This window comes from Quercus lobata, chromosome 8, assembly GCF_001633185.2.
Source record: "Quercus lobata isolate SW786 chromosome 8, ValleyOak3.0 Primary Assembly, whole genome shotgun sequence".
Lineage (NCBI taxonomy): Eukaryota > Viridiplantae > Streptophyta > Magnoliopsida > Fagales > Fagaceae > Quercus > Quercus lobata.
Genome location: NC_044911.1, coordinates 51,214,729 through 51,277,381, shown reverse-complemented (window position 1 = coordinate 51,277,381; position 62,653 = coordinate 51,214,729). Strand labels below are relative to the sequence as shown.

General features: G+C 35.6%; 2 protein-coding genes across 2 annotated transcripts; both read right to left on the bottom strand.

The window, feature by feature from the left end:
- Positions 1 to 44,780: 44,780 nt before the first annotated feature.
- On the bottom strand, positions 44,781 to 52,823 carry LOC115958458 (polygalacturonate 4-alpha-galacturonosyltransferase). The gene is made up of 10 exons (XM_031076868.1): positions 52,256 to 52,823; positions 51,120 to 51,154; positions 50,946 to 51,005; positions 50,690 to 50,824; positions 50,497 to 50,560; positions 50,317 to 50,363; positions 49,775 to 50,109; positions 49,297 to 49,654; positions 46,211 to 46,798; positions 44,781 to 45,473 (listed from the first exon to the last, which is right to left on the bottom strand). The coding sequence occupies exons 1-10, from the start codon at positions 52,395 to 52,397 to the stop codon at positions 45,198 to 45,200; spliced, it is 2,040 nt and encodes a 679-aa protein (XP_030932728.1). The 5' UTR covers positions 52,398 to 52,823; the 3' UTR covers positions 44,781 to 45,197.
- A 1,304-nt stretch (positions 52,824 to 54,127) lies between these two features.
- On the bottom strand, positions 54,128 to 61,319 carry LOC115958459 (histone deacetylase complex subunit SAP18). The gene is made up of 6 exons (XM_031076869.1): positions 61,154 to 61,319; positions 61,031 to 61,063; positions 60,807 to 60,917; positions 58,161 to 58,256; positions 54,527 to 54,598; positions 54,128 to 54,431 (listed from the first exon to the last, which is right to left on the bottom strand). Exons 1-6 carry the CDS (start codon positions 61,262 to 61,264, stop codon positions 54,399 to 54,401), a joined length of 456 nt encoding a protein of 151 aa, XP_030932729.1. The 5' UTR covers positions 61,265 to 61,319; the 3' UTR covers positions 54,128 to 54,398.
- Positions 61,320 to 62,653: the final 1,334 nt, after the last annotated feature.

The window sequence follows — 62,653 nt, the reverse complement described above, 5'->3', positions numbered from 1 at the left end:
ATTTTTAACTTTCAAGTAAAGGAAAATTATTAAGAAATTTAGTAAAAAATTAATCATAAAGAATTTTTAGGATTTAAAAGAATTTCAAGTTACATTTTCATAGATGATTAAGTTGAAATATGTTAAGAAATAATTATTGTATCTTTTCTGTCATTTATATGCTTTTTTAACACTAAATAAATGTTGATTTTATTTTTCACTCATTAATTTAATCTTGAATTTTTGTATTCTACATTAACTACTTGAATTTCAAACAATATTACTCTTAAAATCCTCTGTATTGACTTGCATTGCTCTATTTATTTTTGTTTTTGAATCAATGCACATAAGGTTCTTAATTAATTTTTGTCGTTGAATTTTTTTTTTTTTTTTTTTTTTTTTTTGAGGAAGTTTTAGTCGTTGATTTGATATGAATAAATTTTATTTATTGTTATTATGTTAAGTTACCAAAATGTACCTAAACGAGGAAACACTAAGCCCACTAGAATAAGGACCACACTTCTAAAGAAAATTTGGTAAAAGTAAAACAGTAGGTAGAGACTATAACTTTAGAAAACAAAAATCAGTCAAAAACTGAATATGACTTAAATTGTGGGAATCAGATGGAGTGGATATTGTAGATTAAGGGAATCTGTCAAATCTGTTTGCCATGTTCAACTTTCAATAATGTATTGTTAGCATGTAAAAAGAACTTAAACTATATTTGGAATTTGCCTTTCTAGTTAAAGACGGTTTCAGCATATATATATATATAGAAACTATAACTTTATTTGTAATTTGCCCTTTTTGTTAAATATGGCTTCGGCATATTTAGAAACTAGAAACTCGATTGGGAAAATTAAACCTAATTTGCTGGCCGTATACGACTTTGACCTATGCTGTTGCACTAATGAGATTTGGCATGGGAGTCCCCTAGGGGTGTCAATGTTTGACCTAACCCGTGAACACGATACAAACCTGACACGGGTTTTTTCGGGTTAGGGTTAGGCCTTAATGGATTTGGGTCATAAATGGGTCGACCCGAAAGCGACACGATAAGAAACGTGTCATAAGCAGGTCAACTCACATAACCTGCAATAAACACGTTTGACACGTCAATTTATTTGTGTAAACCCAAAATGACCTACTTAACAGAACCCGTTTAACTCGTATAACAAATAAATATTTATTTTATTTTAGATTTGTCAAATACCTTTTATATCCAACATATATTTTAAATTTGAAAAGAAAAGTGAGTAATTACAAAAATTTATAAAGGATATAATTGGAAATTGAAACTTTACAAACCCTAGAGCTACTAATACTTTTTTTTTTTTTTTTGACATAGAACTTGCACAAATGAAATTGGATGAGCTTGTGGAAGATGTTATGAATTTGGACATCAACAAAGAATCTATAGATGATAATTGTGGTCATAGTCAGGATTAGTCTACTGTTTGCTCAAATTCTTTCAATATAGATACTTAGCATTTGGCAAGTTCTAAGAATATTATATTTTTGTTAAACTATGTTATTTTATTTTTGTTAAACTTTGATATTTTGAATTTGGTTTAAAGTGTATGCGCTTCTTTGGAGTGTAAAGAACTTATTTCTAGATGAATGTTATATTTTTGTTGAACTATATTATTTTGAATGTGGGTTGAAAACTTGAAGTGTATGCACTGTTTTTTGGGATGTAAAAAAAAAATTTCTAAATAGATGTTATATTTAATATTATGCAGGTTGAAATGGGTTGTGTTACATTCATGTCAACCTAACACGACTCATTTATTAAGCATGTCAAATGCATTGGGTCAGGTCAACTCGCCTTATTAACAGGTCGGGTTAGGGTTGAAAGATCATGACACGATTATTAAATGGATCGGGTTAGGGTTGAGTCATTTAGTCGAATACTTCTACCTCGACACGACACGAACCCGACACGCTAAATCGAATTGACACCCCTAGAGTCCCCCCACACACACACACACACACACACCAAAAAAAAAAAAAAAAAAAAAGTTGCACTATGTACGGGCAATCAAGGTTTTGAAACCTGGACCAAACCGTATGGTCCGACCAAGAAAACCTCGAATCGCTCATTTTTGTAGTTCTTTTAGCCTCAAGAATCTCTCTATGGGAAAAAAAACAGGGACCCATGCAAATCGTGGTCGGACCTTACGGTTCTGAGAACCATGATCAGACCACTTCTCACGGTTCTCTGATTCCCTTTGAATTTGAACCTTTAAAAAGCACACACACACACACACAGAGAAAAACAAAAGAAAAATAAACACAACTGCTGGGAGTCTAGAAAGCACGGGTGCGGCTCCAAGGCCGTTGCACTTGCACCAAACTCACAGCAACACTCCTCCGACCGGCCGACTCGCCTTTTTTTTTTTTTTTTTTTTTCCTGATCCTCAAAGCCACTGTCTCTCCTTTAACTTTATCCTTGTCTCTGAAAGTTTCTGGAAGAAGCCTTTATCGACTTCTTTGACGAGAAGCAGGGCGAGCTGGACACCCACCTAGAGTGGAGCCCGGAACAAACAGACAAAGAGGAAATCGAATTTATAGATAGCGTTGAGCAAGGTATACAAGAACTCGGCCCCGACTCTAACTATATGAGAGAGATCTTAGGGGATGATGGGTAAAAATTCTACAACACAAGTAGAGGTACTCTTTGGAGCTGACTATAACATGTTCTGGGAAGTTGGAGTGACGGAAGAAATGAAGATTAGAAGACGAAAGAAGAAATTTTTTTTAAAGGTGTGGTGTAGATTAAACCTTGGGAAATGGAAGCCTTGGGGAAATAAAATAAATAAATAAATAAAAGGTAAAGTTGATGTACTGATCAAACCCTGATGTGTTGCTGTGGAGCGGCAGGTGAATGGAGGGAATAAAAAGAAAAAAGATTTTAAATTTGTATTGGGTTAGAAATAGAAAAATTATGCCTACGATATTTTCACAATAAATTTGAAGTGGTGGGTTGTTACTGGTTGTTATTATTAAAACAAAAAAGTAATCTCAATGATACGATCAAATTTGAACCTACCTATAATTTGTTGTAAAAATATTGTGGACGTAGATATTTTAAATTAGAAATTAACGTAATGATATTTTTACTTAATATTTTTATAATATTTATACAATAAATTCTTGTATTAAATTAATATTTAAAGTAATGTTAATTCTCTAAATGAATTACACTATTTTAGTTAATTTTTCTATTTTTTTTTATTAATTTAATGTTTTTATATATATTTAAAATAATTATTAAATTAATTATGACGTCATCACGATTCGACTCCGGTTCATCTCAAAAACCTTGAACCTCTCCCTTTTACGGTTCAATGAATGGTTCGAGTCTGAAAACCTTACGGGCAGTATATAAGTGTACAACATGAAAGTCAACAAAAGACCTTGCTTTTTTTTGGGTAAATAAAATTAGGTCTGGTTAATTTATGCCCTTAAGGCATACAATAACAATCAATTTTAAGAAAATTTTTATTGGAAATTGAAAAAGCTATCAAACTTTTTTTATAGTTTTTTTAATTCCCGATAAAAATTTTCCAGAAATTGCTTACTAACATATGCCCTAAGGGCATACGTTAGTAAAACCCAATAAATTTAAACTCATATATTTAGAGTTTAAGTTCTTACAAACTTACAAAGTTATCAAACTCCTTTAAAAATAATACATAATAAGAAGGGGTTCTTTATACAAAATAGAGTCAGCCATTTGAGAATAGTCTCTCTTGGCAAAACCATTAGCACATTTGTTGGATTCTTTGAAAATATGCTTGACTTCCTAACTATAAAAAGCTTGGTTCATATTTCTACAAGCAGTTATAATACTCAGGATCAGTAAATTAGGTGAGTGCTCATTTTTTAGGAGCAAAACAAACTCTTGTGCATCCAATTCCACCATAAGATGTGTAATTCCTAAGTCTCTATATAGCTAGGCCAAGGCCATCTCTTAAAGTCAATTTGGCAAGCATGCTAGTTGCTTTGCCAATGGACCTAAAGAAAGCCTTTCCTTTACCTAGTTACCACTATCATCGCGAGTAATCCCTTTACATCTAACTGAACTAGGATTTTTCATAGAAGATCCGTCGGTATTAAGTTTGAACCAACCCATCGGTGATTTATGCCGCTTATATATTATGAATTGTTGATCTAGCGGGAGGGGAATGAGAACTTGATAGGATGGCAAACAATTCCACCGCCTTAGTTGAACAATGTTGATGAGTCGAGAGTTGAGAGTTTTATTGCCAAATCTTTGTGAGAAATTATAGAACATTAGGAAGAAGAACAAAATATGTATTCTATCATCTCACATAATAGTAGATCCTAATAATTAAATAAGTAATGCTTGAATTTTTTTTTTATAGTGATGTTAGATATACTACAATTTTACTACACATAACTTACTAATCGATATGTATCAACAATTACAAATAAAAAAAAATATATATATATATATATATATATTTATATATATAAAATTCAAACTGTTTGGGTTGGGTCTCTATCTGAGACAGTTAATTTACAAGAGATGGATTTTTGGGCTAAAAATTAAGAAATATAAAAAAGCTTAAGTAAAGAAAAAGAACTTTAGGACTAAGATAGATTATTACCAAATGATAACTTTTGGTTATTGACTGTCCCTCGGGATATTAGAGGAAGGCTACTATTATGGCGTGAATACAAGATAATACTCTCTTTAGTGTTTACAATGATTTTTTTTTTTTTTTTTCAAACGATCCCACAACATGTGGGGTCTTTTCCTATTTTTAGCTCTAGTGCTTCCATCTTAGCCATCCACCTGTAGAGTGGATGATTCTTCAGACAAGATATTTGTCACATCCTTCCCCTACCCTCCTTTTGAGGCTGAGTTGAGTAGGTAACAAGCTATTGAGACAATATTTAGAGGGGTCATTCAACCATTAATGCAGTATGCTTGGTTGGTACAGTGCATTTAATACGGCGGGGGCAATGGCTTCACCAAAAAGCTTCCTCCAAATCTTGTTCGAACAAGTTACTGTTTCTTTCACCAGTCATCATCCCTAAGCATGGCTTGACAATCCCCAGTCCTCTTCTTGATGTCCTGAGCTTCTTTCCTTCCTTGGCTTAATCCTCTGATTTATACTATTCTCGCATTTCTTGGGACCGAACCTTCTTTAGTAACACTTCTATGGGCCCCTTCTGACTCTAATCCAAGCCCAGTCTTCTTTAGTTCATCTTGGACCACACCCAAACATTCATTAATTAGATGGTTAAGACTCACCAATCATTATCATTATCAAGTCAATTTGTAAATTATGTATAGTTTTGTTTTTTGATGGTAAAGGACATCAAATAAAAAGGCTAAGGCAGCACCATCACTTCAGGATAAAGCCTGTTAAAATACATCCCAGCATAATCATTACAAAAGATCTCTACCATGAAAGGCAGAGGAGAGTTATAGAAAACTACATCAGTATCTTGAGAGACACTAGCATTTGCCAATGCATCAGCACATCTATTCACCTCTTGAAACAATGCAAAATCTTCAAATGAAGAATCTAGGAAGCCAACAATCTACAGTCATCAAGGGACTATTAATGAATTTAGAGTTAGAAATAAGATCTATAACTGATTTAGTATCCAAATCAATTTCAACAAAATCAACATTAAGGTTCTTGCAACGTAAAAAGACTATCACAAAGACCACATAAACTCCACAAATAACCTAGGTGACACCAATGTTTCTAAAGTAGCCATGAACCTATTATTAAGGTGAGAGTAAAAAGAGCTTTATTGGACTTGCTGAATATTCCGTAATCTTCAATTCAGCAAAAAAAGAATATTCCGTAATCTTCCTGGTGGATGAAAGATACGTTCGAGATTTGTTCGAACAGGCGGCAGGTTAAATATCACAAATATGGAGGCCCACAATTTTGTGGCCAGTAATTTTTGACTTTTGCCACTTGTGGCATAGGGAAGTGAAGTTGTCAATTTTGCTTCGAGCACAAATCGTACGAGGTTGAACCTCAGCAGGTTTAAAGCATTTTGGTCCGTTGGAAATCATTTCAGTTTATGTCTTTTCATTTTTCGAGCTTTGTATGTAAAATTGTTTCACCAACTTAATGTATGCACTATATCATATATATACCATAAGGTTGGTGAAAAAAAAAAACCTTTTATAGATGCACTTTTTAGTTTTCACAATCCAAAAAAAAGCCATATCTTGTTATATTCTTCTTATTACTGATTACCGACTGTGAATTGGAATTCAGAACTAACAACGTTAAGCAAAAATCTTTTACATCCATGCGTCTATGAGTGGAGCAATTATACGTACTATAGAATAATAATTCAAGGGTTGATTTATTTTGTTCATTTCTTCTTACTCAGTAAGGTAGCTTTAAAAATTTATTCGTTATAATATAATAATCATAAAATATATAAATATATTTTGTAATTAATTTTTGTTATATATATGTAAGTTAGAATCAATTATATATAACTCATTGTTTTATTAGCTCTACCAAAATAAAACAATTCAAAACTAAAAAAGTTTCAATTATATTATACTTGATCTTCTCTAACAAATTATAATTACTTAATAAAGTTCCAGTTTTCTCTCTCATAATTATTTTTTTACTTTTTATTAATTAAGATATTTAAATTTCTTTCTATTGGAATACTTGCTTTTCTTTTTTTTCTATGTATCAAATAGAAATATTTTTTTATAAAATGAATAGATGACTCACTAGTCACTAGGCCATTTATAAAGATAAAAAATAAAATAAAATAAATTCTTGAAAAAAAAAATCTTTTTTTAGTAAGGAAGTGTGAGTTAATTCAAGTCAAAAGAATGGGAAAAAAAAAAGGTAAAAGAAAAAAGTAGCTGATTTTTTTATAACTTTTTATATTTCTCATAAAAGTTATTTCAAGATTTTCTTAAAATAGTCAATTAACAAATGTCTTAAGAGCATCTATTAATCGGACCCATTTTAAAAAAAGACATGTAACAAAAAGTGTAGATTCGAATAGAATAGAATGACATTAAAAAAACAATTTGTGTAACCAATCTCATCTATTGAGGATAAATAACCCCAATCCCAAAACTGTGGGACTAAGATTTGTTTTTCGTTGTTGATTTATTTCCTTTACAATATGGTCCAATGTTGTTGAAAGTGGAAATGTATACCACTAATTACAAAAATGGCAAGTTTAAAAGAGCACCAATTTGTTGGGATACGTGGAGCCAACTGGTTTTATGCTCGATTTGGTTTAAACCCAACCCGAGTTCATTTGAAGTGTTACAGCTTTAAATGGGATTTTTTTTTTTTTTTTTTTTGGTGAGGCATAATTCATGGAGCAAAGGCTTAAACCCAAGCTAAAGTGAGATGACAACAGTGACCAAAATGACAATAATTATAAAAATATAATGACAAAAATGAAAACTCTGAAAACTTGAGAACCAAATTAAAAAGATGACCACCAAAAAGATGTTTTTGCCAACCTTGAAGAACAAAAACAACTTTCACATATATTTTCACACTAATTAAAATTAGTTAAAACATGTGCTCAACTCAGTGCTAGTTCTTGTCATCATCGAAAACAGAAACAGGAGTGTCACAAACAGCACAATGCATGAGAATTAAGCACTATAAGAGATCGACATTTATGCAGCTACAGTCCACATTTGAAGAAAGAATACGTTCAGGAATTCTTCAAGCAGAAGGCAAGGCAATTATCATGCATGTACAGACTTGAGGGAGGCCCACATTAAAACATCGATTCTCGCCACTTATTAAGAGAGAGTAGTGGTAAATTTGCTTTCAGGGAGAACCATAATGACTCTCCCAATTTGTACGAGGTCGAACTTCAGCTTCACAGCTTCTTGTTTGTATAATTTTGGTCCATGTGTTGTCATTCCCACATACTTCTCAGCCTGTTTAGCCGTTTAGGCTGGTTAAATTGTTTTATCGTCTTTAATTAGAGCATTAAACTAATTCATAATTCAAAAGGTTGGGGTTTAAACTTATTAATTAGTGTTATGACCTGTCTTATGTTAGGATAAGTAGTGAAAGTTGGCTTGGTCCTGTAGTCTAATTAGTTATAGGAATTATCAATAAAAACTCTTCTTATTATGTAAGAAGAGATAGGATTAAATTTGTTTAGTTGCTATTCAATTAATTTGTAATTTGAATTAGCTTGTATTTTGAAGGAATATATATATATATATATATATAAAATAGGCAAAACTCAGAAAAAGTTTAATTAGAATCCAATTTTGTATCATATGTCTAAATTTATGTAGGGACCACACCATAATTATCTACTTAAGTTTATGTCATGTATCCACTTATGTTTTTTAATCTTTGTATCAAGTGAGTTAATGAGTGCAAAATATTAAGTGTAGGTGCTCAAAAAATAAAGGCCCAAGCCCACTTAGAATGGTGATGTCTTGTCCTTCAAATCAAGCCTAACAATAGAATTTCTTTAGAAAGCAAGCAAACAATTCAAGTGCAATTCTAATCTAAGTATAAGTCAAAGATTGAAGAGCCTAGGATAATAGAAAGGAATGAAATAAGTATACGATGAGAAATATAGCTTTCCTTGGGTGTGTTTGAGGATTAAGTTCTTATGTATAATGTTTGAGTTTTGCACCAGATAAAGCATTGTTCACTTTCTCTTTTTCCTATTTCATAAGCAAGCATCTCCTCTCCCTTTTTCTGGGAGACTCCCCTCCTTTTATATCCCCCTTCTTTGTATCCTATCCCTCCATCTGTATGCCTCTAGGCGTTCCTAAGGATACTTGTCCCATCAACACTCTGCTGAAGGTGGTGGAAAAGGCTGCTAGCTGTGAAGTTACTGTTCAAGGGTCATCTCCTCATTAATGCAGCTGATAAGGTTGGTGCAAGGCATTCAATGCGGATGAGGAAATTGTTCCTTCTAGGAAACTTCCTCCCCTCTTCTCTGCTTTCGTCGCTACCCTTTTTCCTTACCCTAGAACATCACAAGGTGCCCATTGTCTTGACTATGCTTCCATCCTCAGGTGGGTGGAATCTTTGGAACGCATTTGTCTCCTCGAGTGTGGGTTGAGCAATCTAATCCCTAATCCATTCCTCTTCGGTCCTCGGACCCCTAACAATAACCCCCTAAAACCTTGCTATCAAGAGCTACTCTGAGAGTAAGGTTTTAGTAATAAGGGGGAGACTAGTACATGCTTAGCGCATTCCAACGTGGAGACATCACTTCGTATGCCCTCTGAACGTTCCTAATGCTTCGGTATCCACGTTCCTGCAGTTATTGCACCAAGCAACTACTTGTTCCCCACATTCTATGGTGCGATGGTGACCCTACGGTCCCATTTTTATGGAATTTATGAGTGGGAAAATTACCGCTCTTTTTCAACCCCTATATAAAAAGAGATTGGGGGTAATTTTTCCCATTTACACACCTTCTACAAGCTTTCTTTGACGTAGCAGTCCGAGGAAAATTCCTTCTAATGCTCGTAAATGCCTTTGGCCCTTCATCCCACATTTAAAGAAATCGTGCCTTCTTCTTCTTCTTCTTCTTTCTTTTTTTTTTTTTTTTTTTTTCCCCTCGATAAGACAATATGGGTAGATTTGCCAAACTAGTTGATACCCCCGAGGGCATGGCCGCTTTTAAGGCTAAGTATAGAATTCTAAAAAATGTTGAACTTCAACATTGTGAACTAGGGGAGTGATTGGTTACAAACAAACCACTTGGGGTAGTAATCATTCCTATGATTGCCTTTATTGAAGGAGGAATGGAGATTCTTATGGGTAGGGTAACTAGAGATTTTCTCATTAACTTTAGGTTATCTCCAACCCAATGTTCTCCCAACTTTTTTAGGGTCCTTGGTAGTGTAGATATGATAAACCATAAAAAGGGGACTAACCTTACATGTCATAACGTGAACTGGGTATATAATTGCCAGAAAGGGAAAGATACGGATTATTATTTTACATGTAGAGTACCCTCTGTTAGGTTAATCTCTTGTATTCCTGAGTCGAATAAAGGTATGGACGAAGACTTCCTCATTGTCTCAGGTCAATGACATGATGGTTTGCATTGCACTACCTAAGATGGGGAACTAGGTGGGATACCCGAGAACCTAGAATAACTTAGATTACCCTCTTTCCCTATCTGGTTATATTTACTCATAAAGAGGATTTTATCTATTTTTCAATATTTTTTTTTTAGAACTAACTCCTTTCTTCTCCATTTCCTCGGCAGACGAATTTCACACTACTCTGAACAAAAACTTGGTGAACTTCGTAGACCTCAATCGAATCTTCAATCAGAGATCTTCCTCCATCGAGATGGACAACTTCGAGTAGTGCACATGATCCTAGGGTTCAAACCTATCTCCACTCACTTTCAATCTCCCAAATACATGATTAAAGCAAAGGACCCGAGGCTAGCCTTGATCGATGTAGCTATCTTCGAATTTTTGAACAAACCTCCACCCTCTGGTACACAGGACGCTCAGCTACCCGCCCCACTTGTAGCCAAGCTCCTTTACTCCCACGAGCAACATTTTCCCTCTGAAGATGAAAGGGAAGAGTCAAGTAACGAATCAACTCGGGAGGTACAAGATTAAGATTTTGAAGTTTTTTTCCAAGAATATCCCGAGGACTCTCCAATGCTCACCCATCGCCATCTCGTTGCTGCACAAGTCAGTACTAGCCAAGAAGCAACAAACATTCTTGAAGCCATGGTGCTGGAAGAGAAAACACTCAACCTGCTCGCACTGCTCTCCGCCCATGTAGGGGGAGATGCCCTCGTAGTACCCATTGAACCACGACCACCTACCCTTGCTCCATCCCACGTTCCAACTACTGATGCCCCCGAGAAGAAGAGGAAAAGGGGAAAACAAACTGAGGATTCTGAAGAATGAGAGATACCTCAGCCTATACAACAACCTTCTTCTAAGGAGCTTAGGGACACAAAGGCTCAACAAAAGAAAGGCACTTCTTTTGGGGTTGGCAAGGGCATTGAGAGTAAGCAACGGTCCAAGGCCACTACATGGAATCCTGCCTTTGTGCTCAGCTCAGGGTACCCTGTTACCTCTGAAGCATCTCTCAAGGATGCTCAGAAAGGTAGATCTGGGCTAGTGTCCGAGTGCCTCAAGAAGGCACTGCTCCTTCCTGATGAAATGCAGGAGTTAAAGGGGCTGAGGAAACGTGAAGTGTTCCTCTCGCTAAAAGAGGGACCTCGCAAAGGTTAGTTAGGCATCTCTTCTTTTCTTAAAATCCTCTCGTATTAATTAACAAGATTATAACTTATGTAAGTAATTTCTTTGAAAATAGGCGGAGCAAGCAGCCTTTGTAGCCAAGGAGTGGGTTGACCACACTCTTTCCAAGTCTTGAGAGGCAGAGAACTAGCTGGTACAATCGGACAAGGTCTTAGCTGACTCTGAGAAAAAGTATAAGGATTCGCTTTTTCACCTAGCTGAGGCCGAGAAAGGGCATAAGAACGCCGAGGCTGCCCTAGCTGGGTTTGAAAGACAAGTTGAAGAGCTGTGGGCATCTCTAAAGAGGAGCAAAACACAGCTGGCCTTGGCCAATGAATAGATTAAATGCTAGCAAAAACAGCTCGAGGGCAAAAATGCTAAAATGGTGAAGGCCGAGCAAGCGGCCTATAACATTAGTATGACTAAGACTACTTAAAGTCTTACTGCCTAGTTTAGAGACGTAGCTTAGGCCTTCTGCCTAGAAGTTTGGGGCAAAGCCCTCAATGCTGCTAGGGTTGATGCTGATGCTAAACTGAGAGGGACTAATAAGGTCTATTACCCTCCAGCTCTTCGCATTGCTCCAAGCTCTGCCTCTCCTCCTCTTGATCTAAGCTCTACTTCCTCAGCATTGAAGTCCACAACAGTCCCGACCCCTACGCCTTCTGCTGGAAAGGAGAAGGAACAACAACCTTCAACCCTAGTGGTAGAGTTAGAGCTTGAAGTCGTTGTAGAAGTTGAGTAGTTGAAAAGGAAAAAAAAAAAAAAAGGAGAAAGAGAAGGAGGTTGATGCCTGGTCATTCCTTGCTTAGCACTTAGGCTATTTTGTAACGGGCCAGGTTTAAATAACGCCCTTTTTTTTTATTATTCTACTATAATCAACTTGTTGGACTGAATGAATATATCCCCTTTTTGTGCCAACTCTGTTCTACATGATTTTCAAATCTCTATTTTATCAAGTATAACGCATGTTCTTTTGAATTTAACGCATAACCTTAAGTAAGTTACACCACCTTAAATTCTACTTAACCTTAACAGCACATTCCCCAAGCTCGGTTGGAGTTTTAACCGAACCTATGGGATTGAACTTTACTTATGTTAAGGTTAAGTCTTTTTGACATCTATTTATTCTCTTAATTTACCCAAGGCTCAAAAACTGGAGATGCAATTAAGACCAGGGTTTAATTCACCCAAGGTTTATAACTAAGGAGTTGAACAAAGTCAAGATGTTGTATAACACTTAGCCAAATTTACATAAGAGTTAATTTACCCAAGGCTTTTGACCCAAGGAGTTGAACAAGACCGAGGTTCTATTTAACACTTAACCAATTTTACATAAGAGTTAATTTACCCAAGACTTATGACCCGAGGAGTCGAACAAGACCGAGATTCTATTTAACACTTAATATCAGAGTTAGTTTTAGTGCAAAACAACTTGTAAACCAAACATCAATCAATGAATAGATGAGAGCTGAATAGAATCCACTGTATTATTAATAATAATACCTACATAGGTTATTTACATTCCATGGATGCAGAACAGTATTTTCATCTAAATCCTCTAGATAATAAGTCTCAATTCCTGCTATTGAAGTTATCCTATACGGGTCTTCCCAATTAAGACCTAACTTTCCCCATGAAGGGTTCTTTGCTATTCCCACTACTTTCCTTAAGACCAAATCTCTAGAAGTCAATGGCCTCAGCTTTACTCCCTTGTTGTACCCTTGCCTGAGTTTCTGCTGATAATGTGTCATTTTAACCATGGCTACTTCTCTTCTTTCATTGATTAACTCTAAGCTCGCTGAAAGTAAACAGCCATTCTCTTCTACATTGAACTAATCAGTTTTCAAGGTCAGGAACCTTGCCTCAAGAGGTATGACTGCTACAGACTCATAGGTCATTGAGAATGGAGTCTCTCCTATTTATCTTTAGGGTGTGGTGTGATATTTCCACAGCACATAGGGTAACTCATTCACCCATCTTCCTTTCACGTCATCCAACCTTTTCTTCAACCCAGATACTATGGCCTTATTAACCGCTTCTGCCTGCCCATTTCCCTATGGGTAGGTCGGGGTAGAATACTTATTTCTGATACCTAACTCCTCATAATACCTTCTAAAAGCCTTATTGTCAAATTGGAATCCATTATCCGAGATCAGCATATGGGGAACCTCGAATCTGGTAATGATGTTCCTCCAAATGAACCTCTTTGTATTCACGTCTCTAATATTAGTAAGTGGCTCGGCTTCAACCCACTTTATGAAGTAAACAGTCCCAACGAGAAGCCATCTTCGGTTTCTAGTAGCTTTGGGAAATGGTTCCACTCTGTCCAAGCCCCACTGGGCAAATGGTTAAGGACTAGAGAGTGGATTCAAGACCCCTCCAAACTGATGAATATTCAGGGCATACTATTGACACTGATCACACTTCTTAACATAATCTTAGGCAGTTTTTTGTGTACTTGGCCACAAATATTCCTAGGTGAGAGCTCTATGCGATAAAGACCTTCCCCCAGTGTGGCTCCCATAAATCCCTTCATGTAGTTCCTCCAACAAGGGTTCTACAGTTTCTGGATGAACACACAGTAGATATGGTCCCAAGTAGGAGTGTTTATACAATTTGTACTCCTCAGAAAGCCAATATCATGGGGCCTTTCTACATATCTTTTTAGCTTCATTTTTATCCTCGGGCAGTAGTCCTCTCTTTAAGAATGAAACTAAAGGGTTCATCCAACTTGGTCTAACTTGTATGCTATGCACTCCAACTAGTAGCTGATCAACATTGCTGGGAGCTACCAAATCTTCTACAATTATGACTCAAGGCAGGCCTAGTCCCGAATGGGTGGCTAACATAGCCAACGAATCTGCATGGGAGTTCTGCCCTCTCGGCATTTGCTTGAGAAAGAAACTTTTAAAGCGAGATTGGGCATGCCTAAATTTGATGAGATACCCTTGCATTCATTGATCTCTGGCCTTAAATTCTCCATTTAATTACCCAACCACTAACCATAAGTCTGAATAAACTTCTGTAACTTCCCCCCCCCCCCAAGCTTGCCAACCATTGCCATCTCGGCCAATAAAGTTTTATACTCAACTTCATTATTGGTGGTCGGGAAGCCCAACCGTAAGGACTTTCCTACAACTAGCTTCTCGGGGGATCCCAGAACAATTCCCACTCTGGAGCCCTTTTAGTTCGTCGCTTCGTCAGTGTACACCTCTTAGGTTGCAGGAGAATAGGTTGAAACCACCAAGACACTCGGTCTTACCCCCTTGTTCCCCGCAGCATCCACAGTAAACTTTGCAACTAAATCCGCCAAAACTTGCCCCATTATAACAATATGAGTCAAGTATTTAATATCAAAGGCCCCAAGCATGGTCCCCCATTTAGCAATCCTTCCAGTATAGTCAGACTTTCGTAGCAACGCCTGCAAAGGGAGTTGCATGAGCACCACGACAATATGTGCCTGGAAATAATGAGGAAGCTTCCTCATAGCAGGTATAATGGCCAAAACTGCTTTTACCAAAGGTAGATAGCGAGTCTTTGCCTCTTGCAAGGATTTGCTAACATAATAGACAAGCCTTTGCACTCCATTCTCTATTCTAACAAAAACCAAACTTATTGCATGATCAGTAACTGTTATATAGGCATATAATACCTCTTCCCCCTCGGGTCGGGAGAGAATAGGAGGATGTGACAAATACTGCTTCAACACTTCAAAAGTCGTTACACATTCCTCGAACCATTCGAAATCTTTCCACTTATGAAGAAGCTGGAAAAATGGCTGGCATCGATCTACTGACCAATAAATAAACCTATTTAAGGCAGCCGTCATTCCTGTCAGCTTTTGCACTTCTTTGGGATTTCGAGGTGGATGCAAACCATTTATGGCCTTGATTTGGTCGGGATTAACATAAATTCCCCGGTGAGTTATCATGTATCCTAGAAATTTTCCCAAGCTGATGCCAAAAAAGCATTTAGAGGCATTATGATGCAGCCTATGTTTGCTAAGAACTGAAAACACATCCCTCAAGTCCTTCAAATGCTTCGATGTCTATTTACTCTTTACAACCATGTCATCAATATATGCCTCAACGGTTTGCCCAATTTGAGACTCAAACATCCAGGTCATCATCCTCTGATACATAGATCCAGCATTCTTCAAGCTGAAGGGCATTACTCGGTAGTGGAAATTCCATGTTGGAGCTCGGAAAGCTATTTTCTCTTGGTCAGGGAGGGCTAAAGGTATCTAGTGATATCTTTGGAAGGCATCCAAAAAACTCATCCGAGAATGTGCAACCATTGCATCTACCAATTGATCAATTCGAGGGACGGGAAATGAATCCTTCAGACATGCCTTGTTTAGATCCATGAAATCAACGCAAACACGCCACTTCCCGTCCTTCTTCTTTACTACCACAGTGTTTACCAACCACTCAAGGTAAAAAACTTCCTTGATTGCCCCTGCTTGCTTGAGCTTTACCGCCTCTTCCTTTACTGCCTCAACATGCTCCTTTGAAGAGCATTGGGGGGGGGGGGGGGGGGTTGCCTCCAACACTCGGATTTATGTTCAGGTGATGGCACATGAATTCCAAATCAATCCTTGATGCCTCGTAAGTATTCCATGCAAAAACATCCACGTTACTCTTCAAAAAGCCTATTAGTTCCTCCTTGTCAACAAAGGGTAACTGAGCCCCAACTTGAAAATACTTATCCCCCTCTGACTCTATTACCACTTTTTCCAGTTCCTCTGACATCAACCCTTTCGAGTTAGCCTGAAGTTCATCCTCGAGGTTAGTTAATTGCTATGGACCTTCTTCCAACGCAGTAAAAGCCTCCTGCAATGATTGCTGCTCAATAACAGCCACTAAACATTGTCTTGTCACTACCTGGCTTCCAACCAATTCCCCTACTTGCCCCCTTAGTGGGATACTTAACCTTCAAATGCATGGTAGATAATACTGCTCCGAACGCATGCAACCAGGGTCTAGCCAAGATAGCTATATATGGTGGATAAGCCTCAACTACAATAAAGTTCACTGCACCACCTTATTCCTTGCCTGTACAGGTAGCCTAATCATTCCTCGAGGGATGAAAGTTCTCCCATCGAGGCCGACCAACGGTGAATCATATTTCTCTAGATCCTCAGGCTTGAGATTTAACCCCTTAAATAGATCTAGATACATAATCTCAGCTCCACTTCCCTGGTCCACAAGGACCCTCTTCACATCGTATCTTCTGATCCGAAAGGTCACCACCAAAGCATCATCATGGGTGTTAGGGACATATTTTATATAATTGGCTAATCTTTTGACAAAATGCACTTTACTTTTAATTGGGTAGATCTAAGATGGGTTTAGTACTTCAAAAAACATGTTGTTTAAGCCAAGTATTAAAGCCATGAAGATTGGACCAAGAAACAAGTGAAGAAGAGTTCATCATTAAAACTTGATAGATACCTCGATAGAAATAGTATCTATTGAGACTTAATGAAGAAAGCTCGACAGAAGCTGAATCTGTCGAGATCTACGAAATCAGAATTTCCAGATCTAATTTTCGGCTCATGCTGACATGTATGTGTAGGTTTTTTTTTTTTTTTTTTTTTTTTCCACAACCCTAGACATATATATAAGGCTTATTTTAAAGGCCGTTATACATGGAGAACATATGTAGAAAGTGACCTAGTGCCTTATTCTCTCTGAAAGAAGTTACTGCGTCTTTTACACCTTAGGGTTTTGTAACCAAGTGCCTCTTGATCTTCATTATTGATGAAGTGAAGAACTTTGCAGCCAACAACATCTTCTTCAAGTTGCTGGAGTTAGTCATTTACTGGGATCTGTGCATCATTAGTTAGTCACATACTAGGATTCGTGCAAAAGGGTGGCATTCATATATTGAAGAGTTTAGATGTTTTGAAGCAGTAGAAGGTTTCTACTGTAAATTCATCTACAGGGATTGTAGAGTCTAAGGACAAAGATTTTGTATTAGATTTGAAACTTCTCTTTACTATAGTGAATTACTTTTCGGGAAGGTTTCCCCTCAAGTTTTTTACTATGAAACTAGTTTGTTTCATTGGTTTTCCTGGGTCATCATATCTTGTCTTATTTACTATTCCGTTATGCATGATATTGGGTTTAAAACTTGTTAATTCTATCAACTAGGGTCTAAATTTCCCAACAAGTGGTATCAGAGCAGATACACTCTAATTGGTTTAATTTCCTGAGTGTGATCCTTAACCCCCGATGTCATGGATCATAGACAATCTCTTTTGATTCCTCCTTTATTTGATGGCACTAATTATGCGTACTGGAAAGTTTGTATGAAAGTTTTTTTGCATGCTCTAGGTGAAAAAGTATGACAAGCTAATGAAGTTGGTTGGATTCAACCAAAGGAAGCGCCAATGGATTGGGATGTAGCCACAATCAAAGTGGCAAATTTCAACAGTAGGGCCTTGAATGCTTTATTTTGTGAGGTGACCAATGAAGAATTCAAGAAAATATCATCCACGGTGTTAGAACATATGTGATTCAATGTTAGGAACATATATCAACTTTTTATATAATTGGCTAATCTTTTAACGAAACGCACTTTACTTGTAATTGGGTAGATCTATAATGTGTTTAATGTTTAAGAAACAAGGTTTCAAGTTCAAGTGTTAAAGCCATGCAAGTCTGTCCAAAAATCAAGTAAGAAAGTGCAGGTTTTTAAAGCTCAACAGCTGCTCGACAGATAGGGTATCTATCGAGATTTATGAAGTTCAGTTTTTCAAACTGATTTTCATCCAATTCATGAATATATGTTTGGGCTTTCTTTTCTCACAATCCTAAACATATATAAGGATTTTTTTAAGAGCCGTCACAACTGATGCAGTTGCATTAGAGCACAATTCCACAAGTGTGAAGAAAAGTGTGACCAGAAATCTAGTTTGCTCTAGTTCTTGAAGAAGCTACTGTGTTTGTGCACCATAGGGTTTTGTGACCAAGCAACTTCATGATCTTCATCGTGTGATGAACTGAAGAACTTTGCAGCCAACATCCTTCTTAAGTTGGTGATCAAGTCGCGTACTAGGATCTACGCAATTGATTAGTCACGTACTGAGAGCCGTGCATTGAAAGGAAAGATTGTCACTACAGAACAAGTCCAATTGGATATTGAGGTAAGGGTTCATCTGTAGGCTGGTATAAGGTACTGTGATTCCTTTACTTGTAACCGCTTGTTTTGATAATAGTGGATTCTCGGGAGTGGTGACCTTAAAATCACCCGATAGGGTTTTCGCTGTGTAGGTTTTCCCTATTCTTAAACAAATCACCGTATCAATTTATTTTCCGCTACATACTTTAGTTAATTGGTGATTTTTTTTGTGCTGTCACGTACAATTGCATGTTAATTTGATTAATTAATAAACTTGGCTAATTAATCAATTAATTCATCACAATGGGTCAATACGTTTTTGGCCTATCACACGAAAGTTGCCAATGAAGCATAGACCATTCTTGAGACCACCTATAAAGATACCAAGGCAATAAAGACTGTGAAGTTTCAAAGACTCACTAGTAGTTTTGAAGAAATAAGGATAGAGGGGGATGAGACATATGATGAGTTCTATGCTAAATTCAAGGATATTGTGAATTCTGTCTTCAATCTTGGAGAATTTATAACAGAATCCAAAATTGTGAGGAAAATCCAAAATTGTTAGGTCCTTACTTAAAGACTGTGAAGTTTCAAAGACTCACTAGTAGTTTTGAAGAAATAAGGATGGAGGGGGATGAGACCTTTGATGAGTTCTATGCTAAATTCAAGGATATTGTGAATTCTACCTTCAATCTTGGAGAATTTATAACAGAATCCAAAATTGTTAGGAAAATCCAAAATTGTTAGGTCCTTACTTAAAAAATTCCATGCCAAGATCACTGTCATTGAAGAAGTGAAGGACATTAATCAAATTCTTTTGACTGAGCTTGTAGGGAACCTTCAAACCTATGAGATGTGATTAGGTTTAATGGGAAAAGGTGGAAAGAGTAAAAACTTGGCTCTTAAGGGTATAGATGAAGAGATTGATGACTCTGAAGATGAAGATGAAATTAAAGATGAAGATGAAGATAATGATGAGGATGAGAATCAAACCTTCATAGCTAATGAGATTATCAAGCTCCTTCAATTTAGGAAAAATGAATAGGAAAAAGGATAAGGACAAACCTCTTAGAAAATCTAAATCCTCTAGGAATGGCAAGAATGAGAAACCCCTCATCCAGTGCCATGAGTGCAAAGGTTTTGGTCATATGAGGATAGAGTGCTCAAACTACCTTATGAAGGAAAGACCAAGAAGTCAAAAGATTAAGGGTTGGTTGCTACCTGGAGTGATATGAGAATAACTCTTCTGATGAGTATGTGGATGAATGTGGTCACCTTATGGTTTTTGCTGCCACAACCGATAAGATGATTGTGGAGAGTGCTAGTGACAGTGGGGATTCTTCTAATGATGAAGTACCCAAAAATTGACCCTTCAGGAAGCCTATGATAAGCTATGCACTAAATTTATAAAATCTGAAAAGACTTCTCATCTTTGTAGAAAAAAGCTTAATAAGGTAAAAACTAAATAAATAAATAAATAAAAAATGAATTGTTAGTCAAATTAGATGAGACTACAAGGTTAGTTGAGACTCTTTTTGTAGATAACAACTCATTAGAAGATAAGGTCAAGAATCTCGAGGCTGAGCTTAGTCAAGCTAGAACTCAAATAGAGAGAATGTCTAGTGTAAAGCTTGATGAGGTATTGAGTGCTCAAAATCCTAGCAATGATAAGACTAGCTTAGGATATGCTGTTTCCTCTGACCCCTTCTCTTCCACAGCTTCTAGATCAAAGATTGTTTTTGTGCCCCAATTTAAGAAAGGTGATAAAGGTACGAAATTCATAACTGATTTGTATAATTCTAAATCCTTTGTTAGACCTCAATCTAGGAAGTCTATTAATCCTAAAACTGCTCATGTTTGTCACCACTGTAGTGTTTCTAGACACATTTGTCCTAATTGTTTTATATTGTATCCTCAAAAGCATGTGTCCAAACGGTCACAGGTTTTCTCTCAAGGAACAAAACCTTTGTTTGGAGAGTTATTAAAAGCTTTAAGCTTTTTAACTCAATTTCAGGACAATTCTAATTCTTCTATGTCCTTTAGTAGACATACTAGGACATGTGTTTTTTCATCTTCACAGCCAAAGACTCGTGCTGTGTGGGTGAGAAAGGAGCTTAAGACTTAATTTTCTTTTCTATTTGTCCTCTATTTTAATTCTTTCTATCTAAAGTAGGACTTTCTTGCTTGATTTCTTATCTGTTTTTGGAATCATGCTTTCATGCATCTGCATCTTTCTTTCATGTTTTCATGTTGTTGTCTGTTTTTGTTTTGTTGTTTAGTTTTTATTTTGTTTTGTTTTCGAAAAAAAAAAGGGAAAAAAATTAGAAAAATACAAAAATAGTGTGTGTTTGTGTATGTTGGTACTTGTGTACCTTTGATGGCCATTGAAATAAAGTTTCTAAACTTTGTATCTTTCGTAGCTTAGATGAGCATCTCTATGCACAACTAAGCAAGTGAACTTTGTGGCTAATGTTTGTGATAAGTACGATTAAGATGATATCTTTTATACTTAATACTCATATCACTCTTTTTCTAGAAAATCCTAAGAGAAAGGCATAAATAACCACCTCACCACTAAAGCCCGCCAATCATGTATAACATCTTTGTGCTTCGGCATAGCAAAATTGTGATGTTTTAGCTTACATAATTGGGTATTTCTTTTCTCTCTTATATGCCCGTGCATGCTATGCTTAAAAGAAAAATATGCAAAGAAAAATAAAAACAAAAATAATCAAAATGCTTTTAAAATGATTGTAGGCGTGTTTCTAGGAGATGTGGGAGTTATATGATATATCTCAAAGGAGATAATCCCCATCAAACGGTTATGATTGTGTGTGAGTGTATTAGATGTTCTCATATCTCAAATTGTCATAATATGAGAAACTTGTGCACACTTGTTATGTTTTCACACACAACACACAAACTCTTTGCTACTTTTGATACATGTGTAAGTACAATGTGATTTGGCCAACATAAGGAATACATGTGTTAATATATGTTCACTAAACTGGCTTAACTTGTTTTTGAAATATAAAGTTGGTTAGACTTGTTGTGTGTGTGTATGTGTGTGTGTGTGTGTGTGTGTGTGTTTGGATCTATGGATACTTTGCTTATATGTTGAGAGATGTTTTAAGAGCTTAATATGTCGTTTGGATCTATGTTTGAGTAGCTTGCTTGTTGCATTCATCTCTATGTGTTTTTCCCTTCTTGAAAAACCTTCTTTTCTTTAAGCTCGACAGCTCGTCGACACATCCTCGACAAATGTCCTTTCTATTGAGCCTTCTTCTTGTGATCTCGACAAATCCTCGACAGCTTCTCAATCCATCGAGGAATTTTTTTGAGCTCTCTATCTATCTGATAGATTCTCGACAAATCCTCGATCCATCAAGAATTCTGGGTTTTCTCTCGATAGAAGCTCGACAGCTTTCCAATTTGTCAAGACCCACTTGCATGCATTGTTTTTCACATGTTTTGCATCTTTCTTTTATCTTGTCATCCATAGCATATTGTTTCATTACATTCATGCACTTATATGGATTCCTTGTGTCCCTTGATCATCTTAGATCATCTTTATATTTCTCAGGTGAAGCTTTATAGTTTCTTGTACCCTTTGTCAATCATGACAAAACGGGGGAGAAAATGTGGTTTCTTTTTAAAATTCTACATGTTAGGGGGAGAAATACATGCCTTTGTAAGGGGGAGTTGTGTTTCATCTTGTTAGGGGGAGTGTTTACCTTCTTGTTGTCAAGACCCACTTGCATGCATTGTTTTTCACATGTTTTGCATCTTTCTTTTATCTTGTCATCCATAGCATATTGTTTCATTACATTCATCCACTTATATGGATTCCTTGTGTCCCTTGATCATCTTAGATCATCTTTATATTTCTCAGGTGAAGCTTTATAGTTTCTTGTACCCTTTGTCAATCATGACAAAACGGGGGAGAAAATGTGGTTTCTTTTTAAAATTCTACATGTTAGGGGGAGAAATACATGCCTTTGTAAGGGGGAGTTGTGTTTCATCTTGTTAGGGGGAGTTGTGCTTCTTTTAGCTTCTTGTACATTGGTCTTGTGACCATTTTTACATACATTGTTCTTATCTTTGATATATATATATGATGTATGTCTTCTTCACCTATTTTTACATGTATTGTTTCTTTTACCTCTCTTTATACACATGTTTCTTTATGTACGCAATCTTTATTTCTATTTCACACATGATGCCTTGATGAGTTTTGTTTCAGTGTTTCAGAAAGATAGGTTGTGAAAGTCTACCATGCCATGAACTCTCTTCTTACAAAATTTTTCAAGAGTTTGTAGTGGGGTTAGAATTGTTTTGTAATCCAACAAGTGGCTATGAGTCTAGTGATTTAATACTTCTCTCATGATTCATTTGTTTGTTGTGGTTTTATCACGAATTGCCAAAGGGGAAAATTTTTAGGGACATATTTTATGTAATTGGCTAATCCTTTGACAAAATGCACTTTACTTGTAATTAGGTAGATCTAGAATGGGTTTAGTACTTCAAGAAACATGTTGTTCAAGTCAAGTATTAAAGCCATAAATATTGGACCAAAAAAAAAGTGAAGAAAAGTTGTTCATTAAAACTCGACAGATACCTTGACAGAAACAGTATCTATCGAGACTTAATGAAGAAAGCTCGACAGAAGCTCGAAAGATGTTGAATCTGTCGAGATCTATGAAATCAAAATTTCTAAATCTGATTTTTGTCTCATGCTGACATGTATGTGTAGGGTTTCTTTTCTCACAACCCTAGACATATATAAGGCTTATTTTAAAGGCCGTTATACATAGAGAACACATGTAGAAAGTGACCTAGTGCCTTATTCTCTCTGAAGTAGAAAGTGACCTAGTACCTTATTCTCTCTGAAAGAAGTTATTGTGTCTTTTGTGCCTTAGGGTTTTGTAACCAAGTGCTTCTTAATCTTCATTGTTAATGAAGTGAAGAACTTTGCAGCCAACAACATCTTCTTCAAGTTGCTAGAGTTAGTCACGTACTGAGATCCATACATCATTGGTTAGTCACGTACTAAGATTCGTGCAAAAGGGTGGCATTCATATATTGAAGAGTTCATTGGTTCTAAAGCGGTAGAAGGTTTCTGCTGTAAGTTCATCCACGGGAATTGTCAAGTCTATGGACAAATGTTTTGTACTAGATCTGAAACTTCTTTTTACTATAGTGAATTACTTTTCAAAAAAGGTTTCCCCCCAGGTTTTTTACTGTGAAACTAATTTGTTTCATTGGTTTTCCTAAATCATTATATCTTGCCTTATTTACTATTTCGCTATGCATGATATTGACATGATATTGATTTTTTTTTTAAACAAGGTTTATTCATAATAAATTTAATTAACAACTTGGGTTTAAAACTTGTTAATTTTATTAATCAGGATCTAAATTTCCCAACAATGGAGTTGAAAAGTTCCCACTTTATCCTCTTTCAAGAAGCCTAAGATTGGCGTCGACTCCAATCTAACCCTTTTGGACTCTTGGTCCTGTTCCCACAGCTCTTGCTTCGTAGCTACAGACATAATTCCTAAACATGAGCCGACATCACATCTAGGCATGGCAAAAATTACATTGATTATTCCCAAGGATGGCCGAGCAATAGCATCCCTTTGATACCTAGATCTGGCTTGATCTAATTGTCCTGCAAGCTGGTGTAGGAACTGTTTCAACTTCCCCGCCTTTACCAGTTGACCCAAGTGATCGCGCAATGTTCTACAATCCTCGGTCATATGTCCCCTATCCTGGTGGTAATGGCAATTCAGACTCTGATTTTTCTTGGTCGGATCTCCCCCTATCTTATTAGGTCATTTGAAGTATGACTCCTTTTTTATTTTCTTAAGAATTTGATACATTGGCTCCTTAAACATCGAGTTGACCAATTGTGTGTTAGCCCCAGATGACTAATTAGCGAAATCCCTCTTAAGTCAATTTTGATTATACCCTCCTACCCGAGGATCTCTCTTCTCTGGGAATACTTTGGTCTTGCCCTTTCCTTGGGTCTGATCTTTCTCACCCTACTTATGCTCGTCAATGTGGTCTATAAGTTAACGCATACTACAAGCAGGTTTCATCGTCAAAGATTTCCTCAAATCATGCTCCATTGGAAGCCCAGCCTTAAAGGTCCTTATAGCTACATTCTCAAAATCGCCATCTATGTCATTGAACATTTCCCAATACCTATTAGAATAGGTCTTTAAAGTCTCCCCTTCCCTCATCACCATGGACAACAGGGAATCTAAGGGCCTAGGGACTCTTCTACACATCACAAACCTTGCTCCGAACGCTCTAGTAAGTTCCTCAAAAGATCTTATGGAGCCTTCCTCCAACCCATCAAACCACCTCATGGCAACAAGCCCAGGGTTAAAAGGGAAAACCTTGCACATAAGAGCCTTGTTCCTTGAGTGGATAGCCATCCTCTGAATGAAGTGGCTTACATGCTCCACAGGATCGGTTCTTCCATTATAAATAGTAAACGTAGGCTATGTAAAGCGATGAGGAAGCTTGGCCCTATCAATTCTCCGCGTAAAGGGTGACTTTGAAATTTGGCGAAGGGCCTTGCTCATTGCATCATTCCCCATATTCCTGGGAGATGAGCTTTCTCCTTGCCTTCTCCCTCGCTTCTTTAGCTTATCTAAGCGTGATAGTGCGAAGAAAGATTCACTGGGGGGTGTCTTAGACCTTCGTCTATAAGTTCAGTCCCTTTCTTCATCATATCCTTCACTTGATGGGGGTATTGGATCACTCATGTCACGCTCCTTCCGACACAACTTTTTACGTAAATGGTCAATCTCCAGCCTAAGATTCCAAGTCTCTTGCTCGTGCAAAACATGGCTTCCAGTTCTTGAGTGACTCCAGTCAGTATGCTCAGTAAACTGTGCCTCCTCCCTATCTCTCCTCCTTTCCAAATTAACAAACTAATCCTCACACTAAGAGTGTACAGACTCATCTCTATCATGCCTAGAACTTACCATAACTTAGGAAAAGTGAATTACAAATGCTTCCCATAGACAGTGCCAATTATAGTTTGCTCAAAAAATAAAGGCCCAAGCCCACTTAGAATGGTGATGCCTTATCCTTCAAATCAAGCCCAACAATAGAATTTCTTTAGAGAATGGGCAAACAATTCAAGTGCAATTCTAATCTAAGTCCAAGTCAAAGACTGAAGAGCCTAAGATAATAGAAAGGAATAAAATAAGTAGACAATGAGAAATATAGCTTTCCTTGGGTGTGTTCGAGGATTAAGTTCTTATGTATAATGTTTGAGTTCTACACCAGATAAAGTACTGTTCACTTTCTCTTTTTCCTATTTCATAAACAAGTATCTCCTCTCCCTTTTTCTGGGAGACTCCCCTCCTTTTATATCCCCCTTCTTTGTATCCTATCCCTCAGCCTGTATGCCTCTAGACATTCCTAAGGATACTTGTCCCATCAACACTCTACTGAAGGTGGTGGAAAGGGCTGCTAGATGTGACGTTACTGTTCAGGGGTTATTTCCTCATTAATGCAACTGATAAGGTTTATGCAGGGCATTCAATGCGAATGAGGAAATTGTTCCTTCCAGGAAACTTCCTCCCCTCTTCTCTGCCTTCGTCGCTACCCCTTTTCCTTACCCTAGAACATCACAAGGTGCCCATTGTCTTGACTATGCTTCCATCCTTAGGTGGGTGGAATCTTCGAAACGCGTTTGTCTCCTCGAATGTGGGTTAAGCAATTTAATCCCTAGTCCATTCCTCTTCGATCCTCGAACCCCTCACACTAAGAATCTAATATTAATGAACTATGAAATTAAAATTTTAAAATTTAAAATAAAAAATAATAATAATTATAAAAAAAATAAAAATAAAAACCAATCACATATACTCAATAAAAATCATCACACAACAAAAATCACCACACATTCTATCTTATTAAAAATTAGAAGAAAAAAAAAATATGATCATAAGTAGTATTAAATTTAGGTAAGAATTTTAATATGTGACTAATTATGTTTACTTTTAAAAAAAAAAAAATTGACTAATTATTTATATTTTTATGATAAAAATTGTGTTTAATTTTAAATGTATCCATTCGTATGCATGTGTTATGTGCTATTTTTTTTTAATAATTTGACTAATAATTTATATTTTTATAATAAAAATTGTGTTTAATTTTAAATGCATCCATACATTTGCATGAATTACACGCTACTAAGTAATAAGAGACAAGCAAAAAATTAACTCTCAAATGTCTCTCTCCCTGTTAATTATGTTCAGGAGGCTAGTCACCTCATATTGACTAGTCTATCATTTTTTTTTCTAGTTCATAACATTTGGTAGAGATCCTTTTAATGGATTCTCAAGGTCAATGAATTATTTGTTATCTAGCGACATCTCATTTCATCAAAACACATGATTTTAATTGCTTCTCCTTAGTTGGAAGTAGAGGCTTGTGGATGGTTTCAAACCGCAAAGGCTTCAAGATTATTGATAGAATCAGCTTAGGGAAAGGTGATTGTGTTCAAGGGTTTTTTTAAGGAAACTAGCCTCCAAGGAAAGAGAATAGAGAATAGGAAGATCAGAGAGAGATTGAGAGATTAGGAAGAATGAGTCAAGGAAAATTGGTATTATTTCTGCTTAAACTTCTCATACACCCTTCTCTACCTTATATATAGCTTAGTACAATACAATCTGGTAGTTACAATCAATTAAACTCATCAACCCACCCTTAACCCCTTACAGCTGGCATAGTAACTAACTTCCTATAACTAAATTCCAATTAATATGCTCAACACTAACATACATGTATATCCACACACAGAAGCTCAATACACACACACACACACACACACACACTCTCACCACATACTTCTATCAAGTCAATAAAACTCCTATCAATCCACCCCCCTTAAAAAACCTTGTCCTCAAGGTCAGAGATCAAGGTTAGACAACTCAACAAAGTTCCCACCCCCCCCCCCCCCCCCCCCCCCCCCCCCCCCAATTCAAAGAACCTTACCCACAATGTGAGGAAATCTGTTGAGAAGAACATAAAGAGACTCTTAGGTTGCATCTTCAGCAGATTGCCCTTGCCATTGAATCAATACCTTAGTAATGACACGGCTCCTCAATTGCTTAGACCTCTGCTGCAGAATTGCAATAGGTTCAGGCTGAAGTAAACTAGCTGAATCCATGGGAGGAAGAGAAAGAATTGGTGTAACCTAAGCCCCCAATTTCTGTCTCAAACAAGAAACATGGAACACAGGGTGGATAGGATAGCCCTCTGGCAAATCCACCTCACCAATGCGTTGAACAATATGAAATGGACCAAAGAACCTTGGAGAGAACTTGTTATACCTTTTCACTCGCAGAGAAGATTGTCTATAAGGTTGGAGCTTAATGTAAACCCAATCACCAACACTAAAGGACTTATCAGACCTGTGTTAATCAGCCAAAAGCTTCATTCTAGCCTGTGCTGAAGTCAGATTCTGTTTCAAAAAAGGAAGAAGCTCCTGTCTAGTACGTAAGAAGTTATCCACTACCTCCACTTTAGTTACACCAGAAACATAATCCAATAGTCTAGGAGGGGGGTAACCATACAGTGCCTCAAAGGGGGGTCATTTTGGTAGAAGTGTGGTAATTAGAATTGAACCAATATTCTACCAAATGCAACCAATCAGTCCACTCATGAAGTCTGTCATTCAAAAATGCCCTCAAGTACTACTCCAAGCTTCTATTAATAAGCTCAATCTGACCATCAGACTGTGGATGATAAGTAGAGGTCATGGCCAATTTAGTGCCTTGCAACCTAAACAACTCCTTCCAAAAAGCAGCAGTAAAGACAGCCTCCCTATCATTGACAACTGACTTGGGCATGCCATGTAGTTTGAAGACACCTTGCATGAACACAACAACAACTTTGGAAGCAATGAAAGGATGATGAAGAGAGAAGAAGTGCACAAACTTGGTGAGTCTGTCAACCACTACCAAGATAACATCCTGACCATGAGATTTAGGCAACCCTTCAATGAAATCCATGCTAATATCCAGTCAAGGCCTATTAGGAATAGGAAGAGGCTGCAACAGGCCAACTGGTTTAGAAGTATCACTTTTGATTCTTTGACAAACCTCACAACACCTGATATGATCCTTAATAGCAGACTTCATGCCTTGCCAATAAAAATCTTGTTTAACCCTGTGAAGAGTCTTAAGGTAACTTGAATGACCACTAATTGGGCTGTCATGCATTTGTTGAAGGATCAATGGAATCAAGGAAGATGTAGGGAATCTTATTCTTGTAAAGAACAAGTCCATTCTATAAAGAATAACTAGCTGGAGGAAGATTGTTGGGATCAACAAGCTTAGAAAGCAAGTCTTGGTAAACCACATCAGAATTGTAACTAGCCTTAAGTAAATCCAACCACATTGAACAAGGGAATGAAATGAGATAAAGTGAAGCATCTTGGGCAAGGCTATTAGCAGAAGGTTGCACTCTAGAAAGAGCATCAACAGCTCTATTTTATCTCCCTTTTTTGTACTCCACCACAAAAGAATAACCCAACAGCTTTGTGATCCACTTCTATTGAGTAGGAGTGCCAATTCTCTGTTCAAGGATGTATTTGAGACTATGCTAATCAGTTCTAATGAAAAAAAGGATTGCCAACCAAGTAAGGCCTCCATTTCTTAACAGCCTTCACTAATGCCAATAGCTCATTTTCATAAGTAGATAGATGCAAGCACCTACCTTTAAGTGCCTCATTATAATAAGCTAAAGGTCTATTGTCTTGCATCAAAACAACACCCAATCCATAACCAAAAGCATCACATTCAATCACAAAAGGCTTCAAGAAATCAGGTAAAGCCAAGACTAGTGGATTAGAAATAGCTTGCTTAAGAGCATTGAAAGCCAATTCAGCATCAGAGGACCAATGAAAAGAGTCCTTTTTAAGTAAAGCAATTAGTGGGGCAGCAATGACTCCATAATTTTTTATAAACTTCCTATAATACCCAGTTAACCCAAGAAACCCCCTTAAAGCCTTAACAGAAGTGGGAGTAGGCCAATTCTGCATAGCCTCAGTCTTTTAGGATCAGTTCTAACCCCCTCACCTGAAATTAAATGTCACAAATACTCCACTTCTTGGCACCCAAAAACACATTTGCTTATTTTAGCAAACAATTAGTTCTGAAGTAGCACCTCCAAGACCAATTTTAAATGAAAAACATGTTCATCTAAGGTCCTGCTAAAGACTAAAATATCATCAAAGAACACCAAAACAAATTCCTTAAGAAAGGTTTAAAGATGTCATTCATTAAAGATTGGAAAGTGGAGGGTGCATTTGTTAGGCCAAAGGGCATGACTAGGAACTCATAGTGGCCCTCATGAGTCCTAAATGTAGTTTTTGGAATGTCACTTTCTTTCATTCTAATTTGATGGTAACTAGACCTAAGATCCAATTTAGAAAAGATTATTGCTTCACACAACTCATCAAGTAATTCATCTACCATTGGAATTGGATACTTATCCTTAATAGTGGCCTTATTAAGTGACCTATAGTCAATGCACATATGCCAGCTACCATCTGCCTTTCTCACTAACAACACAGGTGAAGAAAATGGACTTTGGCTAGCTCTAATAGATGCTACCTCAAGCAATTCTTTAAAAATCTTTTCAATCTTATATTTTTGATAGAAAGGATACCTGTAAGGCCTTTCACAGATGGGTTGACTATCCTCCTTCAAAATGACGGAATGTTCATGATTCTTGAGTGGTGGCAGACTAGTAGGTACTCAAAGAACTTGCTGAAGTCCTGAAGTAATTGGGCTAAAGTAAGATGTGGCTACACTGTTGAAGCTGCTGGAGGAGTAGCTACAATCTACAACAACAACCCCTTCTTGACAGCAGGTGTCAAAAACTTCTCACCCTCTTGCAAGGAAGGCTTTGAGGGTTGTAAACCCTTGAGTAGAACATAAATGCCTTCATACCAAAATTGCATAGTGAGATGCTTGAAGTCCCATTGAATCAATACCAAGGAATACAACCATTGTGTACCCAAGACTACTGCACAATCACCAAAGGGCAATATGTTCAAATCCACCTTAAAGATATGCCCTTGAACTCTAAGTGGAACCCCATAAGTAATCCCTTTAGCCTTGATTAAAGCACCATTAGCAATCTAGACTTCAAATGTATCCTGACAAAGGTAAACTCAAGGCCTTCCACATACCTTCATCCAAAAAAATTTGTGTGCTACCATTATCAATCAAAATAACCATTTCGTGTTGCTTGATCCTTGCCAAACCCTCATTGTACCTGGGGAAGGGCTACCAAGTAATGCATAAAGGGTGATTTCAACTACACTGCTCTTCAATTCTGCAGTACCTTCAATGCCACTGCCTTTGAACCCTGCCATATCCTCCTCCACACCTTGCTCCAACCCACCATATACATCAGAAACCATTTCTTTCAATTGGACATCAAAATGAAATTCTGACAAACCTTCCATAAGGAAAATTTTTGAAGTCTTCCATTGATGTCCTGCATGCCACTTTTCCTCACAATGAAAGCAAATTCCCTTCTTCCTTCTTTCTTCAATCTATGTAGCAAGAAGTCTCTGAATAGGTAATTTGGAAGTTTTACTGTACATCTTTTCATTCTTAATTGGTGGTGGTGGTCCAAGAATAGAGGGTTTAGGCACATCTATCCAAGGCTTAGTGGTTTTCTTGTTACTAAGGAGATATTCTTCTTGTATTTTAGCAAGGCCAAAGGCTGAATTAAGGTTTTGTGGATTAAACATCCTAACAGGTAAACGAATTTCATCCCTTAAACCACTCAAAAAGTAGCTAAGTTTATGCTTTTCAAACAATTCCTTGATCCTATTTGATAAAGCTTCAAACTGAGCCTTGTAGGAAGAAACAGAACTGACCAGCCTTAACTTTGTTAATGCTTCCATCGGATCATCATAGGCCAAAGCTCCAAATCTGATATGTAAAGCTCTCACAAAGGCTTCCCAACTAGTAAATTGCCCCATTTCCTCAACTTCTTGAAACCAGATCAAAGCTTCATCCTCCATGTGATAAGAAGCTAGAAGAATCCTTTGATTGATGGGAGTGTTGTACAATTGGAAGAACTGGTAAGCCTTATAGACCCAACCCGAGGGGTTTTCTCCTCTGAACCTTGGGAATTCCAATCTCACTGTCTTTGGAATTGCTGTGAGTGAGTCCAACAATGTTGTGGTAGTTGCCAAAGATGAAGGTGCAGTCCCATGTTGCCATTGATTCCCAACTTCAATGAGTCCTTGCACAGTTTCTGTCAATGTCTGTAACACCAAGGTCATAGCATCTAATTTCTGATGAATGCCTCAAATTTCTTGTTCATGTTGGTCATAAGTGGATGAAAGAGTATTGTATTTCTCATTTAGAGCAGTCAAGGATCGTGTTTCTGCCATGAAGACAAAGTAGGCTCTGAAACCAAATTGATAGAATCAGCTTAAGGAAAGGTGATTGTGTTCAAGGGTTGTCTCAAGGAAACCAACCTCCAAGGAAAGAGAATAGAGAATAGGAAGATCAGAGAGAGATTGAGAAATTAGGAAGAATGAGTCAAGGAAAATTGATATTATTTCTGCTTAAACTTCTCATACACCCTTCTTTACCTTATATACAGCTTAGTGCAATACAATCTAGTAGTTACAATCAGTTAAACTCATCAGCCCACCCTTAGCTAGCACATACAGCTGGCATAGTAACTAACTTCCTATAACTAACTTCCAATTAATATGCTCAGCACTAACATACATGTATATGCACACATAGAAGCTCAATACACACACACTCTCACCACATACTTCTATCAAGTCAATACAACTCCTATCAATGCACCAAGTGGATGGAGTTCCTATGCGCACTATAATATCAATTTCGAACACCAATTAATGAAGCACCAATGGAAGCTCCCACTCAAGAGTCAAAGATGCAAGAACCTGTGAATTAGAGCAACCGCATCAGTCTATGGATAATCTTGCAAAATACAAAAAGTAACCCATTTTACACATTTTGACCCTAAAAAACACCAACATCAGTGGGTGTAAAATTGTGCATAAATACACAAGTGCTACAGTAACCGTGCATTATGCACAGTTACTATAGCTCTTCTATACATTATTTTAATAATTTCTAATTTTGCTCCTTTTTTTCTCTCTCTTCTCCATCTACAAAACTAATGCCCTCATCATCTTCTTCTTCCTCTGATACACACACTCTCACAGACACAAAATCAAAAATCAACCACAAAAATCAAAATCAACCACAGACACCACAAAACCAAACATACCCACACACGAACACACCAATAGAGACAGAGAGAGTGGATCGGTGCTTGGATCTGCGAGTGGATCAGCAAGAAGAACAAGGTGTTGAAGAAGAAGAAGTAGCAGTATGAGCAGTCAATGGAGAGCCCCAAAATTACCATCCATGTAGTGGAAAAATCTGCGCAAAATCACCACCAAAATTGCGTACCCAAAATCACTAGCCATAATCAAACTCAAATAGAAAAAGAAAAAGAAGAAGAGTGAGAATGAGAAGAAGAAGATGAAGATGCCGAAGATGTAAGAAGGAGAAGGAAAAGAAAAAAAGAAGAAACAAGAAACAAGAAGAAGGTGGAAAATAAAGAGATAGAGAGTATCAAAGATATTTTGAAGAGTTTGGTGAGGTGGTGGGACCGGTGGGAAATAATAATAAAAAGTGAGAAAAATTATTATTTAAATAAAATAAATGATAGAATAGACAAACTGATGTGGGTGTTTTGTAAAAATGGGTGTATAAAATAGAAAAAATAGGTTTCTTTTGCAAAATAGACAAAAAATTTGCACAGACTGATGCGGTTGCTCTTACATGCATGCCAGAGATCCAAGAACAACCAAAGACATTAGATCCAACAAATGTCCTATCCCAAGAATAACCAACAATTAAAAAACTTTCATTCACTCGGGGCTGCTTGTCAAAAAGAAGTGCATAAACATAGTGACCAAAATGGCATTAAGGTATTGGTCCATCACCTTATAAGGAAGGGAATGTTATGACCTGGTCTTATGTTAGGATAAGTGATGAAGGTTGGCTTGGTCCAGTAGGATTATTAGTGATAGGACTTAGCAATAAAAGCTCTTCTTATCATGTAGGATGCGAAAGGATTAGATTTTCTTAGTTGTTATTTGACTCATTTGAGTATCAGTTAGTAATTTGAATTAGTTTGTATTTTGAACTTAATTTCCTAATGTGTTGCTTGTACGTATTACTATTTTAGAGGAGAAATGAATAGTAAGAGACGAGTAAAAAATTAACCTTCAAATGTCTCTCTCTCTTATGTTCAAGAAGCTAATAAGCTTGAATCGACTAAACTATCATCGTATTTTTCCAATTCAAAACAATTAGAATCTATTTATTTCTCTATTCTATTCAAATATTTCTTTTATTTCTTCCACGCCTTTTGCCATTTTAACATCTTCTCTCTCACCACTTCTAGTTTGGAAGAGGGGGGACATGCTAAATATCCACTTGGGATCATGTCTTTTTAAACCTATTATAGATGTACAATACAATTTCAGTATTTCTTCCACAAAATTAAACAATTCACAAATTACCAATCATTAATCACAAATTCACTAACAAAATTTATATTCAAAAATTACTTTTTGTTGACAAAATTTTCTATCTTCCTCAGTTTGAAAAAACTTGATTTGCCTTCCTCACCTTTCTCCTCAAAAAATAGGACCCCCTAATATTTGATCAAGGTCGATGACCAATATCAGGTGTGAGAACTTTGGGGGAGAGAGAGAGAGAGAGTGAGTGTGTGTGTGTGTGTGTGTGTTTTTGGTAAGCTACAATACCTCCCCAACCTGGGGAGATTGTAGATTTAATTTTTCTTTTAAAAAAAAAATTGGTTTGGTGGTGGCAATCCTAATGGCGTGTATTATTGGACTGGGTTAGCTAAATTTAGGATAAAAACAACATTGACATAGCTTGATGTTAATGCTCAGTGTATCTTGTTGGTTAACTATAAACAATGCTGGCTCAATATAATTTGAATTTTATCTTTCTTTCAATAAAAATAAGAGAATAAACAACAAAATAATCAAAAATAAAAGTTAAATAATATATACATAAATTTTTAAGTTTACACCAAATTTCACAAATCTTATCATCACCACACACACAACAAAAAATTTGTTGGATCATATTTAGTTATCAATCTCATCAGGTACACCTGTTGCATATAAAATAATTATAAAGTTAATTTACCTAGAAAGATAACTAAACAAACAATGTTTTAAAAATAAAACATAACAAAATAGGTAATATATATATATATATATATATGAATTGTTTCTCAATTTACGCAATGTTAGTATGTAGTAGATCCAATAGTGAAAATAATCTTACTTGAAAATTGCATCTTAAATTGATGAATAATTTTGCCAATATTTTAATCTAAAATACAAACTTCTAATATAAATTTAGAATACAATGAAAATGAGTCAATAAAGAATTAATTTTTTTTTAATTATGACAATTATATGTATTAAATATTACATTCAAAGTCATATAACTAACTTTGAGTGCAAATCAAAACTAAGTAAAGAAATGCTCAAGCTAGAGATCAAGTGCCAATAATGAAAAATTAGCAAAACGATTATAATCCTCTTTTCACCGAGAGAAATATTTCAACTTTGCATATTACTTTCAAATAAAAATTTGTTTTATTTTTTCCAAATAAGTTCCCTTCTTTAAAAAATGGGTCATGTTGGTTATAGGTTGACCCAACCTAACTGAGCATTGCATTAGAATTGGCTATAAGTTAAACCATTTTTCCTATAGATCCAAAAATATCGATTCTATATCCATTTTCAAGGTCATATTGGATTAATGGGTTTAGATCAAATTTTGCCAAGTCTATGTAAGACACCCAAACTTACTCACCTTCTTCTCTATTAATTAAAGATCAGATGTGTGGTTAATTAAGTGTACTATCATTTATAGTTATATTAAAGGCAGATCTTTTGGAAGGCAAAACTTTTGGGATGCTAAGATAGTGAGATGAGCCTTTTTGACCGTCTTATCCCAAAAGAAGTTTTGTTTTTGAAGTGTCTTATCCCAAAAGAAGTGACCCCACTTTAAGATGGTATCAAATCATGACCTTTCTCTTCTATAGTTTGTTACCGGCCTTGGGAATAATAGATTAACACACAAAAAATTGACAACCTTTTTTCACGCGTACTAAGTTAGCAATTTTTTCCTGATTTTCTTCTAGAATCACTACTGATTTTATTTTTTTTACCTACTACTTACAATTTGTCATATTAGCAGATATTAAAGTTTTTTGTGCCTCTAGACTTCCTCAGTGCCTTAGGTTCCTAAGAATATTATCATGGTTCTTAAAATGATATTTATGCATTGAACAGAACCATGAACAAATATCTTTTTCTCATTATTCAAAGTAACTTTCAAATTTCCAGTTAAGAATCCATTAATCAGTGGGGTTCTTTTATTTCTTCAAGATAACCTCGTGGAGCAGATAAATCATATCATGAAATCCCCCTTAAGAGGGTTTTAATCATCTTCATCAATCAAATCTTGTTTTGTGATTCATTAAAGGAAATTAATCTTGTATGTTTACCAAACGAATCAATTTACACAATTTGTTGATTAGATGAATTGTATTTTCGAAATAAATAGAATATCTTCCCATGAACAAAGTTCTTACACGTATCGGCATCCACTTATTGCTTATTTATGGATTCGAAGTGTCCAAAGGGATCTCAGAAGATGGCCAGCAAGCTCATGACAGTCCCACTAAAATTAACAGAAAATTAAGACAAACCAAGAAATAAGAGATTAAAAATATTCAAAACTCTCTCTCTCTCTCTCTCTCTCTCTCTCACATTTGAGTAAAAAACCCATAACTCTCTCCTTGTCTCTTCACAATCTGGATCTCTATTGGACTCTCTATCACTCTCACAAGCAGCGACACCATCAGTGAATGGCATTGCGGTGGTGCTTCTAGCCGTGGGTGGTGTTGTGGTGGTTCTGCGTAATTGAGTGGTTGGGTGGGCATAGGTTTTTTTTTTTTTTTTTTTTGGTGCAATTGCTTCTGTGCATGTAGAAAAATTATAGATAAATAATTATTTTAGATTATTTTAACATAATATATTTAAAATGAATAATGAAATGTACGTTGTATTGTAAAAGTAGATAGCTAAAGTAAATAAAGTGACCTTTTGAAGAGACAATTTAGAAGAAAAAAATGCAAAATTAAATCTAAATACTCTATAACATAATTTTGTTTATAAAAAGAGTTTGGGATGGGCTCTATCTATTTAAACAACTTCTCCTTCTTATTATTATTTTTTAAATACTCTTTTTTCTAATAAGAAATATAATTTATTTATTAACTAAGGAGCATTGTTACAAATATTGTCCATGGGCACTCACGAGAAGCGCCTATTTTCAAAATATCACATACATATTTTACATAAACAAAATTTGGATATTTATTATATTCTCTGAAACTACATTGGTGTTCCCGTCCCTTCTTTACTTGTTTATCTACCACGTCATTTGCTTCATGGAAGACATGATGTAGAAGGACAATCCATTCTTGGCTGAGCAACATCCTGCAATCCAAAATCATAATAGAAAGTTCTGATACTAGAACACCATATGTTATTAGCTAATTGAAGACAATTTGAGAGTTAATTTCTAGGTTTATATGTTTATATCCAAACTCCCAAGCCATTTTAAACCATATCTAATAGCCCATATTTCTTCCATATTATTTGTTGCAATGCCTATATGAATTAAGAAACTTTTTATCCATCTTCCCTTGCTATATCTTAATACATCTCCATCTCCTGCTTTACCAGGGTTATAATTAAAGTAACAAATAGGGTTTGTGGAGGACGCCAAGATATTATTTTAGTGACTTTTGTTCCTTTTGTTTTCCTATTGTATGCAAGATGATAAAATTTTGCAGCTAAATGTAAAGTTTTGTGCATTAGCTGGTTTAGTGTTTCAAAAGGAGGGTTGAATATCCTATTATTCCTAGCTAGCCAAAGTTGCCAAATTCCATAAGCAAATTGAATATTCCAAGGCATCATTTGAAAAGAGCTAGAAGATATATTAGTTAATTTTTCATGTAACCATTCTGCTAGAATTTATATGTGTGTGTGTATTTCTAGTTGTCCCGGGAGAGCAATCAAGAATTTCTTTACCCAAGAGTAGTCTTGAATGACATGTAAAGTGCTTTCAAGATTTAGACATCCGAGACACTCAAGGCCTTTATTGCTCACCACCAATGTGGTATTGCCAATACCACATTGGTGGTGAGCAATAAAGGAGCATGACGGTAATCTATTATGGGTGCATTTCCATATAAAAATTTAAATAATTTGTGTGGACATGGGGTTTTCCATATCCAATTCCATAAACTTTTATCAATTTTTTTTTTTCTATCTAATTCCTTCTTTATATACGGTAAAACTTGCTCTTAACTTACGAGGGTAATAAGTTTGATCGATTGTCTATGACTTGTGAAGTTTGAATGTGAGTTTTTCTTTTTTTAATGTATTAGAAGAATATTGGATATAAGATGACAAAATATTTGTAATTTTTGTTTGATATGTAGATTCTTTGAATGTGATTTTTTCATTCTTGAATTCTAAATTTTTTTTTTTTTTAATCTTTGGTGCCCCAAAAAAAAAATTGGGTTCCATCCTTGTTAAGAACCATAATGCTTTCCATTTGTTTTACTGTTTTTTAATTTTAAATTCAAGTATCTTCATATATTCTAATTTTGTGAGAGTTGCATGTATTGCATGTAAAAAGGAAGACAATTCAATTTGTTATGATATTGTATGATTTTGTTATGGTTGTAGAAGAACTATGTGTTTTACTGGGTTGCCTAATCTTATGGATTGTACAATTTTCATTTGATTGTATAGATAAATTTCACTTTGCTGTTAATTTTTAATATGAAATAAAAAAAATGTTTGATTTCATAGATTTAAATATTCAAATTAAGTTGGTTAGAGCTTTTATTAGACTAAGTCAAGTGAAACAAATCAAATCACATATAGTAAGCATATGTCTTTTGATAAATCTAACTTCAATTGAATTAAAACTTAAAAGATGATTGAAAGGAAGAGGACTCTCCATTGAACTTAAATTTTAAGAGAAATGTTACGTCCACAATATATATCTTCATAACAATTTCACAACAAATTTTAAGTGAAAAATTGTTATTAACTATTATTGGTAGATAAAAGAGTAATTTCAGTGGTAAACGACCAAGATTAGAACCCAATAATAACTTGCTATATAAAATTTATTATGAAAATATTATAAACGTAACACTACTCAAATGCCCATCAATCATGCTGCATAGTCTGTAGTCTATACTTGCTATCAAAAGGGTAATCATGCAAGGTCAGACATAAAAGATAAATTGAGTCCTCCTTCCTTTTCTCTATCTAGATATATCACCTCCCTTTAGTCATTCAAAGTTCGAGTGGCTTTAATCCTCAAAAAAAAGTTCGAGTGGCTTTGGTAAAAGAGACAAAGGAAAGAGACCAAAAGTATAACTTTGAGATAGGAGGCGTAGGGCAAAGGTGGCAGTGGTACATAAGTTTTTGTCAGCATTCTTCAGGTTCATAGTATGTAGTAAATATAAAAACGTTGTTGTTCCTCGCAAGTTGCGGTGCCCTTGCTATAAAGGTCAAAAAGGAAGTCCATTGTGTCTAACCCGATAAACTTTACGTGCCTGTGTGCCCTGTAGTGCAATGCATCCCACCAGCACAAGAAGACAGTAATGTAGCGTAGGATCTGAGTAATGTACAGTAAGCACAAAGAGACACAGCAATGTCACTTCCCAAGTTTTTTTCGTGAACAAGTTTGTCCAATGGCAATGGCAAGATGATCACAGACCTGTAGCTGACCTTAAAAAATCGTCACTGACCTATGCGTTTTCAGCTTCTCATTGGTCCGCCGCGTACCATAATCGTATATGTTAACGTGTTCCGAAGAACTTGTTTTTTAGTTATGTCGTCAATCCAAAAAGATTCAAGCTATCAATAAAATGAACACATTCTTCTAAAAAAAATGCTATGAACACATTTGCATATATAAGATATCATAAAAAATTATGTCTATTTTAATATTATTTAATTAAAATAAATATGACAACATAATTATAATGATATGAGAATTAATATAAGAAGTTAGTGAAATATTTAATCTCACATTGAAAATGAAAGACAACATTTTATTCTTTTTAATTGTAATAATTAATGGGCTAACATGTATTAGAGTAGATATTTAATTAGAAACATGCGCATTGGGGAGGTGAAAGAGGGAGGTATTGGGCTAGATATCGGTGTGTCTTCTATTGGGTAACAATAAAATTATTTTGTTTAAAAAATTTTAAAAGACATTTGTTTTGGGTAAAATTTGTTGGCTAGGATTTTTTTTTTTTATTTATTTTTTTTTTAAGTTTTTCTATTGGAAATTTTTGTTATTGGTTTAATTTTTTGAGGCTTGTATAATTTGTTTTAGATCTTAGATCTATAATTTTTTTTATGCCCTTTAAATGGAGGAAAATGTCAAAGTTACAAACTTTTTTGTTATAAATTGCTGACATGGTGAGTGTTTATTGGAGAGTTTTTTGCACCATACCTATAGGGTGTGGTACCACACCTCACCTATGAATGGTATGACACCAATCTACACAAGGTGCGGTGCACCATACTGGTTCAGTGCGGTTAGTTCGATTAATTCCTCCATTTTCTTAGGAATCAAACACAAACACAATTAACAACCTAAACCCCATCATAATCATTCAAAAACCCAATTATTCCACAAAAAGAAAAATAAAACACACAAATACAAACAAATTCACAATCTTTCTCCCAAAAATATCTCATTTCAAATCACAAAAAAAACCCATTTTAAAAAAAATATTAAAATAAAAAAAATGAAAAAAAAAACTAAACCGAATCTATAAAAGATAAAACAAAACCATTGAAAATAAAATACATAAACAAACCTCAAAGAAAGCATTGTAAGGAGGAGCATTAAAATTCAAAACCTAACCTTCTATAAAACTTCCTGAGAATAGCAAAAAGGAGAGAGCAAAGAGTGAAACTCCAAGAATTGTGGTATCAAGCGGCTGAAAACAGTGGTAGCAAGCAGCGGAGGCAAAGAAGTGAGGAGAGAGAGAGAAAGAGAGGTGAGGAGGAGACGTTTATGGGAGAGGGAGGGTGGGCAACTAATGAGAGAATGAAAGAGGTGGGTATCTAATAATTCTAGAGTTTAAAATTTAAACGCTGTCATTTTTATTTACTTTTTTTTTTTTTTTAGGCTGATACCAAAACAACGTAGTTTTGGAACTAATATTAAAATTAATGTCAGGTTCAAAACGGCATCATTTTAGTATTAGATTATACAAAATAAATTTTTGTAAAAACCCTAATGTTCTTAACCCATATATACAACTCTAGTTTCTCTAGTGCCATATTTCCTTTTTTCTTGCATCTCTCAAACCCTCTATTTTGCCTTCTCTCTACTGAAACATATAATTCTATATATAAAATACATCATACATATGTTAAATTATAGTGTATATATATATATACACACACACATACATACATACTCAATGCGGTGTGGTTTCTCATTAGAGTGTAAAATAGTCACCAATTGCCGCACTGGCCATTGTCGGTATGCCCAAATCTCCTCCGACCACCGTGTCGGACACCTACGATGGAGCATTGTAACGGTCAGATCAAATCCTAAACTGGCCTAGTTATAACATTACTCTTAAAAGAATCAATGATATTGTTAAGGGAACAAAGTGTAATTTTATAGAATAAAATTTCTAACATTAATACCTATATATGTATTAATTTTTTTATAAAAAAATTGGGGGGGCCATTGCCTCCCATAGTCCAAGCTTGGCTCCGTCCCTGCATCCATTCTCTTCCTTTATTTTCGAAATACGTAACCAAAAAAAAAAACAAAAACAAAAACAAAATAAATAGCATCAATGTAAATTTACATGATTACTATAGTAATAATGTATTTTTACCAAACTCTTCATGGTTTAATGCAAGTGAATTTTGAATTTGGTTGACTAAATGTGGTCCTTTTTTTATTATTTATTATATAAGCACTAATGCAAGTGTTCTAATATTTGTTATTTTGAAAAATATTTTAAAAACTTTTTGAAAATGCTATTTTCTAGTGAACCCCCCAAAAATACAAACTGATTAGGATCATATTTGGATTTCTGAAATATATGAATTTTAATTATATATATCAAAAACTTTAAATCAATATAACAGTATTAATTAGTATTGAAATATTTTATTCCACTTATTTTTGATAATTTGGTAGTTTGGGAGGGAGTATTTTGAATCATGGAGGGAAGTTGTTGTTTGAAACTCCAGAAAGTATCGTGAGTTGCAACTTGCAAAACTTTTGACTTGAGTACTTTGAATTTGGTTCTCCTTGTAAAGTATTTTCCATTCACGATTTCATGTAAAAAGACTTTAAGATTTGCAGTGAAATGTTTTTAGAAATGTAGTATATAATTTGACATTTTTAAAAGTGTGAGATTAATTTAAATCACTTCTAAATTGTGAGATTTAAAATATAATTTATTTTATCCCGAGGTGGTATTATGTATTATGGAGTTATACATATCACCCCACTCACATAGGAGTGGAATAAAAGTATCTAACATTTTACTATCATTCCAAATTTTAACCCTTCCCTTCTCTCTGTTACTTTTTCTTTTCCTTTTTCTAGTTTTCAAAGAACAGTTCCATCATCAATTAATCCGCAGAATCTGTCTCTTATGTCTAGCCTCTTTCTCGGGAATGGGGAGCAAAATGATCCTGATATGATTTTGGTTTGGAAGATGCAGAAAGAAAAAGGAGAGGCTTGTTGAAGTGGGTTAAAAAGAAAAAGGCTGATCTTTGTGCTAGGAAGATTAGATAATTAGAATAAAGAGACAGTTCAGCAGAAACAATAAGGAGATACAAGATCACAACACCTCCAAGGAAAGCTAAGATTAATTGGTAGTCATAAAGGGCTGGTCCAACAGCTTAAGTACTGCTTAGAAAGCAAGAGCCCACAAAATACAGGTACTACTTGGAAAGCAACCTGAAGAGGGCAAAATTTATGTACTGTATTTTCTTTAGGTACAGGACTTAGATTCTTTAATCAAATTCAAACATTTCATTGTATTGATCAATAAAGTATAAAAACTGTTGTCAATTTTAAGGATAAATAAAATAAATGAAAAAAAGCAATTCCTTCCCTTTATCTATGGAGTAGTTTACAATTTTCTCCCTAAACTATAAAATAGAGCAATGTTTTCCCTTAACTATTGAAAATAAGCAAACACCCTTGTTAAATCATGATAGAATCTTTTCACTCCAGGAATATATTACAATGAAACTACTAAAATACCCTTGAGAGGGGAAATGCAACTGACACAATATTTAAGAGGGGGTAGTTCAAATGACCCAATAATTAAGGGGGTAAAGTACAAATAATCCAATACTAAAGACAAATTGATCTGAAAAAAATATATATATATATATATTAACAGAAGAAAAAATCACTTAGATTATTAAGAAAAATATTTTATTAGCATAAAAAGATAATGAAAATGTAAGTTATAATTATTATTATTATTTTCAATGCTCAATTTCAATTTATTTTTCTGAAACCTAGTATTAGAGTTAGTATGATCATTGTTTTTTGACAGGTAGTATAATCATTGTTACACTTAGGATGTGTTTGGATACCACTTATTTTGCTAAAAACTGAAAATATTGTAGCAAAATAATTTTTAAATATGTGAACAGTGCCGTGAAACCCCTTTTTAATGAAAGTTTTGCTGAAAAAAAGAGGTTTATGAGTCCCGTGAACAGTGCACGGGACCCACTAAAAAAGCCACCACAACCACATAAACGCGCTTCACAAAAAAAAAAAAAAAAAAAAAAAAAAAAAAAAGAAGAAGAAGGTAGACACAGACGCTAATAATCAATATCCAAACAGGTACTTAAGGTTCTTCAAAAATTAAGTTGAATGTAAATACATATATCAAATAAGTAAAATAAACCATTAAATAATCAATAAATAAATAGTTATTAATTTATGAAGTTTAAAGATTGATCTAAATATATAAAATTCCAAAAATAAAATCTAAGTTAGAAAAAACAAACATTAATACTTTTAAGGGTCTGTTTGAGATTAGCTTATTTTGCTAAAAATGAAAACTTTTTGCTGAAAGTACGGTAGATAAAAGTAAAAATTAGCTAAAATAATATAGTAGGACTCATAAATAATACCAAAAAGTGTAGTGGAACCCATGCAAATAATAGCAAAAATAAGTTGGCAAATTAATCATGTCAAACGGACACTAAGTTACTTCAAAATAAAAACGTCAGGCAACATCTTTGAAAAACCAAGGCATATATAGAACATTTTAAAATTTAAATCTTCAAGTATACGATCATATTGTTAATAATTCTAAGTTAATTTTATTTTTTCATTTTAACTTTGTGTTTTCAAATGAGTTTTTGAAATATTTTAAACGAAGCACATCCAAAATGAGATTTTATTTCTGAAAGGCCCACATGACCATGCTTGGATTTTATTTAGGCCCATGATAAGAAAGGGTAGGTGATGCTTCATTTTTGCCTCATCTAGATGTGGCAACCCATTGCATGATTTGTTTCTTCACACATCGAGTATCACTGTCACCCCTTTATGTATCTTTAGTCAAATCATCCAAACCCGAACCCAGTCTATCAAACTTCAAAAGTTATTTAACAGAAAGTAAATTGAAGTCTCTATCTTTCCTTTAAATTGAGGTTAGAGTTGCTAATAACGAGTCCCACAAAAAGATTTTGAATTACAACTTAACCCCCAAGCCTTTATTTTAGCCAATATAATACAACCTTTGGTACTGTAGCAAATGTATTTGGATAAGCTTATTTTCTATGACTTATTTTTATTTTAAGAAAATAAATAGTATATAACTGTACCTAAAAAAAAATTATATTTTAAAATCCTTAAAATTGAGAATACAAAAAGTCGAATATAAGTTGACAGACCCTTAGGTAAGTTTGTCAACTTAAGTTTAGTTGTAAACTTACACTAGATACTATCCTGATCATTGGTCATTTTTAACACAACTACAGCTATTCAACAAAGCTTATTTGCTTAGTAAATCAGTATATGTAGCCTGAAGCAAATACCTTTTCTACCATACATTGACATTCTATACCTAATAATTCATTTGGTAAAAGTCCATTCATAATTTATATTTATTCAATAATTTAAAACACAGCCAAAGAGAGTTGTTCAATTTGGTTAGTTTATAAAGAGAGGATATCAGAACCAATACACGTTGAATTCTTCAAAGCGAGCAAGTTGCAGCTCAAACATTAGCAAATGGTACTGAATTCCTATTTCTGTCCATATCGCACGTAGCTCCAAAATGAGATACAGTAAAGAGTTTTTACAGGTAAACAAGGCATAGAATTTGTTACCTTGTTCCAATGGGTGAGGGATGATGGGAACAAATTGAAAGAATTACAGAGAAGAATAAACAATGTGGAAAAGATAACAAAATAGGGAAAATACCCCAAAGAAAAACAAATCTTATCCCTCTCTGCCTAAACTTACTAAAGTGACGTCTTAGTTAGAAATAACGACCCTACCAGCAAGAGAGATAGAGAAGATCTCACCATATGACAAAGCCCTCGATAATGAGTTCATTCACTTAATTTGCACCTGTGAAGGTAGGGATGATCATATTTAATGTACTTAGTCCAGTAAGAACGATATCTTGTCATTGCCAACTCCAGCCAGGGTTTCATGTTGCCATTATAGTGTATCACTGCAGCATTATCAATCTCTGTACGATCAACGCTTGGATTGTAACCCAAACCAAGCACATGCCATGACTTCTCAAGAGGATGTGTCAGCCCATAAAATGTAATTAATCCCGGAGGTAATGTCCCAAGCTTCCAAAGTACCCTATCTTCATTCTAAATCCGCCACAGAAAACAAAAAGGTCAATGATTAAATAATTATGGTAATGTAGATTTTATATATATATATATATATATATATAAGTAAATAGTGGGGGAAGGGGAGGTGGGTTCAAACCAATTATTATATGCAGAATTTTACAGTGGAAAAAAAAATTAAAAACAGTTTTCATGAAATAGGCCAAGGGAATGAAGTTCTTTTTAAAGGAATTATATTTACACCCCTTAAGCTTGGGATGACTTCTAAATTGGTCCAATAACTATAAAAGCTTGCAATTTCTGTCAACATCCATTAGAATTTTCTTGTTAAACCACCAAGAAATGATATTTTTGTGAAGAAAAAAAGGGGTTGGGGGGGGGGGGGGGTTCATTTTTACACGATAACGGAAGAATTGTGACCGACCATTACGAAAGGAGCACATTAATATTGTTATAATAGTTGAGGGTGAAAATTGCAAGATTTAAAATTCGGGGAACATATCAAAAAGCAACCCTAAACTTAGAGGGTGTAAAGTGCTTTTTAATAAGCAAGTATGAATATCATTAAGTGCAAAAATGGTCGCAGCCTTACTACATGGAATTTATACGAGTAAGCCTAAGAGAATAAAGTTACCAGTGATGAAAATAAACTTGCAGAGATTTATGACAAGTTATAAGTAATGCATAAAACTTGTTTGTACACGGAACAAGGAAACAAAACACATGCAAAAAAATGTAAGGGTTAAAAGGCTCACCATGTTCTGCCACTTGTGATATATGCCAGTAATATCCCTCTTTTTCCACTCCTCAAGATCAAAAATGTTCATCCCATACGCCCACCCGCATGCATTTGGATCAAAGTTTCTTGAAATATGAGGATTTGTAAAGTTAAGGTACTTGTCAAAACGGTGAAAGCTCTCACCACAGGTCTCCACCGCCCCATTAACCTTGCCTTGGAGATTCACAGACCACAGTCCAGTCAAGTCTTTCTGGACAACAATGTCATCGTCAAGAAACAGGATCTTATCTAACTTTGGATAAACCTGTGGTAGATAGAACCTCAGATGGTTAAGCATTGATAGATACTTCGGGTTCCTGTACTTTAGATTAGCAGCACCAGATGAAAGAGTGGTTGGATGGCCAGCCTTGAAATAATACTCTTTCATTGCAGCAGACTCAAGTTGACGAAGAACAGGGCAATAAGATGAATTAAGCCACTTAAATTCATCAACATTTTCAACATGGATTGTGGCTTTTCCAGGAGGATTCAACAGAAACCACATATTCATGGCTCCAAAATTGAGTTTATCAGTGACAAGATGGAAAACATGTTTTGAAGAGTCCTGCAGTGCAGCCAAGAAGCATGTTTTAGTCAAACACAAGAAAGCAAGCAACTTTTATTGAACATTAATTTAATAGCATAAGTTCCCCATTACGTGGAGGAGGTATCTCAAGGAGCAGCTCCATAAGATCCTCCTCTCACAGCATGAGAGACCCACAGATGTGTGGGTCACATATGTTGCGACAGTGGCTTCATGGAGCCTCTCTATAAGATAATATTCCCATTACGCGTCCATATGAAGTGGGTTCTGTCAAAAGAGAGGTCCCACTTAAAAGAATTTCAATATAAAAAAATTATTATCAAACAACTTTAAGTGCCTGTTGAATGTTGCATTTCAGCATCCCAAACAGGCATATAGAGCCCTATGGCAGTTTGACAGACATTTCCTTTACAATCACATTTATAGTCCTGATAATTATGTCATTATTAACTCACAATCAACCACCTCGTCAATTTCTCTCCTTCCTCCCTAACCACCATTTTTCACACACACCCAATGGGTCTTGACTCTTAAACCCACGACTTCACCCTCCATCCCATTATTATGGGAGAAGGAAGTACCAATTAAGCTATAGTTCATTGATTCATCCCTCCTTACCACCATTATCCACAAACCCTTGCAGGAAACAATTTCAATACTCAAATACTCCCTCCGACCCATTTTGTTAGGCCTGTTTTAAAAATCCAACTTTTTAAAGGAATATCATTTAATGCATTGTCTTTTATATAAAAAGGTACAAGTTTTCAAAACTACCCTCCGTAATTTAAAAGTTTAGTGAAAAGAGGGGATATTGAATTTTTAAATAAAGTGAAGGATATGTTAGGAAATTTATTTATTGACTTTTCAAAGAGGACTTTATTTTGGGACATCCCAAAATGGAATGGAGGAAAAACAATTTGGGTTTCAGAGAGTAGATTTGTAAGGAAAATCTTGAAAAATGTTAAAAATGATATAAAAATAAAAACACCATAGGCGCCACCTCTAATTCATTCCCAAACTCCCTCACATCTTGTCTTTCAAAGCACTCAGACCAAATATCTGCAACAATCAGAAACCCAAATACCAACTCCAATGAAATGGACTTTTATGTGTTGATCCTACAGATTTGAGTAAAATGGAGCCATTGCAGACATCAATAGGCCTCTTCTTCTTTCCACTTCAAGCTGGCCTCAGGTATATGTACATTTCAGGGATTGTAATAATTGGGGGTGTTACTGTCACCAATGGCATGCATATGGAACCAGAATGGTCTGGTGGTACCACCAAAGCACTCATAAAAAACTGATTACGAAAGTTCGCAGCAAACAATTTCAATACTCAAATACTCCCTCCAACCCATTTTGTTAGGCCTATTTAAAAAATCCAACTTTTTAAAGGAATATCATTTAATGCATTGTCTTTTCTATAAAAAGGTACAAGTTTTCAAAACTACCCTCCGTAATTTAAAAGTTTAGTGAAAAAGGGGGGGGGGGGTATTGAATTTTTAAATAAAGTGAAGGATATGTTAGGAAATTTATACGTTGACTTTTCAAAGAGGACTTTATTTTGGGACATCCCAAAATGGAATGGAGGAAAAACAATTTGGGTTTCAGAGAGTAGATTTGTAAGGAAAATCTTGAAAAATGTTAAAAATGATATAAAAATATAAACACCATAGGCACCACCTCTAATTCATTCCCAAACTCCCTCACATCTTGTCTTTCAAAGCACTCAGACCAAATATCTGCAACAATCAGAAACCCAAATACCAACTCCAATGAAATGGACTTTTATGTGTTGATCCTACAGATTTGAGTAAAATGGAGCCATTGCGGACATCAATAGGCCTCTTCTTCTTTCCACTTCAAGCTGGCCTAAGGTAAATGTACATTTCAAGGATTTTAATAATTGGGGGTGTCACTGTCACCAATGGCATGCATACGGAACCATAATGGTCTGGTGGTACCACCAAAGCACTCATAAAAAACTGATTACGAAAGTTCGCAGCAATACCCAACAGGCCCAGATTGATCTGATTCAAAAGCTATACCTAACATCTTTTTCAATAGTTATGTTAGTGGTACTGCCTGATCAACCTATGGAGAAAACCTGAGTTCAAGTCCCTCCTCACTTTTTCTAAGCAAAAAAGAAAGGGGGGAGGGGAGGGGAGGGAACTAACTATTAGTTAATGTATATATATATCCAGCGCATTTAGCAAGAAATTATACGTCTGAAGTGAAACCAACTGGAGATCTTCTAATTTCAAACCACAAGTACCAGAAATTTTTTTTGCTGGGTAATTGTTTATGCAGGGGATAGAACCCCTGAGCTGGCAGTCACCAAGTGAACCGGGTACCACTTAGGCCAGAAGGCCCGGTGGTAAACCACAAGTACCAGAAATTGCAAGTACAAATAAGGCAACAGGGACAAAAAAATATTCAGAGCATCAACAAGGGTTTTCAGTCTTTTGGAAAGACGCACTTTAAGCTAGTGGAATAGAATAAGACAGCGTACATCACCTTGGCATTCATAATAGTTGAGTTGACAACAACCGATGCAGCCAAGACATTGTCTGAGAAGAGGGCATAATGATAAAGATTTGGATTCTCCAAATTCTCACTTCTGGGGAACTTCCGCTTTTCTGGAGGAAGGAGGTTGTAATCTATGGTTAAGCGCAGAGATAAGCAGTGGATTGCATTTGGAAGGGTCTTGGCAGCTAACTGACTCAAGAATGTACTCTGCTTTTTCAAGCTTCTAACTTGTTCATCTGCTGACTGAAGCATTGCTCTCAGCTTCTTAGTCACCAACTTGCAGTCATACAGTTGCTCTCTTGCTTTTGACAGAAGTTGGCCCATATCTTTGATTTTCGCAGGTGCACTAGAAACAAGTTGAACATGATATAAGGTAAAAATTGCCAAAGTTATCAATATAAAGAACATGAACAAATGCAGATATTGAAACATAATGGATCACATTACATGCCCAATATTCTGTTACCTGCTATGTAGATCAGCATCAGCATTGGCGTCTCCTAAAGCCCGCTGGCTCTGTTTAAGGTGAGCCTCTAGTTGTTGGTACAAGTCACCCTTCTTCTTCATCTTCGCAATGCTTAAATAGACCTTTGCCATTATGATTTGATCCCGCATCAAGCGTACTGTTGAATCAGAGTTCTCATTTTCGTTTTCTTTCCTCCATATGCTGTATTTTCCCAGAACAGCAGAGTCAACTGATTTGGAACGTTCAATGGCTGCATTTTCAAACTTTACAATTGCTTCATCATCCTGTTTTACCAATTCAGATGCACGCTTTTCACGTCTTTTCTCACGCAATTGCTGCAAAAGAGCTTAAAGAGGTATATATCAACGGTCAAGAAGTAAAGCAGCTAATAATCTGGTAAAATCCATGAAGAGCAAATGCTAGTATAAAGATGTAATTTGTTCCTTAATATTATGTGTTGAAAATATTAAATTTTCAAGGTCAAAAGAAACTTTGAACAACATGGTGACTAGAACATGCAAGCATCCAAGGATGATGATTACCCTCCGGGCTAGGTCTGCAGGTTTAGCGATAAATTGAGCACGATCATCTGCACAGGACAACAATTAGAAAACATCGCCCATATTCAGATTCCACTACGGAAAACATTGCAATCTCAATATCAAAAGTCATGTAAAAGAGTATCAGCCATATTCTGATGCTAATACAAAATATGTTATCACCTGAAAATTTGTGCCTTTTGCCTTTAGGTGTTTCTTTTCTAACATCTGCAGCCTCTCGGTTTGGCTTTGAACAGAACCACAAAACATAACACATCAATAAGCCAGCCACAATTAATTAACAAGCTTTCTGCAACACTAAAAGTGTAAGAGGAACAACAAGGAATTCAAGCAGAAACATAATAGTCATCCTAACCTCATAAGAGTCACTGTCAACAACTGAAGTCTTTGCACCAATGACTTTCCATGAAGCAGACAAGTTGTTTTTCTTAAAAATATCAAGACTCAGAGGCCCCATGTCACTTGTGCGGGAAGCGATAACATCCATGGCCTAAATGCAGACACGGTCAGTGTGTTAGCTATAAGAAAAACTCCAACACTAAGAGACTGCCACTACTTATGTTAACTAAGACATGTATAACCCAATAAAATTTTCATCAACATGCACTTGCCTTCTTTGTGAAAAGAGATTTTACATTTTGCAGTGCCAACCTTTCTCTCCAATCCACATTCTGCACACACAACCAAATTCTTCATCATTTTAAGATAAAGAAGCAGACAGAATACAATACAGAAAATATAAGAAAATAAGCCGAAGAAAAGGACAAATGTCTGAAAAAGGGCACCTGTTTAATTGGATCAGTTGAAAGATCATCTCGATCTGCATGATTAATAACAATATTAATCATTTTAACTAACACTGATGAAAGCACGAATGCGTACATACATAATGCATTAATTTGTGAGTGTATAGATCTCCACACAAGAACTACTGGTATTTCATATAATGCTGGACTTCATTTCAACCTCATCAGAAAAAATAATAATAATCATAAAGTGCCCATCAGCTTTACCGCAAACAGCATCTCCTCTCCCTGTAAGATCAAGGAGAGTGAGGTCCTAGGTTCTAGACGTATTGGGTGTGCGTGTAAGAAAGAAAAAAAAAAAAATTGATCATAAGGTTTTCATCGCATTTAGGCTGGCTACAAGACTCATTGCCTCCATTTTTACTGTAACCACTCCGGTGAGTAGCATATAATGGATTATAACCTAAATGTCACCATCCCCCATGAGTCCATGACATCTAATAGCAACTAGTATACATGCATCATTGTCATTTCAAAAGTTCAGATCCCTATCCACAATTTTGTCAAAACTCAATTGGTCCAAGTACAAAGAACCATCAAATTTCCTAAGGTAAACAATCTCCAACCAAGAATTGCAGGAAAGGTTGCAAAGTAGGATATGATATTAATCAAAGAAATCCGACTCTGATTAGAATAACGTATCGTGCAAATTGAAGGTACCGCGCAAGTGGCATTGCACAAAGAACAAAGTACACTACTTCTGTACTATCTTTCCATTGAAAATTTGAAAGCACTTCCAGATAAAGGTACTTCCAAAATAAAAAACGTTAACATAAATGATTTGCCAAAGCCATTTTTCAGAAATATCCAAGCTCTAAGTTTCCATCAATGATCATTCATTGTCATCAAGATTCACAAAATAAAATAAAATAAATAAAATCCCAAATCTCCATCCACAATCCCAATCAATGTTTCAAGAATCACTTAGTACAACAAAAATTATTATATATTTTCTTCTCAACTCAAATATCTAGGGCATCACGTCCACATTTTCCAAGTAAAAAATAACTATAAAAAAAAAAAAATTTAAAAAAAATTGCTTTTTAAAGAATTGATTAAAGTGAGATCTAAGAAATTAAGTTTCCACATTGAGAAACTGGATAAAGAAAGTTTACCAGTGGCGTGGAGACCTCGTCGAACAAAGAAAATGAAAGGGACGAGGACCGCGAAGAAGAGGAGAATTGCTAAAGGGAATCCAGATCCACCGCCTCTGTTCCTGTGGACGCTCGCACCTGACAGTCCTCGCTTCATCGCCATCAACGCCGACGAAAATCAAAACCTAAAAGTCATACTCCAAAACAAGAAAAACTAACAACTCAGAGAGTGCGAGAGCGAGAGTGTGTGTGTGTGTGTGTGTTTTGAAAGTAGAATTGCGACGAGATTTGGAAGCGCTTTAAGCGCTTATCGCTGAAGTCGAAAGAGAAAGACGTGCGGGACAAGGAAAATGCACAGAGAGAGAGAGAGACAGTGGAGTGTGATTCGGAGCCTAATTGTTCAAAAGTTCACGAAGCTCGCAATGTATGAGAGAGAAAGAGAGAGAGATATTCTCCGATTGCGTTAATTTCGTTGCCCTAAGCCCCACACACACATGGATAGAGAAAGAGGAACACCGATCTTTACTTTCGGGGGTTTTGATTTTCCGTCTATTTTTTTTTTTTTAAAATTTATCTGCGGGCAATAATTGATTTTGATATTTGATTTTGATATTTATGGGTTACTTTCTAGTTTCTACAATAACGGCACGGAGGGCTACTACGACGTCGTTGTCATTGTGGGAAGTCAGTGTGGCCGCTTACTTAAGAGCTAAGCGCGTCACCAAAGCCTCCCCCCAATCAAATATAGCCTCTTCTTTTTTTCTTTCTTTTATCCTTCCTTCCTTTCCTTTTCTCTTTTCTATTACTAGTTCTCTCAAAAAATCTTCTTTTTAAAAAAAAAAAAAATTTAAATCTTCCAATTCATTACGTCGTCGTTGTCATTGTGTTCATGGATTCTAGATGCATAACATATAATAATGAGTATACATGTGTAATTGTAATTACGAAGGGTTGAATTTATGGAAGGGCGTTGGGGATTTGGTAAGCTATCCATGGGCCCCATTCAATTATTATTATTATTATTATTATTATTATTATTATTATAGCCTCTTAATACGACGACTTTGGTTATTTTTGTCTCAAAACTTGTACTTAGATGCTATTTCTTAGATTCTCATTTTTTAAAATTTTGTTATATAAATTTTTTCTTATAGAATAAAAGTGTTTTTTTAATTAAATAGATATATGACTAAATTTTAAAAGAAAACCTAAAAAACAACAACTAAAATACTATACCTAAATTTTATCCTCCCACAGTGATATATAATCTGGCATCAATATCATAGTAGATTTCAAAGTCATGCCTAATAATAATATCTTGCCGACAAAGTATTTCAAATCCTCTCTCTTTCTATTAAGGCATTTATTAACATTTGTCCACATGCATTAATAAACTATTTTAAGAAATTTTTTACGTAAAAATAAAAAATAATAATTCACTATTTTGACAGTTTTTTTATTTTTCCATAAAAACTTTCCAATGGCACACATTAACCGAATCCTTAATCTAATCATTCAATGAAAATATCCTCAAAGCCATGAGCTTTTTTTTAACAATCCTCACTACACTTAACCAAAAAGATAAATAAAACAACAAACTACTACAACCCAAATTGATTCCACCTGTGTGTAATTCCATCTTCAATCAGCTCCATCCTTCTATTTTTAATGGCCATCAAAAAGATCGAATATGACCACTGATATCTATTATTAACCTGGTACCGACCTTATTTATTCTCACATCAACCAATCTCTACCGCCATGGATATCTATCAACCTTCTGACCTTATTTATTCACACATCAACCAATCTCGACCAGTGTTATTAGTGCGCACTTAATCAACAGTTCAGAGCAGCTATCATACAGAGGATTGCAAGAATAAAGCACTGGTGTAACAATACAAAAACCCATAAAATATATATATATCAATAATGGTATAGCAATCACATATTATATATTTCCCGAACTCGCAAAAGGTTTCAATTTTTACATAGGAGTATTACCATCCACATCATTTTAACACTTCATAACTAGCCACATATGTACCCGCATATAAGGAGGCATAAACTCGCATCAAAAATCCTGTAAACAGTGTTACAAGACCCTCCCTAGACAAACTGATTATGAGCAACCTAAATCATATGCCAAATGAAGCGAACTTCTCTAGAGAATAGCAACATCCAAGTAATCTCCAATCTGCAATTGAGAAAAACATATGTTTTTAAGTGACAATTTGGAAATATAACTAAGAAATCTAAGATACACGGAACCCAAAAAGCATATCATTTTACCTGAAAGCGAAGTTCAGCCAATGTCTTGCTGTCATCCAATCTTCCATTTCCATAAGAATACGTCATTCCCACCTTCATGAATCAATGGGGAATTCCACAATCAGAACCTCATTATAAGTATTGCTCATTAATCAACCAGTAAAGCGTACTTGCCACTACAAATATAACATATATTTCCCATGAAAACACATGTTTAGAGCTAAGCTGTCAATCCACACTACCAATTAAAATATTTGAGTTAGGGGTGTGCAGAAAACCCACCGACCCGCCAAACCCGACCCGACCCAACCCGACCCGCCGGGTTGGGTCGGTTTTTAAGGCTTGGTGGGTTGGGTTGGGTTACAAAAAAAATTTTATGGCGGGTTGGGTTGGGTCTGGGTCATAAAATTACAAACCCGCCAAACCCAACCCGACCCACCCATATATAATATATATTTAAAATATATTTTTATATTTAATAATTTTTTTTAAAATCAATTGTAAGGAACTTTTATATATATATATATAAATATATATATATATACATTTAAATATATATTATATATTTAATAATTTAAAAAAAAAAAACAGTTGTAGAACAGTATTTCCTCAGTTCCTTCTACTAATACTAATTTAATATATATATATATAATATATTATATAATTAATAAATTTTTTTAAATAGTCAGTTCTTCCTATCCTATATAAAAGTCAATTAGTTCACACAAATCCTAATAAATTATTATTGTTGTTTAGTCATTAGTGTTGTTTGCTTTTAAAGAGTTACCTTGATACTAATCTTTAGGTTTTTTTAATATTTTAATTTTTTTTATACTCAATTTAATAATAATAATAAAAAATTTCAAACCCATGGGTTCAACCCGACCCAACCCGACCCATGTGGGTTGGGTTGGGTTGGGTTGGACTTATGTGATGGGTTGGGTTGGGTTGGGTTTTTTTTGACCCGCCATGGTGGGTTGGGTCAAAAAATCCCCTCAACCCGACCCATGCACACCCCTAATTTGAGTTCTGAGGGACATATCATAGCCATTGCAGCCCTAACATTCACCATAACACTACAATGTAAAAACACCTTTTTCCAGCCAAGAGAAGAGTGAAACATAGAAAAATTTTAGCAACATTGTGAAGAAGGATGTCTGTCGTAACCATAAAATTTAGTTAACTGAAAAAAAACACTCCCAAGAAATTCTGGAAGAGGAGGGGAAAGTTTGATATGGATGTCCCACCCAACTTGCCGTCCCCCCCCCCCCCCCCCCAAAAAAAACCCCCCCCCCCCCCCCCCCCCCCCCCCCCAAAAACAAAAAACCCCAAAATAGCTTTTTCTCAACTAGTAAAAGACCAAGTAGACCCAATGTTTGACAACTTTTATAAACTATACAAGAAATGATAAATTGAATAATGTTGCATACACAGTGGAAACAGGGAGGAAAATGCAATTAGCCCAGCAATTTCTCCCACTACTTAAGTTTTTTGGTCACACTGTTCACAATCCTTTTGGCATAAAACATTAAAAAAAAAAATCATCTGATGGATACAATAAAGAATAGGAATTTATTTGTGCTAGCTAGTCTTTTCTAAACTAGTGCACAGGGGGTTAGAACCCTGGGTGATTTCAAGTACCATCCTAAGGCCTAAGCATGCTGCCTCAAAACATTTTTTTTTTAATATTGATATGTAACACACACATTTAATGGGTCTTGAACCCACAACCTCACCCTCCACCTAGCACGGGGAGGAGGTGCCAACCGAGCTAGAGCTCATTGACAAAAGGACTAAAATGCGCTTGTGATTTGCTGATTATTTCAGGGGTTTTTTGGGAGCTGATATTCAATCAGCATGGGTAGCTCAAGAAGCCTTGGATTCCACCAAAATAAAATAAAAAATAAAAATAAAAACCTCTCAAGTTTGAGGACTAACCCTACCAAGAGTGAAGTTTTTCTTGCCACTGTTCCTTTGAGGCTTACGCAGCAAATTCTTACGCAGCAAATTCTAGACCTTCTTCTATTAAATTTTCAGAGAAGGATTGCAAACCACTCATTGAGAATATCACAGCAAGGATTGATTCATGGTCCTCCAAGTTTCTATCCTTTCCAGCTTCAACTGATAAAAATCGATTTTGTTTAGCCATCATGCATATTGGACCAGAATCTTTCTTTGTTTTTTTAATTGATAAGTTATTACACACACCCAATGGGTCTTAAACCCATGACCTCCCCCTCGCCCTAGAACTTATAAGAGGAGGAGCTGCCAGTTAAGCTGGTGCTCATAGGCCATATAGGACCAGAATGTTTATTCTCTCAAAAAAGGTTATCAAGGTTGTGAAGAAGTTAAATAGTTTATTATGGAGCGGTCCAAGCACTCCTGCATTTGCAGTAAGTGTTAACTGAAATTTGGTTAGTAAGTCAAGGTCTAAAGGGGGATTACGCTTGAGAAAACTAGAACAGTCGAATAAAGCTGAAATTATGGGATTTATCTGGAATTGTTTTGTGCTCCATTTGGGTTCCTTGGGCTCAAATGAATCTTCTCAAAGGTAAGATCCTTTGGGTGGTGAAAACTCCTCAAGATTGCCCCTATGACTAAAATTTTTAAGATGAGAGAACCCACTAGGCCTTCAATAGGATTTGCGATTGGCAATAGTAAAGCTATTCCTTCTGGCACAATTGGTGGCATCCAGATCGCACTATGTACCCTAAATATGGCTACAGAGATATAGATCATGTAGCCAGGTCTTTTGATGCAAAATTATCTACTGTATTGAGGGGATGGCAATTGAATCTGGAAGTCTGCTAGATCTGAAGCCCTGGTGAACATTCAACAGAAGTTGAATAAGGGAGGATAGACCTATATGGATCTCAGCAAAATCAAGGAACTATTCTTGTGCAGAAGCCTGGAAGTCTGCTAGTGCTAGATCTATCCTTTGAGTGGGCAGGGAATATATGGAGGACCATTATGAATTGGCGTTTAATAAAGAATCCTAAGTTCTACTAGGATGACATTATAGCTTGGGGCGTAGATCAGTTGAGATGCAAAAGCTTCAAATCCATAGTATGCAGACTTGCTTTGGGGTCTGCTGTCTATCATATCTAGCAGCGTAGAAATGTGATAATTCAATCAAGGGAAGATCAGTTCTAAGGATAGCATTGAGAGAATGATTAGATGGGAAATCAAGTACAATAGAGCATAATGGAAGTTTCTGTAATTCTGTCCAGAACAGGGCAGTGTGCTCCATGTGGGGCATTTCCAATTCTGTACTAAAAGCTATATTCCTTTAAATAGCTCTGCTTCTTTTATGATTTAATACCAGGGTTCTATGCTCTGGTTTGTGCTGCATCAGGTGTTGGTTTATCAGTTAAATTGTGTTGTTTTTTTTTGTATTGTCCCTATTGAAGTGAATGTTCTTGTTAATTAAAAAAAAAAATTAAAGGAAATTATTAATTGAAAAGGATATATCTGATCAAATATGTTCTTATAATATGGAAGACCAATATCATTCATCTACACATAACTCATCAAAACATGCACAGGTTAGAAGAATTTGCAAAGTCACTCTCATATAAATGATAACATGTCAATGGACAGACACTGGATGATGGCTATTTATTAAAGCATGGGGAAGAGAGGGAGAGATACTAACTTCTTTCACTTTAAAACGGCCGTTGTTATCAGGATATACAAAAGCAAATGATAATCTTGCACTTTTTCTCCTTGCAGCTGGAGCTACCTCTTTGACCTGTAAAAGAAACACAATAAACCATGAACGGATGACCCATAAAAAATAAACATAAATTGATTCTTGCAAAGAAAGAGACAAAAGTATGACAGTTAAAATTTCAAACCAAGATAGAAAGACACTCATCTAGAGAAAAGTTCATTATAATCAGTTACCTTTGCATTCATACATTGTGCACAGATGCATAAACGATATTACCCCATGTATACTTTTTCAGTGGCAGTGGAATGGTGCATGTTCCTTATACCTTTTTAGGCTCGTATTTCACGTTTCTTATTTTATTTATTCATTTATTATATAAAAGTATCAAGTGAATAACAGCTTAAGTAATCAGTACGCATGTTAATCCAACAGAAACTCGTTTCAACAAACACTCCCATCTGATATTTTTCTGGAAAAAACAGAGTGCATCCTAGGCATGTTCTTTCATAACAAGCATATCCCTCTATAGGCCAAGTTGATGATTGCAAAGATAGCCCACTATTTATCAACCACCAAACACCCAGGGGCTGTTTGGATTTGCAAGTTTTTGTCACCCATCACTCTATTTTCATCACCCATAACTCAAAACTGATGGGTCCCACAGAGAGAGTCTGTTTGGCTGTGTTTTCAAGTTTTGTTTCCATCACTCAATTCTCTGATTTTTGAGTGATGAGTTGGCAAAACTGAAAACAACTTTTGAGTGTTTTTGAGTTATGGAAACTGAGTTATAATGGCATTTTTGTAATTCTGCTGAACTTAGTGGGTCCCACCCACATGTTAGGTCCCACCCACATGTTAAGTCCCATCCGTGGCAGAGCAATAATGCCCAGCCAACAGCTACAGCACTCTTCATTCTCAACCTCCATTGTTGTTATTTCCAAAAGGTGATATTGCTCTCTAAAAGCCATTCTCAGCCTCCAGATTCTGCTGAAACAAGCCGTGAGTGTTTTTTTTTTTTTTTTTCTTCCTTTCTTCACATCTATTGCTTCTTCAACTGAAACACCATCTTCCTTTAAATTCACCAAGTCCTCGGTCACCATAACGTCCTTCCAAAGATTCACAAAACCCCAAACGCAACCCATGGATTGCTTGATCTTGGTTAGCTAATAATCTGGCCTTTGAATATTACTGTAGTTATGGTGATGTGGTCTATGAATTCTCAATAAAACTATGAAGAGAGATTTTTTCTTGCAGATTTTCTCTCTCTGCTTTTAAAGTGTTTCCCTAAAATCTTTCTTTTTCATCCCAACTGCAACCCAGTTCCCCGACTCAAACTCCACCAACACCTCCATTCCAAATCTAACCCACTATGACTCACCAAAATGGGGCTTAAATATGCAGTTCACTAATCCAAGAAAGCAAAAATCTCACAATTCACAATGTACAAGTTTCAGTGGTAACAACTAATAACATCCTTCGTGGTTCAAATCAACCCCCACTCCTACTATCTATAATAATAATAAATAATAAATAATAAAAACAAAAGACCCATGGATTGGAATTAATTACATCCCTAATTCCATATTCCTTAACATCTTTTCTTTTGTACTGAAAATTTTCAGTGAGGATGCCAAGGGTCTTTGGCAACCTTTTCTATTCACTGCTCAGCCTGACTTGGATTCAATAAAAAAAAATGATTTAAAGCTTAGACTGCACACCATTTTAGATGAAGATGGTGACCGAGGACTTGGTGAATTTAAAGGAAGACGGTGTTTCAGCTGAAGAAGCAATAGATGTGAAGAAAAAAAAAAAAAAACTCTCACCTGAACTGTGGCCACTCTCAAAGAAGAAGACACTGACAGAGAGAAAAAGTCAATTTTTTATTTATTAAAAAAAATGAATAAAGAAGAAGACATACCTGTGGAACAATGGTAGCATGGTTAGAGTCAGAGGGTGGGTTCCACGTTTTTGAGTTTTTAAAGTTGAAAACAGAACTCAGTTTTAGGTGCCAAACTGGGTTTTGGAAATATTTGGGGATTATAGTTATAGGAAATAAGTTATAAAGTGATGAGTGATGATATTTGAGTGATGAGTGATGAGTGATGAGTGAGCATTTTTTTCACCCAAACAGCCCCCTAGCCATTTTCTAGTGCAATACCACCGTTTCCCTAGATTTAACCTCACTCATTGTCATCCAGTTCAAACCAAAACTAAAATGTTTAGTGGTCACCCAGGTAACAGAATCGAATGACAATCCCAACACAACTATTTGTCCATTGAGAAAACTGTTGGTGCCTTATAGATTGTCAATCGGCCAATCACACACTTATAAACCATCATATAGTGAACCGTGGCTGCCACGGCAGCTAGCGCCATTCGTCATTAATAGAAATAGCAAAAAAGGACTTGTCAATTACGCAAATACCAATGAGTATGATTTCAGACAAAATTAGAACCACAGAAAAGAATACATGTAACTGACCCTAACTAGTTTGTAAAGGATCCATAACTAACCCTAAAATTTTGGGACTACAGCTTTAAATGCAAATTCATACAAATTGAAAACATAAATGCGTACAAATACAAAAATATACACAGAAGCTTGTAGAGAGAGAGATAGAGGCATACCAAATCAGTTAGCTCGCGAAGAGTCGCATCCTTCCAGGTATAGATTTGAACTTCATCCTTGGGCTCCTTGCCTCTCACTGCAAAGTCTTCATCACCATGATGACCCCCAATCTTCACAAAATTCAACAAAAAAGTTATAGCAGCATTTACACATAAGAGAATCCAATTGAATTTATCAAAACTGCACAAATAATTTACTTCACAGCTTTGAACAACGAGAATACCTTGGTGAAAACGCGAAGCAACAATGGACAAGTCTGCAAGCAAAGCAATTCAAAGAGAATCAAAGAAAGATTTTCAGGGAACAAAATCAGAAACCCTAGGAAAAGTAAGAAAACCATACAAACCTTTTCGCGATCAACGGGTTCGAAGCGAGGGCGAGGAGGAAACTGGGCCCTTGGAGGTGGGCCCTGTGGTCTCCCTCCTTGTCTCCTTTGTCCTTCTCCTATTCCTGCCATCTCTCTCTCTCTCTCTCTCTCTCTCTCTCTCAAGCTTCTGCTTCTCTCTTCTGTTTTTTCTGTTTTTTGCTTTTAGCAAAGTGGTTTTATTGGTGGGCATGGGCCTGGACATGAGGGATTTGGGCCCAGCCCAGATAGATAAGTCATTGGGCCTTTTGGATTCACTAGTCTTTATGCTACGGCCCAATATAGGCCCAAAAATATTAGAAGCATTTCCAACTACCCATTTGTGGGCTAATTATCATTTCATCACACACGGAATTAACTGAACGTTCGTATTTTACATAAGATGTTTACATTTTACACATGATGTACATTCTAATCTAATAATAATAGAATGAAAGTATTGGATTTTTCTTACAAGTCTCACAACTTTTTACATGGTAACATTGCGTTTCAATATTTAGAGGGTTAAATTGTTACTCGCCAATTAAAACCAGTTATAAATCACCTATCATGAGTTCCATTAGATTAAAGCAATTTTTTTTTTTTTCATTTGCATAATAGATTAAGCAATTTAACATTAAAAAATTTATAATTAAATGACGTTTGATTGTTTTCTATTTATTATTTGGTTTGAATTTTTATTTATTAATTAAGTGTTTATTATTTATTAATACTTTTTTCTCTTCTGTTTTTTTTTTTGGAGGAAATTCTCAAAACTTTCTTCTGTATAACGTCGGTTAATATTTTTATTTTGATATATAGCAACATGAAAGTGTTTAACTTGGAATTAAAAAAAAAAAAAGTGTTTAGACTTTTTTTTTCAAGACTTCCTCTTGTGGTATCGTATCAAAATTAACTAAAACTTACATATCACAAGTTTTATTGGGTTGAAAGCAATATAACACTTTTAAGAAAAAAAAAAAGTCTCAAAAACTAAGTTCGAGTTCTCGCAAAGACTACAATTGCAATTTCTGGTAAGTTCCAGAAACCAATAGAGTCTGGGGTGTGTGTGATTTCGGGGTCTCCGAGCTCCGGTTCGAGCTCGTGATATTCATAGGCTTACCCAAATGTACTGTAGGGCGTGGGACAACGACTACCACATGCAAGTCCCCTTTTTTGTTTCTCAAAAAAAAAAAAAAAAAGTAAGTGAGTTCCAATTAACTCAACTGGTAAAATCTCTGATAGTTAAATAAAAGATCTAAAGTTTAATCCCCACTTACACCAAAAACCGATTAGTGTTTTAGTCTGATTCAACCATAGATTGAAACTTTCTCTCTAAAAAAAAAAATACTATATATGTTTTATCTTTCCACTCTCTCCTCTTATCCTCTCTTTTCTCTTCCAATCATATTATTAAAATCTCTTTCATCTCATGAATCATGATGCATTTGAATCACCAATTTACCACCTTTTTTTTTTCTTTTTCTTTTTCTTTTTTTTATA

Excerpts from the sequence above, each read along its gene's own strand:
- LOC115958459 (XM_031076869.1), bottom strand. The coding sequence starts at position 61,264 with ATGGCAGGAATAGGAGAAGGACAAAGGAGACAAGGAGGGAGACCACAG. Across the intron at positions 61,064-61,153 it reads AACCCGTTGATCGCGAAAAG|ACTTGTCCATTGTTGCTTCG; the intron begins GTTTGTATGGTT and ends CTTTGCTTGCAG. Across the intron at positions 60,918-61,030 it reads TGCTTCGCGTTTTCACCAAG|ATTGGGGGTCATCATGGTGA; the intron begins GTATTCTCGTTG and ends AATTTTGTGAAG.
- LOC115958458 (XM_031076868.1), bottom strand. The coding sequence starts at position 52,397 with ATGGCGATGAAGCGAGGACTGTCAGGTGCGAGCGTCCACAGGAACAGA. Across the intron at positions 50,561-50,689 it reads TTGACAGTGACTCTTATGAG|CCAAACCGAGAGGCTGCAGA; the intron begins GTTAGGATGACT and ends TTCTGTTCAAAG. Across the intron at positions 45,474-46,210 it reads ATCACAAGTGGCAGAACATG|AATGAAGATAGGGTACTTTG; the intron begins GTGAGCCTTTTA and ends TGGCGGATTTAG.